Genomic DNA, 72,089 nt, shown 5'->3' on the forward strand with positions numbered 1-72,089 from the left:
TTTGGGGTGGGGAGGAAATAAATCTGATTAGTTGCACTTCTACCCACTTCCAATGAAATTACAAACATCTTTTAGCAAGAGGTACAGCTAGATAGGCTGAAGAGCACTTATAAAATCCTTTCCCTCTTCTTTTTTAAAGTGGGCTGTGGTATTGCATGCGTACATAAATTAGGCAGCCGATACTAGGCACCCTTTTTCAAGAATAGTGTTGCGGTGCATAGGGCGCTGATAAGCAAGAGAGCTACTAGTGTTGCACGTTTTGCAGAGACTAGAATGGGTGGGGAATGTTCGCAGCCGGCATCTCGCTGTTGCCCCCGCTGCCCAGTGATTTCCCCCGTCTGCTCCCGGGCTGTCGTGAGGTTGCTGTGCCGAGCGTGTGCATGTCCTTTTAAAAAGTAACGTGCATTTCTCCCCTCCCTGGCTTGCCCCGGAAGTAGTGCCGTCGGCGAGGGGAGTGAGGAAGATGGCAGAGTCGGAAGAGGAGGTGAAGTTTTTGGTTCAAAGGGTTGTCAAAGACATTGCCAACGCTTTTAGGAGGAACCCCAACATGTAAGGAACGGTAGAGGTAGCCACAGCCTATTCCCCGCAAACCCGACCAGGCCAGGCACCGCCCAAAACCAGCCGGAATCAGCGCAGCAAATTAAAAGGATGGGATTTTTTTTTGGGGGGGGGAGAGAGACTGTTGTTGGAAGGAAGAGTTGGAGGTTAATCTAAAGAGGACAAGGGCGGAGCATGCCTTTGGGAGAAGAAATTGAGCAGAAGTTGGGTTGTTCGAAAGAATTTAATCTGTTAATACCGAGCGGGGCGGTGGAGGGGGGGTGGATTTCAAAAATTGCATTTAATTGTCGGTTTAAAGACAGTCGCAGCTCGTCCGTGCACGAACCAGCTTCCTTGTGAGGCCACGGATAAGAGAAAATGATCTCTTGTTATCCTGGTGTCCGTCTGTTTTCATTTATGTTGAGGAATTCTGCGGCTTTGCCTGCCGTTCAGATTTACTAGCGGCTGCATTCCTGCAAATTGGAGGTTATAGTTGTATGTTGTGTGTGTGTTGGCCTACTGCTGGTGTTTACTTCTGTTGGCGTATTGATCCATTGCTGATAAGGTGGTATTTTAATTTGCAGTGGGTGTAAATACTTGCAGAACGCCAAAATCTCCAATGAGGAACTGCATGCAGAAGATTGGCTCCAGTGTGAAGGTGGTGTAACTTGCTTTCTCCTGTGTTTTCTTTTTCAGTGATGAGATTGGATTGATTCCATGTCTTGAAGCCAGGTGCAACCGGAGTCCAGTAGTACTGGTGGAAAATAAACTTGGTCTAGAAAGCTGGTGCGTTAAACTACTCTTGCCCTTCATTCATAGTAAACTTGTTCTCTACCGACAGAGAAAGCTGTGGTTGGACAGGGATGGTAAGTGTCGGATATTCTGTACTAAGTGTTGAACTAGATGTGACCATCAAAGAGTAAAACAATTTTTTTTGAACTGCCTGATGTAATTTGTGTAGTGTAGGATAGCAACTGTTTGAGGTTGTCTAATCCCTTTAATATAGTATAACTGGGCAAGATCTTTCACGAGCACACTGTCAAACAAAATGTAATAACCAGAGAATAGACGGCAAAGTGCGGTTGATGTGGAAGGGGTAAAGGAGAGGTGAGAGGAGGGATTTTTGGAGGGAATTCCAAAAGTTAGGGTGGGAATTAGTGATGTCATAGAGTTGTACAGCACAGAAACGAATCTTTTGACTCATTATGTCTCTGCTGACCTTTTGCCCATGTATACTAATCTATTTGCCTTCATTAGGAGTGCATCTTTTTGAAGCATTGTGTCTCTCAATGCTTCAAAATAATAATCGTTTGCCTCCACCCCTTTGGGCGCTGTGTACCAGAAGTAAATGACTTTTTTTTTAAAAAACTGATATTTTGCTCCTTGGGTCCTCTTTAAAATGCAGTGGCTTCACCTATATGCACACCCTCTGGGAATGAGATTTTTGGCTATGTAAGGTTGATACCTCCCATAGATGAAACAATTGAAAAGTCCTGGAATGAACAAGAGTATTGTGATTTTCAACAATTAAAGGGCAAGAAGAGATCGAATGGGCGGAAATATAAGACATAATTTGCAACCACCGACATTGAGTTGGGGTTCACTTTGAGGCTGATCTGACATAATGACGGAAAGTTTTTACCATACTTTGTGCTCTGCGTTTGGTTGACAATAAAGGTGTTGTTACAGTTTCCCTTAAATTTCAAACGCCTCTGCTGTTTTATTTACGAAAACCTGTGCTGAGGTGACCATAATTGGAACAGCAAGGCTCTCTAATTTTATGGGGCTGTAGGCAGTTGCAGAGAGAGAAGAAAAGATTGAAATTTTCCCTGATATTCCTGGGTCCGCATCCTCTCCAGGTCTGGGAGCAGAGGGTAGTATAGAGGTGATTGACTGCCCAGTAATAGTTGGTGTGCGTCACTATCATTTATCTTGGGCTATTAGTTCTACTGTCTATACGTGAGTAGGTCAGTTTTATTACATTTTCCAAGCTTTTGGTTAATCTGCCATGACTCTTTACCCTCATTCTGTTTCCAGACTGTTATTGTGCTTTCCTTTTCATCAAGTTCCATATATCCATCACTGTCATTCCAGAGAAGGAGCTCCTTACTTTTTTGTGCCTTGAACCAGTACCAATAAGCAAGGGGGGTCTGTGCACCCCAGGTTGGGACTCCTGTTCCAAACCCATGAGATTCATGGTTTTTCATGTGGGCCAAATCCGCCCTTCAGATTTTCTGCTCATCTCCTGAGGAAAATAGTGGTTTGTTCAGCATTTGTGATAGCAGTAGTACTTATGAACGTGCTGGTATTAAGAGCTTGGGGAAACCTAATGAAAAGGTGGACTGTCGTTTCTTTATAAATGGCTTGTTGGCAGTTTCAGTGATGTGCTGGTTATAATGTAGGAACGTGGTAGCCAGTTCACACACAGAAAGTTCCCACAAAAGGTAATGAGCAGATTATTTGTTTTAGTAATGTCAATTGAGGAATAAATGTTGGTCAGGATACCACATAATCTTTCGGACTCTTTCAAAATAAGTTTTTTTTTGAAAGAGTTTAATCCATCTGATTAAACATCAACCTGCTCAAAGGTTCACCTGAAAGATAGGACCTCGGGCAGTGCTCTCTCCCTTGTTATTGCAATGAAATGTTAGCCGAGAGGGATACTTGAACCTATAACCTTCTAATTCAGTAGGTGAGAGGGCAAGCCATTGTGTCATGGCTGTGTAAATAACAGTCCTATTTTAAGTTGTTTCTGTTAGCCAGTCGTGTTCCCATTTGTATTTTATACAATATTTTTTGTTAATATCTACATATACAATTAGCAAATCCCTCCAGTTGTAAAGGAAAAGTTAATTTTATGAAGCCTCTTGTGAGAGTTTGTTAGATAATAAATATTTTCTGTTCTGTTTTATTAAGCAGCAATTTTACAGAATTCTTTTGAGGACAATTAACTTTTATTAAATAGAATGAGCTCACATTACTCTGTTGAAGTTCATAAAAGGAGCAGCTGTTTATGACATGTCCGGTATCCAGAGATTCCAGTGTTAATTATGTTCAGTTGTGCCTCTGATGTCATCAGGAGTCATTTAAGTAAGGGAGATTTGTTCCTGACTTAACATTTGATAGAGGTTATACTGTTGGTGGCTGCTTTATTCTAGTTAATATCTTGCCTTTAAGGAGCAAGCAGTTACCAAGAATATTGTGTGGTCTGATGACTCCTGCCTGTTTGTTTTTTTTTAAATTAAAACGCCTCTCTAATATTGCACCAATTTCTACTTCACCTCCTCCTCCTGCAATAAATTAACATATGCCTTGTGTTTCTCAATATTCTCTGACTGAATTCAACGTATTTGCATCTTCACCAGATCTTGAAGGCATTCTATTTATTTCTCTTTGATCTATTTTCTTTCTCAGGCACATCAATATCACCTTGATAATCCTGCCAGCCAGCTACACTAGATAATTCACTGTACCCAATTAACTTACCAACCAATGTTTCTTTGAAAGGTGGGAGAGCATGGCGAAGCCCATATGGTCACAACAGAAGTGTAATTTCTACACACAGTGCAGTTACGATCAGGATCAAAGCTAGATCTCTGGAACTGTGAGGCAGCAGAACTACCTGCTTTAAAACTCTCCAAACATAAGTGATTAGTATTCTCACGTCTGAGCTGCAGATTGTGTTCAAATTCTAAATCCTCTGCTTTGTGATTCCTTCTCATTCTACTTCCAAAACATTCACCCACTCCATCAGTCACTGCAGCCATACAGTGCAGTATTGAGGATGTGCTGCACCACCAAAGGTACTTAGGGGTGAGATGGTTAATGTTTTGGAGTCAGTGTCACACAACATGGATACACACCCTTTAACCTAATGAGTCTATGCCAACTATGATACTCATCCAAAGGAACACGCGCAAAATGCTGGAGGAATTCAGCAGGTCAGGCAGCAAAAGAGTAAACAGTCAACGTTTCATTACCCATCTGGCTAGTCCCAATTTCTTGCATTCAGCCCATATCCCTCTAAGCCATGTACCGATCCATAACACCATAAGATATAGCAGCAGAAGCAGGCCATTCGACCCATTGAGTCTGCTCCACCATTCAATCATGGCCTGATCCAATTCTTCCAGTCATCCCCACTTGCCTGCCTTCTCCCCATACCCTTTGATGTCCTGGCTAATCAAGAACCTATCTCTCTCTGCCTTAAATGTACCCAATGGCTTAGCCTCCACAGCCGCTTATGGCAACAAATTCCACAGATTTACCACCCTCTGACTAAAGTAATGTCTCCACACCTTAGTTCTAAATGGACGTCCTTCAATCCTGAAGTCATGCCCTCTTGTCCTAGACTCCTACCATTGGAAATTACTTTACCATATCTAATCTGTTCAGGCCTTGTAACATTTGGAATGTTTCTATGAGATCTCCCCTCATTCTCCTGAACTCTAGGGAATACAGCCCAAAAGCTGCCTGATATTCCTCGTACGGTAACCCTTTCATTCCTGGAATCATTCTTGTGAATCTTCTGAACCCTCTCCAATGTCAGTATATCCTTTTCTAAAATAAAGAGCCCAAAACTGCACACAATACTCCAAGTGTGGTCTCATGAGCGCCTTATAGAGCCTCAACATCACATCCCTGCTCCTATATTCTATACCTCTAGAAATGAATGCCAACATTGCATTCACCTTCTTCACCACCGACTCAACCTGGAGGTTAACCTTTAGGGTATCTTGCACAAGGACTCCCAAATCCCTCTACATCTCTGCATTTTAAGTTCTCTCCCTATCTAAATAATAGTTTGCCCGTTTTTTTTTCCACTAAAGTGCATGACCATATACTTTCCAACATTGTATTTCATTTGCCACCTTTGCCTAGTCCCCTAAACTATCTAAGTCTCTCTGCAGGCCGTCTATTTCCTCAACACTACCCACTCCTCCACCTATCTTTGTATCATCAGCAAATTTAGCCACAAATCCATTAATCCCATAGTCCAAATCATTGTCATGCATCATAAAAAGCAGCGGTCCCAATACCAACCCCAGTGGAATTCCACTGGTAACCGGCACCAACCAGAATAGGATCCCTTTATTCCCACTCTGTTTTCTGCCGACCAGCCAATACTCCACCCATGCCAGTAACTCCCCTGTAATTCCTTGGGCTCTTATCTTGCTAAGCAGTCTCATGTACGGCACCTTGTCAAACGTCTTCTGAAAATCCAAGTACACCATGTCTACTGCATCTCCTTTGTCTACCCTGCTTATAATTTCCTCAAAAAATTGCGGTAAGATTGTCAGGTAGGATTTTCCTTTCAGAAATCATGCTGGCCTTGGCCTATCTTGTCACGTGCCTCCAGGTACTCCGTAATCTCATCCCTAACAATTGATTCCAACAACTTCCCAACCACTGATGTCAGGTTAACAGATCTATAATTTCCTTTCTGCTGCCTCCCACCCTTAAATAGCGGAGAAGCATTTGCAATTTTCCAGTCAGCCAGTACAAGTGTATCATTTCTTGTACCTGGCCTCAACCACTTCTTCTGGCAGCTCATTCCATTTCCTCCTATCCTCTGCATGAAAAACATTTCTCCCATGTCCCTTTGAAATATTTCCCTGCTCACCTGAAATCTTCCTTGTACTTCCCTACCCTGGGGAAGGGACTGTTCCTATTCAAAGGTTCAATTTAACGTCAGAGAAATGTATACAATATACATCCTGAAATGCTTTTTCTTCACAAAACACCCACGAAAACAGAGAAGTGCCCCAAAGAATGAATGAAAGTTAAACATGAGAGCCCCAAAGTCCCCTCCAGCTCCCCCCTCCCACGTGTAAGCGGCAGCAAGACAATGATACCCCCGCCCCCAGCAAAAAAAAGCATGCCCGTTACCGAGCAGGAGCGTGAGCTAAGCAATAGCAAAGACACAGACGTTGCAGTTACCCCAAAGACTATCCTATCACTTTATGCCACTTATAATTTTAAACATTTCTATAAAGTCGCCTCATCCTCGTACCCTCCGAAAACCTGCCTGGCTAGCCTCTCTAACTCAGTCCCTCCCTCTAGTCCTGGCAAAAACCTCAATTGTATTTCTACACTCTTTCCAGTTTAACTACGTCTTTCCTATGACAGTGATCAAAACTGTCCACAGTACTCAGTATGTTCTCACAAACGACTGATACAATTGTAACTACAATCCTGGACTCAATACAGTGACTAATGAGGCAATGTGCTAAGTAGTTTTTCACCACACTGTCTACCTTTGACATCAAGTTCATGCAGGACTTTGTCAAAAGCCTTCTAACTAGTCAACATCCAACACCCTACCCTCGTCTACCATTTTGGCTAGCTCTTCAAACCGCTTTAAAAGGGTTATCAAACGTAAGACCACGCTGACCCCTAATCGGACTCTGTGTATCTAATTGCGGGCAAACCCTGTTCCTCAGGACTTCCTCACTACTAATATCAGGCTGACTGCCCTGTAGTTCCTGGTTTGTATTTACTGTCCTTTTTAAATAATGAAACAACATGAGCCACTTTCCAGTCTTTGGGAACTTCAGTGGATAATGATGGAGCAAATATCTCCACGAGGGCCACTGCAATTTCTTCTCTCACCTTCCACAAACTCCTAGGATGCTGTTGGTCAGGCCCTGGGAATTTATCGATCTTAATGCCTGTAAGGCTGTAAAGCCCTCCTCCCGGTAATATGACTGTCTTCCAAACATTACTGCTTGTTTCCATGATCTCTTGAGCAGTTGTAATTTTCTCCTCCGTAACACCAAGATGAAATATTCGTTTAAAAATCCCCCCCATCTCCTTCAGCTTGAGGCATAGGCAACTCTCTAAAGGGAGTTATCCTCTCCCTAGCCGTTCTTTACTTTTAATGTTGCTATAGAGCACCTTCGAGTTTTCATAACCCACTTGAGTTTCCTTCCCTTGTTTCTCATTTTTACCCACACTGGGTGCTCTGCCCAAGATTGTCATCTCAAAGTACTGAAATATCCTCTCTGATCAAAAAGGCAAGTCCTTCAGTGCTTCCCGGCACCTCCGCCGCACCTATGGCATCTGTATCCTGGAATGCTGGGCTGCCGGACCTGCCCGTCTCTCAGGTATGTTTCTGTTATGGCTGTCACATTCAAGTCCTCAGAGCCGACCCAAGCTTTGAGTTTGGCCTTGCCTATTAAACCCTGAACATTAAAATAAATGCAACTTTGACAGGTCTTTCTTCCTTTCCCTTTACTGTGCCACTGTCTATCCTGATGGCTAAACTTGTTCTTGCTAGTTACTACTTTATCCCATGACTTGCTCCTGCTCAGAATACCCCCCCCCCCCCCCCACCACACCCTGCCAATCTAGTTGAAACCCTGTGCAGCATTACCAGGTTTTCCTGCAAGGATATTAGTCCCTCTCTGGTGTAAGTTCAGCCCGTCCCGCTCAGATAGGTGGCATCAACCCCAGAAAGGATCCCAATGGTGACAGAACCTGATTCCTGCCCCGTGTGCCATCTCCTTTGCCTCAACTTTATCTGGCCTTTCTCTCTATTTCTGCCACTGGGAGTAATCCAGTGATTACTATCCTTGATCATACTTGTTAACTTCTTACCAAACTCCCTATACTCATTCTGCAGGAATTTGTCCCTTTTCTTGGATGAATGTACAAGAACCAACAACAATGTTTTTTAATGTCTGAACTTTCTTCCAGTTTTTGAAAGATTAATCCTACAGATAACTTTAGAAATAAAAAGCTCACTATATAAAAAAACAGATGTGCTGATTAGTTACAACATTTTCAATGTTGCCTGAGTGTCATTTCTAGTTTTGTGAAAAGCGCTGTTAAGTGAATATTCTTCCCTTTTGATGATGCATATTGTACTTTTGTGCTCTAGTGCTCAATTAAATATGTCTATAATTTTTTTTTTTAAAGACTAGAATCTCGGTAGCGTGACCACGAAGCCACCTTTTAAAAGTCCATCTGCACTAATGTTCTTTCCAGACAGATCCTCTTCTAGTCTGGGCAACTGACAAATGAGCGGAAAGTGGTTTTCACTTAACTTCCCCATCACCACACTGGGTAATTTCCTCTTCCTCCCAAACGTTGATGTATGCTGAAACCATTAATTATCCAAGGTAAAGCCTTAGGGTTCCTGCTCTCTGCCAGCACAGCATTTTGTCCTGCGTTTACTGTTTACTTCACTATAATAGCTGATGCACTTTACCCAAAGAATGATCTGGATGCATATCGCATCTCCATTGAGTTTTTTGTGTGATATCATTAGAAATACCATACCAAAAACTGAATAAGTTGGCAAAGCCATTCTCTGTGGAGTGATGGCGAGTGCCAGTAATATTAAATCTCCACTGTAATATTGACCTTTCACAGTTTTATCCAGATTCATATCTTCACAACCAAACAATCTGGAAGAAATTTGCACCTCCAATTGTGAGAGTTTAGATTCTTTCCTGACCTTTGCGCATTGTCCCAATGGACAGTGGTGGTGTTGCAATCAAATTACCAGACCTGATTTGTGGGTTTATAATCTATGAATAGAGTTCAAATCCCATCATGGTTTCAGTGGGATTTAAATTCCATTTTGTGATAGATTTTTTAAAAAGAATGGACCTCATTAATGATGACTAGATTGTCATTTAAAATGTACTAATTTTCACTGATGTCCTTCAGGGATGGAAACCTGGTCTGTGTGTGACTACAGACTACCCCACCCCCATGTGGTTAAGTTTAATTGCCCTCTGATTGTGGCTGATTAAGCAACCCAGTTGTACCATTATCGCCATATTCAATCAGATTGCAGTAGTTCAAGAAAGCTTCTTAACACCATCTTCAAGGGCAGCAGATGCTGTCTTTGCCAGATAAATAATGAAGTAAAACAAAATGACGTTGGTTAGTGGTACTTTTGACATGTAGAAATAAGTGTGAATTGCACCATAATAGTCAAGAATACATATTTGGTCATTAAAGTACTCTACTGATAGTGGATTGGTCGTGTGTGCAGTGCATAGCTCAGTAGTGACACAACCTAGCCTTAGGACAGACGCAACCTTTAGTTTTTCTGGAACCCCTGTAGAAGACCCTCCACTGTCCAAAGGCAGCCTGATTTTAATTTTTTCCATTGAAGACTGAGATTTTCAGATCACAAACGAGAGAAAATCTGCAGATAATGGAAATCCAAGCAACACACAAAATGTTGGAGGAACTCAGCAGGCCAGGCAGCATCTGTGGAAGAGTACAGTAGACGTTTCAGGCCGAAACCCTTCAGTGGGACTGGAGGAAAACGGCTGAGTAGATTTAGAAGGTGGGAAGAGGGGAGAGGGGTGGGGTGGGGGGAGTCGAGAGAGGTGGGGTGGGGGTTGATGGATGAAACCTGAAGGGGAGGAGGGTGAATGAAGTAAAGAGCTGGAATTTAATCCCAAATGGAATATAAGGTGTTGTTCCTCCAACCTAAGTGTGGCCTCATCACAACAGTGGAGGAGGCAGTGGATAGACTTATTGGAAGTGGAATTAAAATGGGTGTCCACTGGGAGATACCGCTTGTTCTGGTGGATGGAGCGTAGGTACTCGGCGAAGCAGTCTCCCAATCTACGTCAGCTCTTACTGATATACAGACAGGCCATGTCAGGAGCACCAGACACAGTATATGATCCCAACAGACACACAGGTGAAGTGTCACCTCACCTGAAAGGACTGTTTAGGACCCTGAATGGTAGTATGTTAGAGAGAAGGTGTAGAAGCAGGTGTAGCACTTGTTTCACTTGCAAGGCTGAGTGCCAGGTGGGACGAATGGACAAGGGAGTCGCATAGGGAGCGATCCCTGCAGAAAGTGGGGGGGGGTGTGTGTGTTTGGTGGTGGGATCCATTGGAGATGACAGAAGTTTTGGAGAATTGTGTGCTGAATGTGGAGGCTGTTGGGGTGGTAGATGAGGGCAAGAGGAACCCTATCCCTGATGGGTAAGAGGAACAACACCTTGTTTTCTGTTTGGGTAGCTTCCAACCTGATGGCATGAACATTGATTTCTCAGACTTCTGGTAGTGCCCCCCACACCCCCACTTCTTCAGCATTTCCCATCCCCTTTTCCCTCTCTCACCTTATCTCTTTGCCCGCCCACCCACTGCCTCCCTCTGGTGCTCCTCCCTCCTTTTTTCTTCCATGGCCTTCTGTCTCTTTCACCAGTTAACTTCCCAGAGCTTTACTTCATTTCCTCCCCCCTCAGGTTTCACCTGTCACCTTTGTTTCTTTCTCCCCTCCCTCCACCTTTAAAATCTACTCCTCAGCTTTTTTTCTCCTGTCCTGTCGAAGGGATTTGGCCCAAAATGCCGACTGTACTCTTTGCTTTCCATAGATGCTGCTTGGCCTGCTGAGTTCATCCAGCATTTTGTGTATGTTGCTGAGATTTTCAGATATATTTTTGGGTTACATTGCTGTGATACTCTTTTGCATAGGTTGCTTTGAAAACAGGTAAATTTGTATTGATTCAACATTATGTCTTCCATTACCTTTTTTGAAAAAGGATTTTGTAGAGTGTGTCCTGTGTAGGTCATGCAGAATCTGAATTTTGCATGTAAATTATATTTAACATTAGGATTTGCTTTTTTTTCCCTAAATTTCCCTAGGAAGCCCTCTGTAGCCCCAAGGGATTTTAATTTTATCCTTTGCCAGGCAAATAACATCTTCCTCAAGGTCAACAAGGCAAAGCAGTTGGCTGTTGACTTCAGGAGAACCTGCACCACCCACATCCCTCTTTACATCAGTGGTACAGAGTGGAAACCGTGAGCAAGTTCAAATTGCTGGAAGTGCACATCTCACACAACCTCTCATGGTCCCAGAACACAGTCTACACAACTGGGAAAGTTCAGCCTCTACTTTGTGAGGAGGGCCGAAGAGAGCTGCACTATCCAAATCCCTACTCGTGTCACTCTGAGATGTTAGGAAGCTCTCTACTGCACAAGACTCTCAAACAGTTACTTTCCCCAAGCAGTAAGGCTGATCAACATCTTTTATTTATATTCTTATGTACCTACATTTATTGATGTTCTTAAATTATTATTGTGTTTTTATCTTTATTTCTGTGCTGCATCAGATCTGGAGAAACAATTTTGTGTCATTTACACTTGTGTACTGGAAATGATATTAAACAATCTTTAATTGATTTTTTTCAGATCTATATTTATTTGTGTGGATCTGACCTAAGTACTTTTGGTCCACTGGAACCATAAAGAGAAACTGAAACTTTGTGTATATTTTCTAATATGGTTTAAACTAGCTAAACAAGTACATTACAGAGAAAGAACCAAGCTTGGTAAGATATCAAGGAAACACTTTGGATACAATTGCAGAGGCTGTCTACAATGACCAAGGAATCATTTTATTTTTGGATGCTTATTAATCTACTTTGGCCTAGAATATGATTGCTCTGGCTGTGATACCATCAGACATTGCTTCAGTACTTGATAAGGGAATACTGTACATTTAGTTTTTAAACAGCCTTTAAATTTGGCAATTGTGGAGACTTCAACATATAACTTTTGTTGTAGAAATGTAAAGGAAAAAGATTAAAATACCATAAACATTACCTAGGAAGAATGTAGAATGGCTGGCTCACAAAGATATCAAACATTGTAAGACGTTAAAGCAAGCTGGAGATTTTTGTCAAAGACTACCAGTAACTCCTCGAGTTACTAGTGCAGATGAGAGCCATCGTGTGTCTGGGAAGATGTTGGATGATTATACTTGAAAACCAATATGTAAGCACATAATCCAGGCAATCCATCTGCTTCCAATATACTCAAATTCTGAAATGGAACAATTAAACATGAAAGCTCAACAGAAATGATTAAATTGAAAAACTTGGGCTGAATTGTTACATCATTTCATATTCTGATAAAAGCTTCCCCCCCAGATGTCACTCAATATTATTTGAATTACCAATGATTGAGTACAAGACCTGTTTTAGCACCAAAAAATGACCACGTGATGATGATTAATGACCTTGGGAAGCTTCCCAATCAGCCTGTACAATATAATTCTATTAACAGGCATTGGTGAAGCTGTATGTTTTCCACTGAATTTTTTAAAACTCTATCGCTACCTTGAACTAAAGGAGTTCCAATCATGCTACTCAGAAATTTGGATTCACTAATATTAAGCAACAGTGCAAGAGTATTAATTCAAAAGTTACTGCCACATATAACGGGGGCTACTGGTAACTCCCTTAGGGAGAAAAAGTCTGCATTTCTTGGTTACCGATTATCCTACCTGAAACTTTTGAAAGCCTCTAAAAGTTACTGAATTTAATCTCAAATCACTGAATTTTCCATGGTCATCTACATATTGGCTGCTCCATAGTTGGAGATAAAAATAATCTGTACACTTTAAAACCAGAATCAAAAGAAAGCAATATAGTGTGTTGTGAAACACTTCAATCTTAATATCAAGTAAATTTGTACACTGTGCATGGGTACATACCTACTATGTTAAATGTACTTTTTGTCCACATACAGTATTGATTTTTCAGTTTTGTTGTTAGAAAATGCTATAATATTATCACTAATAATATTCAAGTTGTATTTTATTTCATTTGTGTATTATGAAACCTCATTACATGAAGGTAAATGCAAGCTTCATAATTACCAAAATAACAACCTGACCAGGCAAGGTCTGCAAAAGAAAAAAAGCTAGCCCTAATAATGGTGACAGTTGGAACATCATGTGGTCTTTTAGAAGATAGAATCCAGATTCCTTACTCCATTTGTGTCTGTATGTACTATAATTCCCACTCCACAGTATTGTTGTCAACTCATAGCGGTTCTCTGAAATGCTCCAGCAAGCCTCACATTTTGGTCTAATTTAAGGGTGGGCAATAATTGTGGTTCCTGTGTCCTATTTAAAGTAAATAATAACATTTGTTCCTCAGTTTCAGCACTTTTTTTTTCTCTCTAGACGTCTATTATCTCACGGTATGCTCTGTTTTTGGTTACTTTCAATGCATGCAATTTAATATTGAGGTAGTGCTCCTGAGTTAGTCTCCTTCTTAACATAATGTGTTTGAAACTTAAAGGCACACAATCCTAGTTCTCTTTATCTTATAGATGGCTTCAATTTGTGATTTTATTCCCTCCTCCCTCTGGAGATTATTGTCCCTTTTGATGTCTAAATGGGGAAATAACTGAGGTCTGAGCATATGATGTGGCAAAAGCATTTCTTTGGGTTTTCCTCCATTTTGATTGGAAATTGGGCAGAGGTACAGCAGATGGAGTCTAATCTAGACAAGTGTGAAATGTTGCATTTTGGAAGGTCATGTGTAAGAGGGGAGTTTACAGTAAAGTGACAAGACTCTTGGGAGCATTGACAGGCAGGAATTTTGGGGTGTAAGTCCATGAAAGAAGGCCTGTAGCATGCTTGCCTTCATCTGTCAGGCATTGAGTATAAAAGTGAGGAATTTGTGTTACAGCTTCCTGCTGTGTTTCAGAGTATTGTGTTCAGTTCTCGTCTCTTCATTGCACAAAAAAAAGCTGTGTAGCGGCTTTGGAGAGGGTGCAGAAAAGGTTTCTGTTTTAGGATGTTGTCTGAATTGAGGTGTATTGGATATAAAGAGATTGGATTGTTTTCCGTGGATCACTGGAAGCTGAAGGACAACTTGAAGTACAAACGTTGTATATAAAATTGAGAGGCACAGGAAGGCAAATAGTCCAAGTCTCTTTCCCAGGTTGGAAATGTCAAATACTGAAGGGCTTGGATTTAAGGTGTGGGGGGGAGGGGGGGCAGATATAAAGGAGATATTTTTACAGTGGCCTCAAGCATGCTGCCAGTGAGGTGGTAGAAGCAGATAGAATAGCAATAGTCAAGATATTTTGACGGACACATGAGCCGGTAGAAAATAATGTACAGAACAGTGCAGCCAGATGGGATTAGTTAAATTTAGTTAAGGTGTCATGTTTGGAGCAAACATGGTAGGTCATAGGACCTGTTCCTGTGCTGTACTCTTCTATGATCGAAAGGATTTAAAGCTTGTTTCAACTTCCCCCTCTTGTTCCCCTGATAATTATACAGTCTATTCTAACCCGTTAATGTATCCCATATATGTTCTTCTGAGCCATATCACCTCAAGGTTATTTGGGCAGGATGAACCAAGTCCTGGTCAGAAGTAAAAGTAAAGAGCTTGAACAAAGGTTGGAGATGGAAGTGAAGAGAAAATCCCAGAGTTTAGATCTCCAAAGGAATGTTTGTCCAATTTGGATGAAGGGAATCTCTGAAAGACCCAGAATGGGAAGTATCCAAAGATTTCGTTATTGGAGGCTGGAGTAAGTTAGAGAGTTAAAATGTAAGATCCTGGATGGATTTCAACTCAATGGAGAGTATTTTAAAACTTGACCATTGCCTAACCAGGATGCTACATAAGTCAGTTGGACAGGGCTTGGACTCCCTAAGATTGGCAGAATTTGGGGGCTGGACAGTTCAGCCAGAAGTGAGCTGGTGTCATTTTAGTGAAGAAGTTCAATGTCCAATTTGTTCTGTTGACTGGTGCTTTGTTTTGAATGCTGAGCAATATTGAGAATTGTAGCACAATGTCAAGACATGGTATACAGATCACCCTACCTTCACTAATTCATCTGTAGTTAAAGCAGGGCAAGACTTGTGCTGCAAATGGCCAGGTTCAGAAAGAGACCTTTGAGTGGAAGTATGTCGTTCCATTGAAGTGATAAACATATTGGTATAGAAGGTGTTTAGGATGTCATGTTACAGCTGTACAAGATTTTAGACCACACTTGTGTGCAGTTCCTGCCAGCCAGCTCTAGGAAGAATGTCATTAAGCTGGAAAGGGTTTAGAAATGTATCATAAAGATGTGGAGACTACAGAACTTGAGTATTATAAGAAGATTCCGGGACTGTGTTGCCTGGAGCATTAGCGTCTAGGGAGTGATCTTCTAGTCTATATAAAATTATGAGAAGCTTAGATAAAGTAAATGGTTAGTCTTTTTCCTGGGGCACGGGAGCCTATAATAAGAATTCATAGGTTTAAGGTGAGAGGGAAGGATTTAAAGGGGACCTGAGGGACTGGTTGTTCACGCAGGATGGTGTTTTTTTTTAATAACCTGTCAGTTTATTCAAAATGGTAGAGAGAGGTGTAATTGCAGCATTAAAAAATTAGTAATGGTCAGAAAAGGTTTAAAGGGAAATGGAGCTAGCTCGGGTTGGTGCCTTGGTTAGTATGGATGAGTTGGGATGAAGAACCTGTTTCTGTGCTGTATAACTCAATGATTCTACGTATATGTAAACGTAAATTTATTGTGTTGTAAGTAACTCTGAATCCTGTTTTTGTGATGTGACTTAACACCTCCTGGTCTTAACATAATTGTAGAGAATCGGTAAGGATTTTTAAACCAGAATTTTTGTGAATTAATATTGTTCCGGTTTACTATGCAATTCCTGTGGATTTTGTAAAAGCATTTGATTTCTGGAAAGATGATCAGGGTAGAAATTTGTCAGTGGCACGAAATGTGTGAGAACATTATTGAGCAGCTGTACTTGTTTCCTGCATGTTTGGCTTCATTAGTTTTAGTAGAGCCATTCTGTGGGCTAAAGAGAGATAACAGGATTGTCTTTGAAGGAACAATGCAATTTCTCTGCAATTTGAAAGAATACACACAATTCTGAAAGGGACAGAAGACTGGCAACAGAGGTTGTTATCCCCGGGCAATGGGTCCGAACTAAGTACCAGGAAAGGGATCTGCTATGTACTACCAAAGCGAGGAATAAATTCTTCTCCAAGGGTTTTGAATCTTTGGACTTCTCACAGCAAGCTACCAGTGGCTGTTGAGTCAGTGAAAACATTTAAATCTGAACTAGATTATCAGAAACCAGGGAAATCTTTCCCACATTCCTAGTAGACTTGAGGTAGAAGATCAGACATCCACTGTGAAAGAACCTCCTCAAAGCCACCGAGCCTAATCAGTTTGAATAAGAACAGACACTAGATTCTGCAGATGCTGGTGTGGCAGCCAACTCTCACACATGCAACCAAGGATGAATTTCTCCTCTGTAGCTTTTAAATGATGTAATTTGGTGTTAATCTAGACAATTTAAAATATTTGGTTCCTCCTCTCCCCTTCAGCACTGACTGATCTCACTTGTACTCTACTGCTGCTAAATCCAGACTTCACTACAGCTTGGAATGTCAGGTACGTTACAGTGAGCAAACATCATTATCCAAGTGGTTCAGTACCTCGCCCACCTTGGGCTTAAGGGCCAGTTACTTGTTACTCGTATTGCAGATGGCTGCAATTACCTGTTGAATGTAGGGGGATGTTCCAGTCATGTAGCATTTTTAAAAAATCATCTTTGGGTCCCATAGAGCTTTGCAGCCAAATTAGCATGTTTAAAGTGTAGGCATTGTAATGTAGGAAATGTATATTATAACACGAACTGCCTGTTGTTTCTACATGCACAACCCTAACCCTCCCTCTGCAGACCACCACTGACTTGTCTTTGATTGTCTCTTTTTTTTTGCACTAAGGTATTCCTCTTCCACAGTTTTTATTTTAATCTCTCTTCATTATCTTGTATAGTTTATATGCTGTGTGTAGTCTGTGTTTATGATGTGGCTGCAAGCAAGATGTTTGTTTTCCCTTTACCTCACCCTGCTGTGCACACGGAAATGTACTCTATAATGAAACATCTAAAACTGAATTAAGTAAGCTGTTGTGTACTAACAGTAACATTAAACAGTCCAGAAAACCTGGGAGTAAACAAAATCCTGGGCAATGCTGGATTATTGGATCTCTAAGAATGGATTCTTTCATTGGAGTATCAATCTAGTTATTCTGCTTGATTTTCCGGAGTGGCTCAGAATCGCACTTCTGACTCAGACAAAAGTGCTGCTTGCTGCTACAAAGTTCAAAGTAAAATTTATTATCAGAGTACATAGATGTCACCACGTGCAACCCTGAGATTTTTTAATCTTCCGAGCATACTCAGCAAACCTATAGAACAGTAACACTGAACAAACTGTGCAAATGCAGATAATAAATAAATAGCAAAAAAGACCATGAAATAACAAGGTAAGAGTCCTTAAATGAGTGTAGTTATCTTCTTTTGTTTAAGAACCTGGTGGTTGAGGGGTAGTAACTGTTCTTGAATCTAGTGATGTGTGTCCTGAGATTCCTGTACCTTCTACCTGATGGCAGTAGTGGAAAAAAAAGAACATGGCCTGTGTGGTGAGGATCTTTGGATGCTGCTTTTCTATGCAATGTTTCATGTAGATGTGATCAATGGTTGGGAGGGCTTTACCCATAATGTTCTGTGCCAAATCCTCTAGCTTGTGTGGGATTTTCTGCTCAAAGGCATTGGTGTTCCCATTTCAGGCCGTGATGCAGCCAGTCAGCACACTTTCCGCCACACATCTACAGTGCCTCCAGTATTCAGCCACCACAACTATTTTTACATTTTACTGTCTCATTTTCTAAATTTACAATAGGTTGAAGTAGGATTTTTTGAGCTAATTTACAAGTCATTGTGCAACTTGTCAAATCAAAAGAAAAATTCCAAACACTTATCAACAGTTTACTAAAAATTAAAAGCCAAAATTGTGAGGCTGAAGAAGTACTCATTCCCTTTGTAATAAAAATGCTGACTTTCCTCAGGTGCAATATTGTACATAGCCAGGTAACGCCATCCCTACTGTAAAGTATGGTGGAGGTAGCATCGTGCTATGGGGGTGCTTTTCAGCAGCAGGGACTGAAAATCTGGTCAGGATTGATAGGAAGAAGAATGCTGCTAAATACAGAGAGATTCTGGAGGAAAACCTGCTAGCCTCTGCCAGGATTTTTCCTGGAGAGGATGTTTGTTTTCAGCAGGACAACGACCCAAAGCACACTGCCAGAGCAACCATGGAGTGACTTCAAATGAAGAAAATCGATGTCCTTGAGTGGCCCAGTCAGAGTGCTGACCTTAACCTGATGGAACATATCTGGCAAGACCTCAAGGTTGCTGCCCACTGCTGCAACTAATAGAGACTTACCCAAAAAGACTACTGGCTATAATAGCTGGGAGAGGTGGTTCAACTAAGTACTATAATAGCTGGGAGAGGTGCTTCAACAAAGAGAGATGAATACTTTTGAACTGCTGACATTTCAGATTTTTGGCTTTGTTTTTCATGCTTTACAATTTTCCCTGCTTTTTGGGGCTGTACTGTGGGGGGGGGGCGGTGAGTGCAGGGAGAGAGAAAGAGCATGCGATTCACAAATAAAAATTCTCAGTTAAATTGATCAAAATCCTTGGTTGTAATATTTGAACAAAGAATTAGGAGCTGAGTACTTTCTTCAGGCACAGAATGACTTTGTCTCATGCATTGACTCGCAATAAGATTGTGTGTGTTGCTTTTCTCCTTGTTAATGAATGATAGGAAGATATTGATTGCTGGCAATATACTGAGGATTTTATCTTTCATTTTGGCAGTGCAAGAGCACTTGAAAGATCCGATCAATATACTAACTAGAGAGAAGATGGTGAAAATGATCTATGGGGTGGGGGTGGGGGAAATGATGTTGATCACTACAACAACTTGCATTTATGTGGTTTCTTTGGCATAGTATAACAGGAACATAAACTAAATTTTAGAACAAGATGGAGTTGGATGGAGAATATTAATGAAGAATATTACAACAATCAGATCAGTAGAGTAATTGGTTACTGTGGATTACCCTGAGTGTTGGTGGATGTTGGGGGATTTGGGGAGTTGATGATCAACGTGAGAGAATAGAATGCAGCATATGTATTTGGCTGTGGTACCACCAACTCAAGGGGCAGAACAGCCTTGAGAAATACGAGATTCTAGAAGAGAGTCTGCTAGTGATGAAGCTATTGTCTAGGATGAGTAAGGGAGATTTGAAGAGTTACTGGGTTTAATGAGGGTTGTTTGCCTGGAGAGGATCAGAACTCAGAAAGTGGGATATGTGACAAAGGGATTTATTTATTAAACAGCAGTTAGAGGTTAAATCCAAATTCCACAGCACCAGAAACCTGGTTACTTTCTTGACCTTGTGATAAATACAAAGCTACAACGCATTGCAAAAATCCCTTCTAGTCCCAGAGGAAAGCCCGGGATCCTTAAAGGGCCCGACCACTTAATTAAGATGGCACAATTGGTCAGTGAACTGAGCTGTTTCACAGCTCTACAGAGCCACGTTCAGTCCTGACCTTGTGTGGTTTCTGTGCAGAATTTGCACTTTCTCCCTGTGATGGTGTTTTCCTCAGTATACTCTGGTTTCCTCCCACGTTCATGAAACATGCAGATTGGTAGGTTAATTGGCTGCTTAATAAATTACCTCTAGAGAATAGGTGAGTGGTAGAATCTGGAGGAGGTGACTCATGACTCTGCTACCTGATCCAGTTCCAACAGAATCAAGTTGTTGACCTCATCAGTGATGATGAAACAGTGTACAGAGAAGAGATGGGGCAGCTGGGGCACAGCAACTTGGGTCTTTGTGGGCAAGACTTGTGAGCACAGCAACTTGGGTCTTTGTGGGCAAGACTAAAGAGATTGTGGACTTCCGAAAGGTGTAGGCTGACCGCTCCTCACTGCATGTAAATAGTTATTCTGTGAGAGCTAGGAGCACCAAGTTTCTGGGAGTGCACATAATGGTTGCTCTCTCCTGGTCGCCCAACACCATCTCTTTAGTCAAGAAAGCACAGCAGTGCCTCTACTTCTTGAGGAGATTAAGCCAAGCGAGCTCTCCCATCCCACCCAGTCCTACCCACCACTCTAACCTGCTTTACAGGAGTACTTTTGAGTGTTCTGAGCAGCTGCAGTATTGTCTGGTATGGCAATTGCAAGCCATCAAACTGCAAGATCCTACAAAAGATTGAGAATTGCTGAGGGGATCACCGGGGTCTCTCTTCCACCCATCCAAGATGCTTACCAGGAGCACTGAATATGCAGGGTCCTTAGCTTTGTTAATAATCCCTCCCATCTATCCAACAACCTTTTTGACCCCTTAACATCAGGTATGAGGTACCTAGCATTAGGACAAGAACCGTTAGGATGGGAATCAGCTTCTTTCCGCAGGCCGTGAGACTACTGAACTCACTGCCACCGCCCAGGTCTCATCGCATATGAAGTGCCAGTGGTGTTATGCTGTTTACTTTAACTTGTGATGTAAATGCACTTTGTTTATTTGTGGTGATGTTACTTTCTGTGTGAGTCATATGTAGTATTGTGCATCTTGGCCCAGAGGAGCCAAGATGTTTTGTTTGGTGATATACATTTATATGGTTGGAATGACAATGAATTTGAGATGACAAGAATGGTGAGGGCGAGGGATTAAGGGTTAATGTACATGAGAGGATGATGATTGTAGTGGACTCACTTGGGCTAAAAGGGTTCCATGCCCCACGCTGTATCTCTGTATGACTCTGTTTAGTGTGCGTTCAGTAGCTTTGTGTTTCAATCTATTTTCATGCATGCCCCTTGTGTTTTACTAAATATTATGCAAGGAAGTTCCTTTATTAAAGTTCATGAATTCTTTAAATTATAGATTAGAAATGAGCAAGAATAGCTACCAGTAGCAGAATCTGTATTCTGTCGCGATGCCATTTGGAAGAAGTGTGTGTGTGTGTGTGTGTGTGTCTTTGTTGAAGAGTGACATCACATTCTCTTTTTTGGCCAATGTTTGTATCTCTTTAACCTCATACTTGCAAGAAGAAAAATTTTCACACTGAGGGAGCTGTGCTCAAATTGGCTGTCATAACCCTAAAATAACAGCTCTGCTTGCACAGGCATGATAGGTTGCGTGGCCTCGAAAGCAAGCTGCTTAGATCTACCGTTCTATTCATTGGTACCACAGGTTATTCTTGCATCAATGAAATGGATGAAACAGTCTTCCTAATGAAAAGCATTGAACTACTTACCCAGTTACAGTCCATTCTATAAAGCTGATGATTAAATTTGAAGAGTGAAATTAGCAATCATTTGGGCCCTGGCTGTTGCTATAGATGCACATGAGTTTACAAGAAATCCAATGGGCCATCTTCAATCAGAGTGGCTTAATTATGTCAGACACCATGGAAACAGGGCCCTTTAACCCAGTGAGCCCTTCTGTCCATTGAATTTCTACTTACACTCATTTCATTTTATTCCTCCTATATTCCCATCAGCTTCTCCCTAGACCAGAAGTTCCCAACCTTTTTTATGCCATGGACCCTTACTATTAACTGAGGGGCCATGGACCTCAGGTTGGAGACCCCTGCCCTAGACTCACCTACGTAGTAGGGACAATTTACTGTGCTCAACGCACCTATCAACCCACCTGTTTATCAGATGTGGGGGGAAACCACAGAAAGCCCACACGGTCGCAGTGAAGTTGGAGACTCCCTCTAACCATAAATCCAAGTTCAGGATTGAATGGGGGTTGCTCTCTCACCGTGAAGTAACTGTTTGGTGAGCTGGACTGCAGTACTGCGCTGTATTTCTTTCTTTCTTTCTTTCTTTCTTTTTAAATCTTTTTATTGAATAAGTATACAAAAAGGTAAGCCATATAGGCACTAATACACTGTTAGAATATAATAAAATTACAGGAGATATTAATACAGAAAAAAAGTGATACAAACAATGTCATTTAAACATAACAGTTTAAGGTAACATAATAGTATACTAATATATATATTTAAAAAAACCGCTGTATTTCAATGGCAGAAAATTCACATGGTCCATGAGTTAGCACCTATGGTACAACACAGTAGTTCGATATTTTAAAACTGTTTAATCAGTTATGCATTTGCATAAAGGAGTAATTCTCTGGACGAGCTCAGAGGCTAACTTATTCGGCATGATGTATGGATGTTGCTGTGAGAATTGTTTTATAAAGGGCTTGCTCAAGGAATGTGGACAATGCTGGAAAAGTAAGGTTCTTTGTTCATTGCTGATTGTCTGTGAACTGAGTGGATTGGTGTTAAATTGCACAGAAGCAGGCCCTTCAACCAATTGGCCTGCATTGACAATCAAGCACCTATTTCAATGCTAATCCTACCATAAACCATTTTATTCTCACATTCCCATTAATCCTTTTTTCACCTGTGACTAAGGGTCACTGTGATGGCCATTTGACCTATCTACTCACATTCTTTCTGATGTAGGAGAAAACGAGAGCATCCAGAGGGAACCTGCATGGTTAAGAGGTGTTGGATAATGGTGTTTAAATCCAAGGTTCTTTTACAAATCAGGAATGAGGCATAAATAACTGCTTCATGATTATTTTATTAAGAGTTGATAGAACAAAGGGATAAGAACAGAAGTGACAGTGGGTTGTCTTACTTGAAGAAAGGATATAAAAATGGTCCCTAGCATGAAACAGCGACTTTTTTTATCCAAAAGATGAGAAAATTCCATATATAACAAAAACAATTATAAAATACTTATTCAGTATTGCTGTAAAATCAACCAATGAGAAAATACTAGCCATTTAATGAAAGAACCAAGAAGTCTTAGAATTGTACTTTGTATAGCCACTAAAGGCATATAAGCTGTTATGTAGATAAAGCTTACATAATATACAAGCAGATAATTGTTAAACTACAAAATAAATGAAGATTAAAATCAAACAGTCAATCCAACAATTCTCCCCCGCCCCCACCTTGATTCTAAATCACACATTTAGAATCATTACATCTGAAAATTCAGGGGCAGAAAAAATTTGTGGTATCTACTTTACATTTAAAATAATCAAAAGAACTGCTTGGGTTATAAAATATCAAAGGTTTGAATACTTCAAAGTATTCATAAGTATGTTGTGGTTAGGCAGATTAGTATGCATACTAATGTGAGTTTGTACTAATAAAAATTAACCATGTTGCTTATTGTCCTTGTCAGATACCACTTTAGCTTGCTTGCAGTGGCTGGGCATGTATCCACTTACTTTACCTTCTACTTGGTTTGTCAATAATAGTACTTGATAAAGACCTTCCTATCCAGCTGCCAGTGGCCCTCCCACCTGAGGGATCAGGGTATGTCCTCCTGTTGGATCTTGCCAGGCAGCAGAAACCTGTTGAGAAGCAGACTGGACAGTTGGGGTTAACTTCACACGATAGTTAACTAAACTGTCTGCCATAACGTGTGTATTGCTCTCTGAGATTGAGAGGTCCCAGCAGTGACCTAGGACGCCCGGTTACCGCCTCAGATGGACAGTTTAATTGTTTGGGGTTGCTCTGACACTGCACAAGACCGGAGGAAGATCCGTAGGCCATGGTACGCGTTCCACATGATACCTAGTCATTGTTTAATAATTCCATTCATTCGTTTAACCTGTCCTGATGACGCTGGGTGGTATAGACAACAAAAAGACCATTCAATGTTTATCAGTCGACATAATTCCTGGCAAATACTCCCAGTGAAATGTGGTCCTTGGTCAGAGTCGATATGACATGGCCCTCTCGATCTAGGAATATAGTCAGTCTTTGATCAGAGTTTTTGCTGTGTGTGTAGCAATGGCTTTCCTTGCTGGAATAGCTTTCAGCCATCTTGAAAACTTGTCCTCTGTTATCAGTAGATTGGAGTATCCTTGGCACTTTGGCAGAGAAATGTTGTCTGCTTGTAAGTGTAAAAATGGACCAGGTGGGACAGGAGCACCTAATTGGGGTAGCTTTTCTGCTGCTCCAGGATTTGTTTTTGTCATGTCATGCATCTTTCAAATGTTAGTCAAACTTGTGCCCTGAACTTTGGATTTGACCACCACTGGGGAAATCTTTTGCAGTCCATTGTGTCCTGGGGAGTGTATTTGTTGTGCTAAATAAGGAAGCAACATAGTTGGGGCTACTAGACTATGATTAGTGCCATATCTCCATTTTCCATTACTCTGTGATTTCCCACCATTCTCCATCCAGACCCCTTTTCCTGGTTAGAGTATTGAGCTTGATTTCTCAAATATCTTCGTCTGTGATACATAGTTCAACTTTGTTTCCATGACTTCAATGTGTCAGATTCACTGCATGTTCTCAGTACTTCTATTTCCTTTATTCCTTCCTGTGCTGCCCGTTTTGCAATGTTATCCTTGAATGCATTTCTACAGCTTTCCATTGTGGTCATTTTGGAGTGGCTTTTTCACTTTAATACAGCAACTTCTGACAGCAGTCATATGACATCCATAAATTCTTGTACAAGTTGGCCATTCTTGATTGGAGCTCACACAGTTGTAAGAAATCTTCTTCATCTCCAAGTTTCCAAAGTATGGACAACTCCAAAAGCATTGAGAATCAGTGTAGAAAATAGGTGATTTTCCTCCTACCAGCTTGCAGGTTTCAGTTAAAGCTTTTAGTTCAGCCTGTTGCTCGGGTTACCAGGAGCCAGTCTTCCTAATGCCAGCATTTCAGTTTCAGAAACAGCCATTTGAGTCTCTCTGTCACTGAGGGACATGGGTGTGTAGAGTCAGTTCTTTGGCAGGGTAGTGACCAACAGGACACTATCAGACTCTTTGTTCTTGAGTTAAAACTGCTATCGTTACAGATAACTTCTAAGTTACAGAGAAAGGTTGAACAAGTTAGGTCTTTATTCTTTGGAGCGCAGAAGGTCGAGAGGGGACTTGATAGAGGTGTTTAAAATTATGAGGGGGATAGAGTTGACGTGGATAGGCTTTTTCCATTGAGAGTGGGGGAGATTCAAACAAGAAGACATGAGTTGAGAGTTAAAGGGCAAAAGTTTAGGGGTAACATGAGGGGGAACTTCTTTATTCAGAGAGTGGTGGCTGTGTGGAATGAGCTTCCAGCAGAAGTGGTTGAGGCAGGTTCGATGTTGTCATTTAAAGTTAAATTGGATAGAAGTATGGACAGGAAGGGAATGGAGGATTATGGACCCAGTGCAGGTCGGTGGGACTAGGTGAGAGTAGGAGCTCGGCACGGACTAGAAGGGCCGAGATGGCCTGTTTCCGTGCTGTAATTGTTATATGGTGTTGTATATATGGTTATCATGTTTCTCCTTGACATACAGGGTAAATGGTTTACCTGCATCAGGGATTCTTAATGCAGGCACTGTACACAATGTTGCCGATATTGTTTGAAACGCTTTCAGTTTCTCACTAACAGTCACAGGGTCATCAAACCACATACAGTTCTTCAGCAGATTGTTGAGTGGTTGAGCAGTAGTCGATGGATCGGCCACTAGCTTGTCAATACATTAATTAACAATGGTTTCATCTTCAGTCCTTTGTGTCTTCACTCCCTTTTCTTTATTGGAGCAAGCTGTGACATAGCTGTCAGTTTACTGTTTCATGGCTGTCATTCTCACTTGAGCCACTAGGGACCGCTGTAGAGTCTCTGTCATGTCCATCCGGTAATTCTTCAGCGTTCAGATGGTGACACTGTCTCAGAGGGCTGTTTGATGTAGGCTGTAATTCTTTGGAGTTCGGATGGTGGTGCTGTACAGGGAGACTTGGATGTGATCTGTAATTCCTTGGGTGGAGCATTAAAGGTGTGGGTGTTTCCCATGGTGGTGCACCAGCAGTAGTGTCACTGGTAGGACTGCCCACCTGAAGTTGCGGCTGCAATTTATTGCGTCGTTTCAGTTCACTTTGAAACTTTGTACAATGCACATTGAATTACTGCGTTCTTTTGCACATTCAGTTAATGCAAAGCTTTGCTCTTTAGACTTCTTGCTATATATTGTACTGTTTTTGTAGTTTATTGCAAGTTTCACATTTCTTTTGCCGAGTAAAAAAAACTTTACTTGCCCCATTAACGCTTTCAATCTGACTGCTCAGTCTTATCTCTAAATCAGTAGCAGCCACTTTCTGGATTTTAACGCATACCCTCTTATTTTAGTAAACTTAATACTGATATTTTTTATTAATTTTATCCAAATGATATGTTTTATTCAGATAAGAGTTCTTAAGTTTTGCGACTTTGGCCATTGCTTTGATTTAATCTTAATTCATAGGTACATTTATCACTTTAACCAAGCTCCTGAGATGTTAATAGGTTGTAGCCAAATAGCAAATAGATTACTCAGCAAACAATTGGATCACAACCACATAGGTCGATCCAACAAAGCAAATAGATCACGGCCAAATAGATCGTACAACCTCTGTTTTCACCGGGTGCCAAAATAGATCTCTGTGCAATGAGAATAGGTCGTAACCAGATAAGTTAAGATCAAGTAGATTGCAACCAGTACCTGCATGGGTGATTCTCTTTTAAAATAGCATCGCAGCACTTTGCAATCCTGAATTCTGACCGATGTTCAAAGCCAGAAATTTTTTTTCTCAGACAAGAGGAACAGTGGATGTTGCCCCTTTTGTCATGTGCTTAAAATTCCCTCTTTTGTCTGCATCTGTAACAAATTTTAAATTCAGGAATATCCTGTTGCTGACTACACCAAAATTGTTGGATCCTGGTATTTAAATTCAAGTTTCTTTTAGAAGCCAAGAACGGGGCATAAAACTTGTTGCTTCACAGTTCATAAAGAGTTGATAAAATAAAGAGAACAGGAACAGAGAGTAACAGGGGGTCATGCTACTTGAAGAAGAGAGGATCTAAAGATAGCGCCTCACATAAAACAGCTACTTTTATGCCCAAAAGATGAGAGAATCCATAGATAATACAAATAGAAAATACTTATTCAATACTGCTGTAAAATCAACCAATGAGAAAACAGTAACCACTTAACGAAAGAACAAAGAAGCTTTAGAATTATTTTGTAAAGCCACCAGAGGCATATTAAGCTGTTGTGAACTCAAAGGCTACTTAAAATACAAGCAAATAATTGATTGTTAAACTATAAAGAAAATGACAATTAAACAGTGGGATCCAATGGGGGGGGGTGGGGGGAGGAGATACGCAAACTCCACGCAACCAGCTCCAGGGGTTGGGATTAAACCTGGATCTCTGGAACTGAGCTCCATTTGTTGCACAGTTATGGCATCCTAATTTAGTAGCTGGAGTCAGACCTGTTAAGGATATCGTTTTTAGGGGTTTTTTTTGGGAGGGTGGAGTCAGGAGAGTTTCACAACCTTTGTGGCTTTGTGTTCACTATCATCCAAGCCATGTCCTTTCCTCATTGTTATCATCAAGCAGGAGGTACAGGAGTCTAAAAACCCACACCTCAAGGTTCATCAATAGCCACTTCTCTACTGCCATCAGGTTTTTCAACTGAGCTGGAAGATCCTAATTCCACTTTAGATGGTTTCCCTCAACTTGCACCAATGTTGTTATGTTACTTTTATTGATTGTGTCAAGTAAGTTATGTATAATTTATGTTAATTTAAGGTTATGTAATTCATGTTTGTCATGTTCGTAATCTGCTGTTCTGTTGCTAGAAATAGCTTATTTTTCCTGGCATTTACATCCTGGGTATGCTTGCTTGTGATAATGATCTTGAACCCCCGGATTTTTATACCAGGCTTAATTCAGTTACTGGAACTTAAGTTCCTCAGCACCCATGGTGGAAGTCAAGAAATGGTCAGTAGTTTAGTCCCCTGCCATGTTACTGGCCTGTATCATCATGAATGCTGATTAGGCTGCAATGGAAATTTCCTTCCCCAAGAGCAGCTGGGGTTTAGCAACAATCCCAGTCACTTCAGGGTCTCTTCTCCCAGGATATTTGTTGCTGTGGGGGAATTTAAACTCCAAACCTTAAGATATTTGGTTTTGTTCTCTAAATTCTCTTATGGCTAGAACTATTGCTGTGGCAGGAAAGGCTGCCTGCTGAGATGATTAATAATGACTATGATTAAAATCGTTTTACACATGCTGTAATTAGTACTTGAGTTCTTTAATTTACCTTTTTTTAAAAAAAGTCCCTGCTTTGCTTTGCCTGATTAATAACTGAAATCTGCTTCAAGAGAATGATTCTGATATTATTTCCAGAAAAGAACTGGTACAGCTTGGAGCTTTGGATCCCATTAAAGACTTGTACCTTGGAAAACTGGCCTTAACAAAGTTCCCTAAAAGCCCAGAAACTTGGATCCACAGGTGTGTAAATTATCTCTTCATACAATATGTTTTCAGAAACTCTGCTTGGACCATGTCACCAAAGTTTTCCTTAATGTTTTGATTCTGAGATGGTTTTAATGATTACTGATGAGATATATCATGTACCAAGAAAATTTGATAAGTAGAGACATTTTTCCAGAAAAAAAATGACTGCCACCCTGAAGAATGAGCATGAGGAAAGCATTTTCACTAAAGTTCTGTAAAAATACAAAGGTAATAAGAGACTGGTATCATTCACCTTCCTAGATTCCATTTCCCATTTATTCTTGGTGTGCCATCAATAGAAATTTGACATTAAGAAAGACTGTTTGCTGGAACCTTTCAAAAATACTAGGATAGAATAGTCCCCAGGGCTGAGTGGTATATATCTCACATTACTACTGAAAATGAGAGAAGAGATGAAAATGAGGCAATTGGATCCTGGATGTCCACACTTGTAGGCCCCAGCCAGTTCAGATTAGCAAAAACATCTCCTCCATGATCTCTACCAGCACAGGTGCACCTCAGGGTTGTCTTTAGGCCCCAGCTCTACTTGCTTTACACCTACGATTATGTGTCTAAATACAGCTTCAACACCACACTCAAGGTTGCTGATGTGGGCCGTATCAAAGGTGATGAATCAACATACAGGAAGGAGATTGAAAATTTGGCTGAGTGGTGTCATAACAATAACCTCTCTCTCAATGTCATCAAGACCAAGGAACTGATAGACTTCAGGAGAGAAAAACTAGAGGTCAATGAGCCAGTCTTCCTCGAGGGATAAAGTCTTCCTCATGGATAAAGCCCTCCAAACCATTGAGCGCGTCTACATGAAACACTATCATAGGAAAGCAGCATCCACCATCAAAGATCCTCCCCACCCAGGCTTGGCTTCTTTTCTCACAGCTGCCATCAGGTAGCAGGTACCAGTGCCTCAGAGCTCTTGCCACCAGGTTCAACCATCAGGCTCTCGAACAAGAGAAGATAACTACACTCATCTATTGAGATGTTCCCACAACCGATTATCTCACTCTAATGCCTCTTTATCTTCTTATTTCATGCTCTTGTTATTTACGTTTGCTTTTGCAGTTTGTTGTCTTCTATGCTCTCGCTCTTTAATTGATCCTGTTTACAGTTACTATTCTATAGATTTGCATATGCCCGCCAGAAAGTGAATCTCAGGGTTGTATGTGGTGATATGTATGTACTTTGATAATAGACTTTACTTTGAACTTTGAGATAGTTGTATCTTTGATCTTTGTATCCTCACTGGCCACAGGGTGGTCCCAGATGATTGGAGGATGGCAAATGTTGTTGCTTTGTTCAAGGAATAGAGTTAACCCTGGGAATTATAGACCAATGAATCTTGCATCAGTGGTGGGCAAACGATGGAGAGGATCCTTAGTTATTTATGAGCATTTGGAGAAATGTAGCCTGGTTAGGAATAGTCAACATGGCTTTGTGAAGGATGGGTTGTGCCTCACCAGTCTAATTAAATTCTTTGAGGAAGTGGCAAAACACAGATCAGTGGAGATGGATTTTAGTAAGGCGTTTGACAAGATTCCCCATGGTAAGCTGATTGAGAAAGTCAGGAGGCATGGGATTCAGTGAAACTGGATTCACAATCGGCTTGCCCATAGAAGACAGAAAGTGGCAGTAGACAGCATGGAGCTTGGAGTTCAATGACCAGCGCTGTTCCATGAGGATCTGTTCGCGGGACCTCTGATCTTTGTAATTGTTATAAATGATTTGGATGAGAAAGTGGAAAGATGTGTTAGCGAATTTGCAGATAGCACAAAGGGTGAGGTTGCAGATGGAGTTCAAACCCGAAAAGTGTAAAGTAATTCACTTTGGAAAGTCAAATTGAAGGCAGAATAAGTATGGAGGAACAGGGGGATCTTGGGGTTCACATTCATAGATCCCTCAAAGTTGTAGTGCAACTTGATAGGATGGTTAACAAGGCGTATGGTATATTGGCCTTTATTAGTTGGAGGATTAAGTTCAAGAGCCATGAGGTAATATTGCAGATCTACAAAACTATAGTCAGACCACACTTGGAATAATGTGTTCAGTTCTGGTTGTCCTGCTATAGGAAGGTTGGAGAAGGTGTGGAGGAGATTTACCAGGATGCTGCCTGGATTGGAGAGCATGTCCTTTGAGGATGGGTTGAATAACAGGAGCTTTTCTCTTTGTAGAAGAGGGTAAGAGGTGACTTGATGAGATACATAGATAGAGTGGACAGCACATTTTTTTTCCCCAAGAGTGGAAATGGCTAATATGAAGGGGCATAATTTTAAAGTGATTGCAGGAAAGTGATAGGGGAATGTCAGAGTTAAGTTTTGTTTTACAGAGTGATGGGTTTGTGGAACGTGTTGCCAGGGTGATGGTAGAGGGAGATGTATTAGAGACATTTAAGAGGATGAACGAGAAATGGGGGGGTGACTACGTGGGAGGGAAGGATTTGATGAATCATGGAGTAGGTTAAAGACTCAGCAGAACATTCTGGGTCAAAGGGCCTGTATAGTGTAGTGTTCTATGTAAATAGTGACTGCAGTATTGCCTGAAACTTTGTCAGTGTCTATTATTCGTGCATATTTCATGGGTACAGAACTATATAGAATATTGCAGGAGCCAAGTCAGGCCCTTCAGCCCATCTTGTCCATGTCAAAAGGTGCTGTTTGAGCTAGTCCATTAGCCCATACTGTATCTCCCAAGTCTTTCCAATTCATACACCGGTCAGTTCACTCAAATGTCTTCTGAATGTTTCAATTGTACCTGCCTCTGTCACTTCTGGCAGCTTGTTCCACATTTCCACCACCCTCTGTGTGAAGAAGCTGACCTTCGTGTCCCCTTTAAATTTTTCCCCCCTCACCTTAAGCCTGTCCCCTCTCATATGCTGAAGATGAATTCTTGATCTCGCAGTCTACCTGTTGTGACCCTTTCACTATTTGTTTGCTTGTACTGCAGCTTCTCCGTAATTACTACACTATATCCTGCATCCTGTTTCTTTTTACTACCTCAATGTACTGAAGACATGATCTGACTGAATGGCACATAAACAGAAGTTATCTTTGTGTCTCAGGATGCACAACAAGAAGGAAATTCCACTCTGTACTCTCAACCGCGGTTAAGTCCTGCCAGTTTGCACCTGTTGGTATTCTAAATGCGCCTTAGTTAATTCACCCTCACTTCTTAAGGAACCATTCCCACCATAGAATTTGCCTAAGCCTTTGCAGCCCTGTAACATTTTTCTGAATCTCTTCTGCATGTTGCTTTTTGTATTGTAAGCAGCTCCAGCACCTTTGTGCACAGACCATACTCTGGTTCCCCCAGGCTCTCTGTTCCCAAACTGTGCTCTCATTCATCCTAACAATGTGTAACGCCTCATGGGGCTTTCATAAAGTTGATAAGCTGGCTCTGCGATCTGATCCCCAGTTGCTGCTTTATTTCCCAAAAGGCGCTGGGTATTTCAGAAGTTCATTCAGGAGCTCTGCTTTCCAAATTCAAGGAATAACCCAGGAGTCGTCTCAACAGAACAAATGCATCGAATAATCCAGGATGAGATGGCGGTGTGCTCTGCAGCTGCTGGGAGGTACCCGAGTAATTATAATGCCTGGTCCCACCGAATCTGGATCCTGCAGCACGTGGCAAAATGCAATCTCAAGGTATGACCCTTCAATCTCATTTTCCCCATTCATGGTGAGCGCAAGCTATTCAGCCCAACTGGGCCATGCTGGCTTTGTACTCTTCAGGAGCCTGCTCGTTAGTTTGTATTGGCTGTCTCTTCTAGTCTGTGCCCACTCTCCTTGCAGAATGTTTTATCTTCTTGCCTATCAAAGCCCTCTAAAGCTCTCTCATCGGTTTTCCTCATGGTCTTGGCTGGATCAAAGTAATTGGTTAATTATGTCACGTGTGCCAAGGTACAGTGAAAGTCTTTGCATGCCGCCTATACTGATAGTTTCACCACATCAATACATAGAGGCGTACAAGGGAAAAGCTATGACAATGCAGAATGAAGTGTCACAGTTGCAGAGAGGCTGCAGTGATGGTAGAAGATGAGGCACAGGGCCTGACGAGGTAGACTGAGGTCGAGAGTCCACCTTATGGTAAAAGGGGTCCATTCGGTCGTTATAAAACAGAAGCTCTCCTTGAAACTGGCGAACACACACAAAATGCTGGAGCAACTCAGCAGGCCAAGCAGCATCTTGGAAAAGAGTGCAGTTGACGTTTTGGGCCGAAATCCTTCGTCAGGACTTGGATCCCTGCAAGAGACTTCACAGAGTGGTAATCCAATTGAACAGAAACTGGTGGTGTGCTTTGTTCTGGCTTTTTGTAAATTCTGCCCAACGAAAGGGGATGGAAAAGGGAATGTCCAAGGTGGGAGAGATCTTTAATCATGTTAGCTGCTTTTCCAAGGCAGTGGGAGACAGTCCATGGAGGGGTGTTTGATTTTCATGAAGTGCTGAGCTGTGTCCACAACCCTCTGCAGTTTCTTAAGGTCTTGGATAGGGTAGTAGCTGTATCATGCATCCAGATATTGACTGACACTGTTCACTCAGTTTCTAGTGGTTTATTGTTTTCTCTGTGTCTTTCCCAGATTCTTCTTGATGAATTGTCCAACACCAAGTACTGGGTATCCTCCCATGTATCTGACCACAGTGGCTTTCATTACCGTCAGTTCCTGCTGAAATCTGTGGTGGGCAATTCCAGGAGAACAGCCGTTACAAGCACTGGGGGGCTCGGGAGGACATCTGTGCACAAAAACCCCCACGCTGACCTTTCCACACACGGAAGGGAGGAGGGCACATCTGCGGAGGAGTACACCGCTGACGTGCCCCTCATAATTGAAGAGGAAATGGAGCTTTGCTCCGATCTCATCGAGTCTTATCCAGGACACGAGGCACTGTGGTGTCACAGGTAAACTGACGGAAAATATCTACTCTCTGGGGGATTGTGGGAATGCAAGGCACCCACGTTGATTCCAGTTTGGATTGATCTTTTCAGTCAGGATATTATTTGTGTGGCTTGAATTCCAGAAACTCTTGGGATTTGAGCCTGCAACCCCCTATAGTAGAGGCAGTTTGCAGTGGCCAGTTAACCAACCAAAAGCTTTGGGGTTAAGAACACAGGCACAAGAACAGGCCCTGCGGCCCACGATGTTGTGCCAAACCAATTAAGCTAATGCCATCTAATTCCCTCTGCTTGCACGCGGTTCATATCCCTCCATCCTGTGCGTATTCATGTGCCACTTAAACACCTGTGGGAGATCAACTGGAGCGTGTAGTCACAGGGTGAACGTGCAATCTCCATGCAGGTGCTGCTTTTCTCAAGAAGAATATGCATGAGTTCGTTTGGTGTCCTGACTGGAAACCTATCACTCACTTGACAACACAAATGTTTATTCACCTGCTACAGCACCGAGATACAGCAGGTAGTGTGGCTGCCTGAGTTCCAGCAATGCAGAATCAACCCTACCCTCCAGTGCTGCCTGTGTGGAGTTTGCATGCTTTCCCTGTGACCATGTCAGGTTAATTGGTTCCACTGAACGACCCCGGGTGTGAGTGACAACAATGAATAATTGAGGATTGATGAAAGTGAGAGAGAGAGCTGATTACAGGCAAATTTGGGTGAGATTGCTCTGAAGGCCGTCTTTCCCATCAGTGCACCTGTTTAACTTTCTTTTAAACCTTGTAATTGTACCCATTTCTACAGCTTGTCCGGCTGCCCACCACCCTTTGTGTAAAGAAGTTTCCCTGGGTCCCTTTTAAATCTTTCCCCTCTCTCACCTTAAATGTATGTCCTCTAGCTTTGGATTCCCCTGTCCTGGGGGGGTGGGGGGGGGGAGACTATGACCATCCACCTTATCTACTCCCTCTGGATTTGATAAATCTTCCTCAACCTCCGTGCTCCAGAGATGAGTCCCACCCTAACGAGTCTCTTCTTCTTACTCAGGCACTCCGGTCTTGATAACATCATTGTGAATTCAACGTTACTGTTTATGGGAGTTTGTGTGGAAATTGGCTGTTGCATTTCTGCCAGTGACAACAGTGACCACAATACAGAGTTGCATCATTAGTTGCTGAGGCCACGAATGGTGCAATAAAAATGCAAATTCAACTCCCGGAGGCTTCACAAGCCAGTCATGTAGTGTTGTCTAATGCCACCAGATGGCGGTATAGTATCACTTTTAGCCTATGGCAGAATTATTTATCATGATAACAGACCCATTGGCCCATTTTTCCCACGCTGGCCTTTTTCTACCAGTATTAATCCTATATTTCAGCGATTAAGTACCTACCTCCTAACCCTTCAGGTAGTGTGACCCAGATTCCTTGCTATCTTTTGTCTGTGTGCCCCTAATAAATTTGGATTCGTTTCTCTGTTTCGAGGGAAACAAACCCAGTCTGTTGGGTCTCCTCGTAACTGAAATGCTGAGTCTCAAGCGAGTGCTGTCAAGAATCACCAATGCATGCAGTATCCAGATGTGGCCTGGCTAATGTTCCCTGGCGTTATACCACAAGGCGTAGGAGCAAATTAGTCCATTTGGCCCATCAGGCCTGCTTACACATTCCATCATGGACAAGACCTCCTGACTCTTGTATTCTATGCCTCTGTTAATATGAGCGAGTAACCCCATATGCTGCCTTCATCTTATCCATCTTTGCCTTCAGCTTTCCCCTGCACTCCCTCATTCCTCTACCAATCTCTTTTAAGGCCCGTCCTCTAGATTTTACCATTTAAAGCAAGTTGTTCACGATCACCCTGTCCTGCCTTTTGTAATAACACTCCTCTTGGCATCCTGCGCTCCAATGAAATGAATGCCAGTCTCATTACAATTCTCCAGTGCTGGCATTATCTCTGCTGCCATCACATCCCTCCTGTGTTGTACACAGTCTTCCAGCTTGAACCTGACCATTACTTCACACCATTCTAGCATGACCTCATTGCTCTTGTATTCTGTGCTGGCACTGAAGTTATCCACAGAAAGTTGTTTTTCAGCTGCAGTCGTCCCTGAAGTGGATTACTTTGATCAGCCACTTCAGAGGGCAGTGAAATGTTGCTTTGACCTGCAGTTATAGGTGTGCACTATTGATTCCCTTCCCCGGAGAAAGTTACTGAAACTAGGGCACTAGCTATTCACCATTGATATTACTGATGCCATTCCAAAACTATGTAATTGTTGAATATAAATCGGTCTAGTTGCTGTGAGATACAAATTCCTATGTCTAGGCTTTTGGTTCTTAGTCCAATAACCACTTCACTAGTGTTCCTGTGTGCTACCTTATCTACCTTCATTACTGCTCTGATGTCATGGAGCAAGGGAACAGGCCCTTTGATGCAACCTGTCCATGCTGACCAGGATATAAACATTTTCCTGCATTTGGCCCATATCCCTCTAACATTTTCTGTCTGTGCACTTGTCCAAGTGCCTTTTCAAATGCTGTCAACGTGCCTTCCTCAACCGCTTTCTCTGGCAGCTCAATTCACTTTCACTCTGGTTGAAGTATTTGCTCCTCAGGTTCCTGTTAAATCTCTCCTTTCAGACCTTAAACATAAGCACTGTAGTTGCTCTGGCTAGAGCTACAAGAAACTGCAGAGAGCAGTGGACGCAGCCCAGCCCATCAGAGTTCAGCCTCACTTCCAGGGACTCTGTCTACATCTCTCATTGCTTCAGTAAAGCAGTTGACCCCTCTCACCCTGGGCCGCCTTTTTTCTCCCCTCACTCCCATCGGACAAATATACAAAAGCTTAGAAGCACATCCCACCAGGCTCAAGAACAGCTTCAATCCCTCTATTCTAAAACTCTCAGTACAATAATTGATCTCTTAATCTACCTGGTGGCCTTGGGCCATGTTGTCTGCCTGCATTGCATTTTTCACTGTATCTCAGTACACATGACAATAATAACCAATTTACCTATTCCCCAACCTTTTGAGGAAGACTATCGATGTCCCACAAGTTTTTAACACATATATATAATCACCCCTTATTCTTCTGTGTTCCAAGGATAAATTCCTAGTCTGCTCAACCCCATTTACTTTAGTTCCACACATCCTCAAATCTTTTCCACCCTCTTTCCAGCATAACGGCCTCTGAACTGTGGCAACGTGACCAGTCATGCATTCCAGTTCCGTGTTTATCCGTATTGCTCCGACCCCCAGCCAGCTGGGAATTCAGCCCTGCTCCTGTTTTCTCTCTTGCAGGAGGTCGGTGTTTTACCTTTGGCACTGCTGGAACAGAGATCACCTTCGGGTCTTGGCCGACCCCTCCGGCAGGAGTGAGGCGACGGTGAACAGCTTACAGCTGGCCGCTGCCTCCAGCTACTCCCCTCACTGCATGGACATTGACGGGGCGGCAGGCTCGTCCAAGCAGAGCTACACCCAGGAGACCAAGCGCTTGAAACGCGGCCCCTCGCTGGACTTGCACAGCCTTGTGGACGAGCATCGCTTTATTGATACGATCCTTTTAGGCTGTACTAACTCAGAGCAGGCCAGGTTTGCCTCTGCTTACAGGAAATGGTTAGACACGGTATTTTGTCAGTAGCAGCTGGAGAATACTCAGCCACATTACGGTTAGTCTTAAATCCAGCTCCCCAACACAGTTCTGTTTTGACCACCGATGTTGCATGGCGCTTTTTTGTAAAGTTAGTCTTCAGTACTGTGCAAGTCCCATTTTAAAATGGGGCTGAACTGAAACTGACCCTAAAACAAAAACTAGATTCGTGGGGGCTTTATGTAGAGATGAGATTTGCAAACTAATAATACAAACACCAGCTGATTTTTAAACTTCAGTGTAAGAGGTATACAGTTTTGCAAATGAAAAATGTAAACTTGTGCGTTATCTGTTTTGTTTCTTTGAGCAAGTTATCCACGAATAGGTTTTTGTTTTGTAAATACATTTGTAACGGGATGAACGTCCCATTTTTTTCCTCCTCTACTTGCTAGGAGGACTAGGCCTAGTAAGATTTTGTTGTCTCATCACTATGAACTAAATTACCCCTGTTATTCCATACTATTCTTCAGATAAATGATAACAGGGAATGGTGCCATCTGATCCTTTTAACCAGAACCCTGTCCAATCCCCAAATAAAACCTTAGTACAAATGATGCAGCACAGCTCCAGCTCCAGCTCGTTGGGTCTATTCTGCCTGAACCAATTGGTGCAAGAGACTCTGGGGCTTTTGAGAGAATTTAGATCTGAGTTTGCTTTCAGAACCCTTCCAGGCAGCACCAACAGGAGAACCTTTTTAAAGAAAGGATAAATTTGCTGCATCTCTTTCTCTCCCCCCCCCCCCCCCCAATCGCCCTGGCTCTTTTTAGGTGCAATTTGAGCAATAATGTTTGCACAATTAATCCAGAATGAGCTCATTGCTGTCTTGGGTGTTGTACTAGTTGGTGAATTCAGTAAAGCATTTTGTTTAACATAAGTTTCAATAAGGAGGGAATTTCTTCTGAAGAGAGCTTTAAAAAAGAACTTGAATTTTTGATACCTTGAAAAGGTGTAGTTGTTTTTAATTGTATCAGTATTAGTTTGCACCATTCTATACAGGTACTGTTGTATTCAGAGGGAGAGCTGTTGCTGACACCTATAAGACAAGAGTAAAAAGAATTGTCCTGTTATGGCTTATCAAACAACATAGCATCTTGTTATGACTTGTTGGCCTGAATGGCCTCCTGTGTTGTGCCAGCTCGTAGGAGAACAATACCTTTGCTTTCATTCCCTCTGATTCCCACACATCCTTAAACACCCCTTTGATTCTTTTTGCCATTTAACTACACTAAAGAATTAATATTTGTAGTGTCAAATAAACTTGTTCAGCATGTGTTTGGGAGGAGACTGAAGCACATTGGGGAAACGGAGAGAGCTGCAGAGAGAATGTTCAGACTTCTCAATAACCCTAACCCTAACCCTAACCCCAACCCCAACCCCAACCCCAACCCCAACCCCAACCCCAACCCCAACCCCAACCCCAACCCCAACCCCAACCCCAACCCCAACCCCAACCCCAACCCCAACCCCAACCCCAACCCCAACCCCAACCCCAACCCCAACCCCAACCCCAACCCCAGATTGAACCAGAGTTACTGAAGCAGTGAGGCAGCAATAAATAACTCGTGCGTGTTAACCTTTGCACTGAAGTTGTACCGCTCTCTCGCTCTTGCCTGGTGATGAGGTAAATTCAGTTGGAACTAACAAGTTTCTCAGGTTGCTGTGACGTTTACCCAACAGCTTCCGGCTGGGTTTACTTGGCCGTGCGTTGTAATACAGTCATCTAGAGAAAAACAGAATTTGGTTTATAAAACACTCATTCCTATGCTGCAGCTAAAGGGTTCTCCTCTAGGTTGAAGAGTAAACCCAACAGGAACAATAATGTGTCGGGTAAATTTGGACAGTCCAAAAATGCAGAATTAGAAGCAGGAGTTTGTGTTGTGACCTCCCAAATAAGTCCTCTCCATTGCCTAATTTCCCACCTAGTTCCTGTGTTCTTGGATCTCCCATGGTGCTTGAAAAATAGAGCTCAGCCTTGTATGTACTTGATGGCTAAACATCCAGTGCTCTCTGTGCAGTGGACTTCCTACCCTCTACATTAGGAAATTTCTCCTTTTCTGATTTTCCTCCCACCTTTTATTGTGTGGTTACGCCCCATTGTCAAAGTCAGTCCAGTGGGGATTACCTACAGTTGGTCCCTTTCACAGTGCGATCATGTCTCGTTCTTCCAGACTCTTGTAAACATGGGTCCACATTAGCTAATCTCCTCATAACCCCCCCCCCCCACACTCCCTCCCAGGAATCAAGAGATGTTCTTTCATTCTTTCCAAAGTCTAGTGTGTAGAGGCCCAGTTTGCGTGATATCTCCTCGTGCAGGATAAAACTTTATCCCACTATTTGATCAGATAAACCTTTGTTGTGCTCCGTCTATTGTAAATGTGTTCTTCAATCAGGAGACCAGGCTAATTTAGATGGGTAGCGGCATACAAAAAGCTGGACGAACTCGGTGGGTCAGGCAGCATCTATGGAGGGAAATGGGCTGTCAATGTTTTGGGTTGACACTTTTCATCAGGACTTTGTCTGTTCGGTCCTGATGAAGGGTCTTGTCCTGAAACAGTGACTGTCCTGTTCCCTCCATGGATGCAGCTTGACTCCCCAAGTTCCTGCAGCTTTTCGTCTTGCTCCAGATTCCAGCACCTGCAGTTTCTTGAGGCTTGGATGGGGTTTCAGCAGGTTTGAGGTGACACTGTTCCTGAAGGATGTACAGGCAAAATAGCAGATTCAAGTGCCCTTGCTACAGTATGTCAATAACCATCCATAAGATGGAAAACTTCTAATTTCTGCTGTAACTACATTATTGTGTTGCCATTAATTTAAGGTAATTACAAATTGAGACAGCATTGTATATAGCAAACTGTCAGTGAGCATTGTCTAATTCCCCCTCTTACGAGAAGTTAATTTCTAGAGCCCCTGTTACAGTGGGTGACACGTTTTGGTGAAATCAAATGCTTTGCTTAGACCATCTTGGGCATTTTGAATTTGACCCCATTCCTGTGGGTGTGGCGTCCTCAGCTGGATATGGAATGTGATGGCAGCTCCCCGTTGATCTCCCATTCTGAAGTTTGATTCCATTAAAGCCAGTAGAAGCAAACTTCTGAAACGGTCTTGACAAGCAGGTGTGACTGAGCAGCCCTACAAAGTCCAGACTAGGTGAGGATGATGGCAGATTTTCTTCCCTAATGAGCTTGTTGCTTTAAACAAGGATCTGGTACATGTGTAGGCTCCATTACTTCTGCGGGCTTTTGGCTTCCATATTGATGTGTTCAGCAGAATTTAAATTCTCCTGCTGCTCTGACGGCATTTGAACTCATCCCTGTAATCACTGGGCCTACAGAATTCAACATGGGGCTTCTCTTGTGAGTGTAAATGCTCTCGTGATCTGCAGGAATACCTGTGTTAATTTTAAAATCAAAGTTCCACTTGACTGCAGTCTTTTGTGAAAATGGCTGCAATTCTCCTCTATAAAATTTCCCAACACATTGAGATTTATTTTTTATCTGTGCAGTTCTTAAAATAAAGTAATATTGAGTGAAACCTCACTAGAACTGTGAAGGAACCGGAAATGAATTGTTGGCAGCTGTGACAGCATACCATCATAACGCATCGACAATGAGCATTATCGATGGCGAAAGGTGAGCCAGTTGCATTGACTGCTAGAAAGACAGTAGAACCAATTCCAAAGAGATTTATTTTACTGAGTTTGTGTTTTTTTTCCTCCCTGTAGTGTTAATTAGATTGAAAGAATCAGCTTAAAACTTGCTTGGAAGAAGTTGTTGATCTTTGGTTGCTGGTGCTAATTGCATCAGGGGTCTTTTGGTCAGGTGACCTGGTATTAAATTTCATGGACTTCATTAAAACCAAATGTGTAAAGTAGATGTTCTCTTGCATCTAGCTAGTGGACCAGGCACTAAAAAGCCAAGCTCTTTATTTTCTTCGCCCTTGTTTTATGAGTCTAATCAGGTTGTGCATCATTGCACAAGTTTAGTTTTATGTATTCTTCTAACTTGAACTGGCTGTTAACATTTTGGTGAATGCAATAGCCCACAGGATTGCAGCTCCCTGTTTAGAAAAGGCGTGCTCGAATGGTGGAAGTGTGTGGATGCTCATCCACACAGTCTGCTTCACTCTGTGCTGGCCAAAGGCGATGGGGGAGGGAGAGGAGCAACTGAGCCTAGTTTGGGTTCTTCTGTGCATGAAGCAGGAGAAAATAAATGCTTTGGGATGCTGGAGCTGATAGCCTCCATCTGACTCTGGGATGGAAATGCTTAGCACATCCACCAGTATCCATGGTAAGGAACAGAAACCTAATGACCCTTGATCAGGATGAGTATTTGTGAAATGTAGAGCAGGCTAAAGGGTTTGTAGAAAAGGTCTGCCGTTGATTGTTGGGTTGCATTTGCCAGGCTCTGAGAGGTTTATATGAAGGCGGATGTGGGTGGTTGTGGGTAAGGAAGAGGTGTAAAGCTTAATGGATGAAACAGAAACAACCGTTCAAAAGTAGTGAGAGAAGCTTTCCACTGGTGAAACGGAACAGTCAAGAGCTCGGAGACATCGTTGTCCACTTTTGCTGCTTTTGCCAGGGGAAGTCTTTATGTAGTGAGTAGGGTAGGTTCTGGAAAGCACTGCTGGAGTTGATGTGGAGGCAGTTCAACTGAAGTCCAGAAGAGAGCTGAAAGGAAGTAATTTGCAAAGTAATGGGGTGAGGGCAAGGTACGAGCAGAATTAGCTTTGCATGGAGCCAGTACAAACTCTCCAGACGAAATAACCCACTTTGGTGCTGTAACCCTTCTGTGATTGGGGGATTTGTAAGAGGTCCCTGTGAATGTCATGTTGAACTGGGAAGCGTGAAAGGTGCCTAACTTAGTGTCTAGTGTCTTAATGTAATGGCTGTTTCACAACAATGTAGTAAAGACCACGGCCTAGTAATTTGGTACAAGTATAAAGGACATGGTTTGAACTTGTCCACTTGTGCATCTTTTGTCAATGTGAAAGGCTCTTTAATAAAGCTTGGAGCCCCAATGAATCTGATTTTTGAAATGAAGTGCCTGTTGGGGGTGTGGCCAGTTCAATCCTGGAAAGATTGCGAATCATGTCAAATGAGGGTTCCCCACTCACCTGCAGGGCGATAAAAGTTTGCTAACTGTAGCTTCTGTTCACCCTACACCCCACATGCTGTTGCTAATTAACAATTTCTGATAGTTTTTCATTTTTTGAACCACAAATTCATATAATTGTTCAGCAAATAAATCAGCTGTTGTTAGAGAAAGGGGTTCCAGGAACATTTGCTTATTAGCAGTTGCCAGCAAGGCGCTCGTTGTGAATGTAACCAGCCTCCCTCTGTTTGAATATTGTGTGTAGCCATGTACCAGTACCGGAAGGGTAGGAAATTCTGGCAAGAAGCCTCTAACACTGGGATCCTATGCAAGAGAGTTCCTTGCAGTTATCTTTGTCAGTGCCATTGAGTGGCACAAAATGCTCTAGTGCTGCTCTGTCCAAACTGGTATTGTTATATAATAGTGGCATCGGTTATTTATTGTTAGACTTGTTTTATACCTATACACAGATTTAAGAACCACATTTAGAATTTGTAGTAGTTATTAAGCTGGATTGTAAATTAACTTTCTATTTATTCTGTAGTGGAGATTCTTTTAATAAAAACATTCACTCTGCAATTTATTGCCTTGTAAGTAGTGGTTTTATTGCAATGATGGGAGTGTTTTAATATGTATTTTGCTAAAAGCTTTGGAGATAGTTTTCTCTAACCTCATTGTATCTGCCTATTGTAGAACTGTAGCCTGCTGCATTAATAGATTATTGATCCTGCTTGTAGCAGGTGTAATTACATTTTGTTGGCCATGCTAAAACCATAAAACTGCTTGTGATGTGTAATCCTCTCATATTTCAACACTTGGCTGCCTGCTTTATCAACAACCTGCCAATTTATTACAGCCCCTCCTCTAAGCTTAGTTTCAAGTACAGAATTTGCCCACATTGCACTCCCAAGACAGGACAGGCATTTCCCTGAAGGCCTGAAATTCAGAAATTGCTCTACAACAGGACAGCTGCAAATGATGTCGCAAGCAATGTTCCCTCTAATTTTTAGTAGTCAGTGTGAGCAAAAATCTTAGGTTGTGCAAATTTTTTCCTGTGACAAAAGTATGTGCGCACTAAATGCACACATGGCACAGTTTATTAGGTTTACAAAATATTTGACATAAAACTACACAGAATAACAACAAAATAACACATATTTAAGTCACTCAGTTATTTTTTTCTCTCCTGTCTTTGGCATTTACCCATTCTTTGTAAACTCTATCTAGACTAATAGAACTTCCATCCAATTTGGTTTTGATTCTCATTAACATACCCAAATGACATTCACCTAAACGGTTACTCAGCTTGTTTTTGAGTTGATTCATTAGGCTAAAACCTCGCTCACAGTCCGCACTAGACACAAGAAAGGTTCCCCCAATGTCCATCAACTGTGCAAGGTCGCAAAACTGTTCATTTTGAAGTACAAATGCCACCATTTGAGCAAAGTTTGAAATCAGTTTGGATTTAATTATTTCTTACACAGAAAATTTGAAATCATTAGACTGCAATTATTACAGTATTTTCAGCTAGAAAATCATGATATTTTAGACAAAAGGCATTAACTTGTTCATCGCTAAATATGAAGTCACAATCTGCAACTGCAGAGAAATCAAAAGCTGACCATTCTTGTACCTCATCTTCAGGAAACCTTTCTTCTAAATGAACACAAAGACTATTTATAAAAGTCAACAGCGAACTTGTATCTACTGTGACATTTTCTTCACGTTGTTGGCTTAGCAAAACTTTAACTTTGTCACTCCACAAAACATTGTATCCCAGATACTGCTTTCTTGTTAATTTTGCCTCGCGCAAAATGAAGTGAATCAATTGGTGTCAGGCCACTCTTTTGCAGAATCTTGCATAGCGCAGCCAGTTCATTGAAGACATTTAAAACATGTAAAGCTACTTTGTATGTGAAGTTTATCAATTTCTTGTGACAGTATTTAGCCACGGTCATTTGACTGATCTTTTTCAATAAAAACTTAGTGAGCTATCTACAGGATTTGAAACAGATCTTTGTAAACTTTACGATATGAACACTGTCTGCCAAAGATGGCTGCCGCCGTGATGCAGCTGTACAAACCGGAACAGGAAAGGTGAGGTGACGTAAATTAGTGACGTGTATTGTGGTATTTGAAAAACCGACTAACTAGTTAACAGAAACATTTAGCTAAAAGATTATTTTCAATAAGTATAATTATTAACTACTACATTATTTTAGGTAACTAACCTTTGGTGCGCACATTAATTTCCTTTCTGCGCTGGTTGAAAAACGTGTGTGCGTGCACACGCGCACAGCTTAGAGGGAACATAGGTCGCAAGTATCACCACAAGCCATCACTTGCAACAAGTTGCCAGAGGTGAGTACAATTAAAATCCCTAAAAGGCATTTGGACAGATACACATAAAGGAACATAAAGGGACATGGGGTAGATGCAAGCAAATGGGACCAGCTTAATGAGGGATGAATGCACAGATAGGTTTAAGGGACATGGAACTAATTGAACTTGTTTTTCAACAGGTTCATCACAGGACCTCCTGCTGTGCCCTCCCCCACTTACCCAAACCACATACCCTCCCTGCACCTGAAGCCTTCTCCCTACCTTCTGGTGAGTGCTTGTGTTCCAACCCCCCCTCCCCCCAACTTTCGAGCATCCTGTCTCCATGGGGATGACTGTGACTGCAGGTCAGGCTAAGAGACAGCTGGGGAGACTACATCAAGGCAAGGCTGCTGGAGCAGATGGTATCAGCCCCAGGGTACTGAAGGCCTGTGCGAGCCAGCTGTCTGATATCTTGCAGCACCTTTACAATCTGAGTCTGAGTGAGGAAAAGATACTGGTGCTATGGAAGACTTCCTGCTTGGTTCCTGTACCCAAGAAGGTGACTCCATCTGAACCTAATGACTACAGACCAATTGCCCTCACATCTCAGGAGAGACAGGCCTGACTTACCTTGGACCACAGGTCAGATCTTCATTGTACCCTCTACAGTTTGCCTACCAACCTCATGTGGGAGTGGATGATGCCATCGTCTACCCATTGCAGAGAGCTCACTCCCACCTGGAAGATGCTGGTGGCATTGTGAGAACCACATTTTTTTTTGATTTCTCTAGTGCCTTCAATGCAACCCAGCCACCTCTGAGCAAGAAGCTGCAAAGGATGGGCATAGACAAATCCACTGTCTCCAGGAGTACTGACTCCTGACAGATAGACCCCAGTTTGTATGGCTGGGTAGTTCTCTAAGATGGTGGTGAGTGGCACTGGAGACTGTCCTGTCTCCATTTCTGTTCACACCGTACACCTCAGACTTTCAGTACAAATCTGAGTCTTGTCACTTGCAGAAGTTCCCTGACGTTGCAGTGTTTGGGTGTATTGGAGATGGGCAGGAATTGAAGTATAGAGAACTGGTGGACAAGTTTGTTAGGTAGCAGAATCGGTGCTGGTGATGCAAAAAGACTAAATAAACTCATCCAAAAAAAGCTGGCTCTGTCCTTGGCTACCACATGGACTCTCTTGAGTTGGTGGTGAGGAGGTCACTAAACAAACTATTATCCATTATGCACAATTGAGCATATCCTCTTGATGATAGACTGAATAAGCAGCAGAGCACCCTTTCGAACAGTCTTTCAGCTCCGCTGTTTCAAGGTTCGATACAGAAACTCTCTCCTACCAAATGCAATAAGCATAAACAACAGTTCATCTCTGTGCAACAGGAGAACACACATCATAGTACAATAGTCTGTTTTATTATTTTGTACATTATTAAAGCAGTTCTGCACATTGGTAAATCATTATTGTGTATATTATTCTGTACTTAAGTTAATATTTATTGCTAAGTAGTTTTAGATGTTGCTGTGACAAAATTTTCCATTCAGGAGCAATAAAGTACTTACCATTATTACTATATGCAAGCAAATGGTTCAAGCTAAGGAGGGCACTTACTTGGCATGGATGAATTAGAAAGAAGGGCCTGTTTCTGTACTTTATGATGATGACATAAAGATGATGCTGATGATGACCAGTGACTATTTATCTGCGGAGCAAGACAAGTCCCAATGTCTGATCGATTTAAGTGCCGGGCCAAATTAGAAAGGTCAGGATGGGCCGAATCATGGTCCAGGCCCCAGAGATGGCCAAGAGGGAGGATTGACCTGATGTTTGGACAATTGAAACACCAGGCCAGATTGAAAATGTCGGGGTGTCGGGACCAGAGATGAGAGATGGGCTGGTTCTGCACACTGTTCACTGGTCCATGACGTGTACTCAGCTCTGCGCTGAACTGAAGCTGTGGCCTGCTTGGGCCGCAATGATGCCTGATTGGTGTCTTTCACAAAGCTTCACTTCCGAATGCTATTTGCTTACTTATTTGTACGATTATTTTTTTTTCTCTGCACATTGGGTGTTTGACAGTCTTTTTTTTCCTGAATGGATTCTTTTGGTGTTTCTTCGTTTCATGGCTGTCTGTAAGGAGGCAAATCTTGGGTTGTGTAATATATGCATACTTTGATAATGTACTTTAGAACTTTGACTATATCAGTTTTCTTTAATTTTCATCCACCCACTGACTCCATTCTTGTAAAGCTATCACTAAATGTATGGATTTCTAATTGAAATAAGCATGAGAGTTTGAAACAGAAAATGGTGGAAATTCAGCAGCTCAAGAGGCGGCTGTGGAAAGGGAAACAGTTAACCTATCAGATTGAAAACACCGTGCCAAAACAGGGAAAGCAAGGAAGCAAGTTTTTAACAGCAATAAGCAATGGGCTGGAGTAACTCAGGGTTGAGCTGCTTCTATGGGAGAAAAGTTGTTAATGTTTTGGATCCTCATTGAGTTTCAACTAAACATTGACAATAAATTTACCCTTTGCCCCAACACCCCCCCCCCACCGATGCTTCAGCCCGCTGAGTTCTGACAGTAGTTGTACCACGGACAGCATTCCAACTGCCTGCATCACTGTCTGGTATGAGGGCAAGGGGGTGCTACCGCACGGGATCGAAATAAGCTGCAGAGTTGTCAACCTAGTCAGCTCCATCATGGCCACTAGCCTCCATGGTATCAAGGACGTCTTCAAGGACCAATGCCTGAGAAAGGTAGCATCCATTATTAAGTATAGCCATCACTGGAGACCTGCCCTGTTCTCATTGCTACCATCAGGAAGGAGGAACACATTCAATGACTCAGGAACAACTGCTTCCCCTCTGCCATCCAATTTCTGAGCGGACATTGAAACCATGGACACTGCCTCACTACTTATAATTTTATTTCTGTATTACTCATTTAATTTAACTATGTAATATGTTTACTGTAATTCATGTTTTTTTTCTATTGTGTATTGCATTGTACTGCTGCCGTAAAGACAACAAATTTCACAACATATGCTAGTGATATTAAATCAGATTATGAGATTGTTTGATGCTCCAGGTTCCAATATCTGTGGTCTCTTATGTCTCCAAATGAGTTTTCAATATTTTGTTGTGGAAGACATTGATTTATAAACAAAAGGGGAAAATACTTAATGGATAAGGTGAGGGTTTTCATTGTGCTCAACAGTAGATTGACTCATCAGTGATTAGGGGTAAGATCTTGAACAAAGGGACACAAATATAATGAAATGAGGGCAGTTAGCAAGTGAGAGCACAAATGTAAAAACTGCAAAATGCTGAGGTGTGTGGCAAGCAGGCCAGGCTTTGTTAATGGAGGAAAATCTGGAGCAAGATCACAGAAGGATGAGCTACCGTCAAATCAACGAGTTCTGATACAGGCATGATGAGTTACCTGAAGATGTAGAATTTGATGGTGTCTTGAAGGTGAGGTGCTGAAGAGCTTCCACTTCAGTTCTAAAGTTTATAATTCCTTTATTCTGAGGCTCAGCTCCTCAAGTTTCCTACTAATGTAAACGTCTCCATACCCATTCTGGCTAGGCTTTTCAGTATTTGGTAGGCTTCTATGAGATCCCTTATTTTTCTGAACTGTACAGTATAGGCATGCAGACATCAAACACTTGTACATTAAACCTTTTCTTTCTTGAATTATTCTTGTGAACCTACTCTGGGGCCCCTCCAACATCAGCATATCTTTTCAATATTGAGCCCAAAATTTCTCACAATTAAGAACTGCTGCTTCAGCTGGAAGGAATCTTTGGGTCCCAGTATGAATTGGGATAGGTGCTTCAGGTCCTGCAGTGGCATGGGATAGTGCTGTAAGAGGGCAAGTAATTGGGGCTGGAAGAGCTAACCAAGGAGTTGCTCAGGAAGTCGTGCCTTTGCAATGCTGAATGGGGAAAATAATTTTGAAGGTGGCAGAATATGTAAAGCATAACTCATAAATCGCGGATATTTGAATGGAAAGTAAGACGGGATCTCCAACACTCACAGCACGCTGGAGGAACTCAGCAGGTCGGGCAGCATCAGTGGAAATGATGAGTTGATGTTTCGGGTGGGAACCCTTTGTCAGGACTGAACAAAGGGGGGGGGGAAGGATTTGAAGAATGCTTGTGGGTTCAGTTGAAAGACCAGTAATTTGAAAGACAAAGGGGTGGGGAAGGGGAAGCTGGGACGTCATAGGCAGGAAAACAATGGGTAGTAGAAGAAGGAGGTGGAACCATGAGGGAGGTGATAGGCAGCTGGGGGAGGGGGCAGAGTGAAATAGGGATGGAGGAAGTGGGGGGGGGGGTGAAATTACCAGAAGTTGGAGCATTCTATGTTCATACCAAGGGGCTGGAGACTACCTAGACGGTATATGAGGTGTTGCTCCTCCACCCTGAGTTTAGTCTTGTCATGGCAGTAGAGGAGGCCATGTATGGACATATCTGAATGGGAGTGGGAAGCAGAGTTGAAGTGGGTGGCTACCGGGAGATCCTGTCTGTTGTGGCGGACGGAGTGGAGGTGCTCTTTTTGCTCTCTTCAGGAGAGTGGGTATGAACATAGGTACAGGAAATAATTGTGATGGTGTCAATAATTACGTCATATATGGTGGAGTGAACCCATGGTGCAGGAAGATGGAAGGGCATATTAATAAATCAGATATGATGGAGACAGGAATTGGGAAAATGAATTGGAGTTGTTACCAGAGGCAGAGTGGGAGGACACATATGCTTGATAGCTGTGGACAGGTAAAGGATATCAGTTGCTGAATAACTCCCAGGATTGAGATGACTATCCGGGAAGGGAAGAGGATGGTGAAATTTGGCAGGAAAAGTAATGGAATTTGATTTCTCTGTGAATGAATGAGACACCAATACAGTTATCCATGAACCGATGAAAGGGCAGGGTCCATATTAAAACTGAAAGCACTGTTCTACAATGAAATAGTATCCAATGAAAAGGCAGGTGACCCTTGGGTCCTTGCAAGTTTCTGTCACTACGCCTTTGATCTGAAGAAAGTGGAGTTAAAGTAGTTTTTTATTTTTATTTATTTAGACTGTTGGGGCCAACCAGTCTGTGCAGCCCATTTACATCCTTTGTGACCAATTCACCTACTGATCCGTATGTCTTGGAATGTAGAAGGAAACAAGAGCTCATAGGGGAAAACATACAAACCCTTACAGACAGCGGCGGGAATGGAACCCAGGTCACTGGCACAGTAATAGCATTATGCTAGCCACAAGGCTACTGAGCCATCTTTTTACACAGTTGTTCAATGCATGAACAAGTTAAGGCGGATGAATGAGTACGTTGGTGGAGGGGAAGTGGGATCTCTCCTCTTGCTCATTAGTTAAAATCCTCATGAAATGTTAAAGCAAATCATATTTAAAATTACATTAACATCCCTTTTGATGTCTATTTTTGTGTGAATGGGTAACAGAGGGTTAAAGTTTTGCTAAGAGCTACGTATTCCTCAGTACTAGGCAAAATTTGCACAATAGAAACAAGATACTTGTCCATTCTCCAGTTGTTTTTCTCCATGCAGCAGTCAGAGGAGCGGAGAGTAAGAGCTTTGGTATGTGTGTAATTCGGCCAATAGAAGTAAGGTATAGTGAAGCAGAGCAGCCATTTTGAAGCGGCCATTGTATGAGTGAGCCGGTGTAGAAATGAGAATCAGATGTTGGCTTGAGACCCTTTGGCGAGGAGGCACAGGTGAGAAGCAGGTAAGAACAAGTATGGTTTATTTTTAAGTAGATAAATATTCAAAAAACCCACTAAATTACAAATAATTAAATGAAATGGAGCTGCCAGATCTGATGCTGTATTGTGGTTGCATGATGTGGGAGCTGGTGAACCTCACTGCGGTTTTTGATAACCACAAGTGGGGGGGAGAAAATAAATATATGTAGTCATCATTGGAGAATGTATAGTCAGGGGAATAGACACAAATTACAATGAATGCAAGGACGGAGCTTCCCAAAGGCTATATTGCCTGCCTGGTGCCTGGGTTAGGTACATCTCATCTGACCTACGGAGGAAATTGGAGTGAGGGGGAAAGATCAGTTGTCATGGTCCATGTGAGTACCAATAATGTAGGAAGAGTAATGAAAGGTTCTGCCAAGGGAATTTGAGCATCTGGGGATGAGTCTAAATTAAAATGCAGAACCAAAAAGGTGGTAATCTCTGGATTGTTTCATGGCCATTTGCAAGTTGACACAAGGTTAGTAAGATCAGAGTTAAATGTGTGGCTCAAAGTTCAGTGTGGAGAAGTGGCTTTGAATTTGTGGAGCTTTGGCGCCATTATTGGGGAAGAAGGGAGCTGTTCCAATGAGAAGGACTGCTCCTAGAACATGCTGGGGCTGTAGATAGGGCTGTAAGCTAAATAGTAGAGGTGTGGGTTCAACATCTTGGAAGTATATTATATGGATAAAGTAAAAGGGAAGGAGAGTGCAGGAGAGATTACTGAAGTCTCCAGAATAAAGAATAAGACTAAATTTGTAAAGAATAAGAATGTAGCTTCAGGCAATGTGGAGGCAAGATTGAGAAGAAGGTTGGTGAATACAGGACTAAATTTGTTATATTTGAATGCACACGCTATAGGAAATAAGATGGATTATCTTGTAGCACAGTTAGAAATTGTCAGGTATGAATGGGGATCACTGAGTCATGGCTGAAAGATCACAGCGGGGAGCTAAACATCCAAGGATTCACTTCATATCATAAAGACCGGCAGGTGGGTACAGGGGGTGGAGTAGCTTTGTTGGTAAAGAAGTGACATAGGATCAGAAACTTGGGTAGAGTTAAGAAACTGCAAAGGTAAAAGGACCCTGATGGGAGTTGTATACAGGATTCTGAGTAGTAGCCAGAGTGTGGGATGTAAATTACAACAGAAGATTAAAAAAAATGTATGTAAAAAGGACCATGTTACAATTATGGGGAGTTTCAATATGTAAATAGACTGGGAATAATCAGGCTGGTGCTGGATTCTAAGAGGAGGAATTTGTAGAATGCCCATGAGATGCTTGTGCTCAAGCACACAAGGCAAAAGACAATTTTCAATTGGCTGTTGTACAATGAACTGTATTTGATTAAGGAACTTAAGGAAAAGAAACTCTTAAGAGGCAGTGATCAGAATATGATAGAATACACCCCGTGGTTTGAGAGGGAGAAGTTAAAATCGAACATGTTGCCATCACAGTTGAGTGAAGGTACTGTAACTAGCGAGGCATGAAAGAGGAGCTGGCCAAAGGTAACTGGAAGAGGAAACCAGCAGAGATGATGGTAGAGCAGCTTTAGCTGAACTTTCTGGGAGTAACCCAGAAAATGCAGGATCAGTTCATCCCAAGGAAGAAACATAGAAAATAGGTGCAGGAGTAGGCCATTTGGCCCTTCGAGCCTGCACCGCCATTCAGTATGATCATGGCTGATCATCCAACTCCGAACCCTGTACCTGCTTTCTCTCCATACCCCCGATCCCTTCAGCCACAAGGGCCATATCTAACTCCCTCTTAAATATAGCCAATGAACTGGCCTCAACTGTTTCCTGTGGCAGAGAATTCCACAGATTCACCACTCTCTGTGTGAAGAAGTTTTTCCTCATCTCCGTCCTAAAAGGCTTCCCCTTTATCCTCAAACTGTGACCCCTTGTTCTGGACTTCCCCAACATCGGGAAGCAGTACACCAAGGGAAGGATGTGCCAACCATGGCTGATAAAGGAAATCAGAGACAGAATAAAAGCAAGCAGGGCATAAAATATAGCAAAAATAAGTGAGACATTAGAAGATGCAATAGTGAGAGAAAAGATTTAAGTATGAACATAAGCTAGCCAATACTGTGAGGATACCAATTTTTTTTCCAGATAATTAGGGTAAAAGAGGCAAGAGTGGACATTGTACCACTGAAAAATGAAGCTGGAGAGGTAGTAATGGGGAACAAAGAAATAGTGGATGAACTGAATAAGTATTTTGCATCAGCCTTCAGTGTGGATGACACCAGCATCATACCAGAAATTCGAGATTGTGAAGGGGCTTAAGTGAGTTTGGTTGCTATTACTAAGGAGGAGGTGCTTGAGAGTTAAAAGGCTTGAAGGTTAGTCACTTGTGTTAGTCCCAGTATTCTGAAGAGATTGTAGAGGCTTTAGTAATGATCCTTCAAGCATCACTGGATTCTGGAATGGTTCTGAGGACAGAAAAAATTGCAAATGTCTTTCCACTTTTTAAAAAGGGAAGGCAAAATACAGGAAATTATATCCCCTGAAAACTAATCAATAAGTTTCTAAACTTTTGCCTCAATGCCTCCTTGTGCAATTAGATCCTCTATTTCCTAACTTACAGAACCCAGTCCAACTGTTTGACAAAACTTCTCCAAGATTTCCATCAGCACAAGTACACCACAGGATGTTAACTTAGCCCCTGCTCTATTTGCTTTACACCTATGACTGTGTGACTAAGTACAGCTCCAATGTCATATTCAAATTTGCTGATGATACCACTGCCATTGGCTGAATTATAGACAGCGATGAATCAACATATAGGAGGGAGATTGAAAACCTGGTTGAGTGGTGCCATAACGAAAACCTCTTGCTCAATGCCAGCAAGACCAAGGAGCTGACTATTGACTTGCGCAGTCCATAAGCCAGTCCTCATCAGATGAGAGGATTGACTTTAAATACCCTGGTGGTATCATTTCAGAGTACCTGCCCTGTGCCCAGCATTACAAATTGCAATTACAAAGAAAACCTAGGAGTGCCTCTATATCCTTGGGAGTTTATGGAGATTCAACATGACACTTAAAACTATGACAATCTTCTATGGATGTGTAGTGGTGAGTATATTGCGTGGCTGCATCACGGCGTGAAATGGAAACACCAATGCCCTTGAATGGAAAATCCTACAAAAAGTAGTGGATATGGCTCAGTCAATCTCAAGTGCAGCCCTCCACTCCATTGAGCACATCTACATGAGACACTCGGAGGAAAGCAGCACCCAATATCAGGGACCCGCACAACCCAAGATATGGTCTTTTCTCACTGCTGCCATCAGGAAGGAGGTACAGGAGCCTCAGGGCTCACCACCAGGTTCAGGGATAATTACTACCACTCCAATATCAGGCTCTTGAATCAAAGGGGATAACCACTCAACTTCACTCGCCCTATCATTGAAATGTTCCCACAATCAATGGACTTGCTTTTAAGGACTCTTCATCTCAGGTTCTCCAATATTTATTGCTTATTTATTATTATTATCGCTCAGCTCAAACTGGTAAAACCTGAGTTACGGTCATAGCTAAGCATGCTCATTTGTCAATTGTTAGGAACTTCCAGACTATTCTAGTGGTGTTTAGTATTGTGGCTGTCTGAAGATTTACATAGATATTACTGTGTAGCACTAATTGTTTAATGCTATTGTGTAGTGCCTTTGGGATGACACCAGTTGTGATATTACTATCTGGACAATGTATACCTTGTTCATGTTCCAAAGTTTTTCAATTTCCTCTTTTAATTCAACATATTTCTGGTGTTCTTCACTTATTGATTTCAGTAAGTTATTTGTGCTTGGAATAGCTATATTTATTAAATTTATTGCGTGTTTATCCTGTATTATTATATCTGGACAGTTATTATGGATTGTCCTATCTGTAATAACTGATCGGTCATAATATAATTTGTGTTATTCCAACTCTAAAACTGGATCAGGCTTGTATTTATAGTAAGATGTGATTTCATGTCTGAGTTTGTATTTTAAAGCAAGATTTTGATGATTGTTGTTTGCTACTTGATTGTCTGTAATCAGATTGAGTTGAACTGCTACAGGAACCTGTAATGTGTTGGATTGTTTCTGGTTTTTCTCAGCATTTTCTATATTCATCATCTTGAATTTTTTGGTCTCTTATTATCATTTCTTTTTGTATTTGCAATTTGTTGTCTTTTGCATACTGGGGTTAAACACCCAAGTTGGCTTATTCTTTCATTGATTCTGTTATGGTTATTATTCTATAGATTTATTGAGTATGCCCACAAGAAAATGAATCTCAGGGTTGTATATGGTGACATATTTTACTTTGAACTTCAAGTTAGCTTGACTTCATTGGTTTGTAAGATGTTGGAATCCATTATTAACAATGTTTTGGGGTAGTTGGAGGCACATGATAAAAATAGGTGTCAACAGTGTTTCCTTGAGGGAAAATCTTGCCTGGCAAATATGTTGGAATTATTTGAGGAAATACCAGGCAGGATAGACAAAGGAGAGTCAGTGGATGTTGTTCACTTCGATTTTTCAGAAGGCCTTTGACAAGGTGCCATACATGAGACTGTTAAACAAGATAGGACCCCATGGCTTTACAGGAAAGATCTTAGTATGGATAGAAGATTGGCTAATTGGCAAAAGATAAAAAGAGTGGCTGGTTGGCTCCAATAACTAGTGGCTGGTTGGCTCCGGTGACTAGTGGTTGTTCTGCAGGGGTCCACATTGATCTGGATGATGAAATTGAGGGTTTTGTGGCCAAGTCTGTGGATGATACAAAGATGAGTGAAGAAGAGGTTAGTATTGGATTATTAGATTATGAGGACACGCAGTCCTCTTTTATTGTCATTTAGTAATGCATGCATTAAGAAATGATACAATAATGATACAATGATAAAGCAGGGAGTCTGCAGAAGCTGGGGACAGATCAGGAGAACGGACAAAGTTTCCGTTAGAATACTGTGTGGTTATGCACTTGCTGAGAATGAGGAGGGGAATATTATTGAACCCTGCCAAATATTGAAAGGCCTGGATAGACTGGTTATGGAGAGGATATTTTGAATAGTGGTAAAGTGTAGGACCAGAGGGCATAGCCTCAGAATAGAAGGATGTCCCTTTAGAAAAGTGTCACAAGAACTGTGGGTCAATTGTTTAAGAAAAATAACAGGATGGCTTGAGTCGCAAAACTAGATTGAGGTGCTTTTATTTACCTCAAAACAAGACAAAAACTGGACAAAACAATATATATAGCCACCTTCAGACTAAACACAAAAGAAAACTAATCCAATTATCCAATTAAAGATGGTATCCTCCACCATCAGCACACCTGTGCAGGTTGCTGCTGCCTCTATGAGACAGCTCCATGCAGCAGCTCTGTTTCAGAGCCGGTCACTATTACTGCTGGGGATGAGTGTTTTACCGAGTGCGCCATGTGCCGTCTGTAATCAGTGCCGGGCCTTCGTCACATTACCACCCTCCTCTCCTGCAGCGGCAATGATTGGCAGTCTTGACAGGAAGTCCGCTGTGATGTTCTCCTTTCCTGCTTTGTGCCGCACACAGAATCTGAAAGGTACCACCTAGTCACCCTGGCGTGCTGATCCTTCATTGTCTGGATCCAGGTCAGGGCTCTGTGGTCCGTCTGGAGGTCAAACTCCCTCCCGAGAAGGTAGTACCTGAGGCTGTCCAACACCCACTTGATTGCCAGACACTCCTTCTTGATTGTGGAGTACCGGGTTTCACGGGGCAGAAGTTTCCTGCTGAGATATAACACAGGACGTTCCTCACCTGGCTCTCCCTGAGCCAGTACTGCCCCGATGCCTACATCTGAGGCATCCACCTGCACCAAGCAGCGGCGTTCAAAGTCGGGACTCTGCAACACAGGGGAAGAGCATAATTTCTCCTTCAGGCCCTGGAAAGCACTTTCACACTCCTCACTCCATTCCACAGGATTACGGGCCAACTTGCAGGTGAGGTTGGTCAAAGGGTTGAAGGAGAAATTATGCTCTTAAATTATGTGGAATTTCTTTAGCCAGAGGGTGGCAATTCATTGCCAAAGACAGTTGTGGATACCGAGCCATTGGGTATATTTAAAGTGGTGGTTGATATGTTCTTCATTATTTTAGAGATACAGCATGAAACAAGTCCTTCCATCCCACCGAGCTGCGCCATCCAGCACCGATTTAACCCTATCCTCATCGCAGTGACCGATTAACCTACTAACGGTACACCTTTGGACAGTGGGAGGAAACCAGAGCACCGGGAAGAAACCCACACGCACACGGGAAGAACGTGCAAACTTTCTCATAGAGGACACCGGAATTGAACTCTGAAGTACCGAGCTGTAATCGTGTTGAGTTAACATCAATGCTACCCTGGTGCTATTAGTAAGGTCATCAAGGGTTACGGGGAGAAGGCAGGAGAATGGGGTTGAAAGGGAAAATAAATCAGCTGTGATCGAACGGCAGAGCAGATTCGTTGGGCCAAATGGTCAAATTCTGCTCCTATATCTAATGGTCTTCTGCCCTATATGGATGTTCAAACTCTACACCGGAACCTCTTCCCAACTATTGGCAAGTCCTCCTATTCCTTTCTGCTTTGTTTCCAAGTTTTACCTAAATGGATCAATACTATACGCAATCCACATGGTCAGTTGCTCTAAGGAAAGAGTCATACAACATGGAAACAGGTCCTTCAACCCACTGATCCATGCTATGTATTGAACACCATTTACACTAATCCTACAGAAATCTCACTTTGTTCCCACTCCCTAGATTCCACCCTTCACCTATACACTAGGGCCAATTTACACTGCCGCTGTCTACCAATTTGTACATTTTGCTGATGTGGGAAGAAACTGGAGCTCCTGGAGGAAACCCACATGGTCACAGGGAGAGCATGAAATTCCACACAGATGGCATCGGAGGTCAGAATTGGACCCATGTCACTGAAGTTGTGAGGCAGCAGCTCTACTCATCGTGCAGTTCAGCGTGTTCAATGGATGATGAGATTTTGATTTGTGCCTTTAATTGAATTGCTTCTCCTTGAGTCCAACATCTTTTGTTTTCTGGTTTTATTGTCTTCTCCCTAGTCCTTTGAATGAAATGGTTGTGAAAACTACATATTTTTTTAAAAAGTCTGCTTGCAACCACTCAATGCATTACATGAAGCAGTTTGGGATTTGTACCAAATATACATTTGGTTCTGTTAACTTCAATATTGAGCTCTAGCAGCAGCCATGCTTGTTTAACTCCTGCCAAAGACCAATTTCTTTGCTGTGAATTTGAAGTAAATCATAAATAAATGGTCTGTTTATGAAAATCAAAATAACTGCAGATGGTAGAAGTTTAAAATAAAAACAGTAAACTAGAAGCACCCAGCATGTCAGGCATCATCTGGAAAGTGAAATGGAGCTAATATTTTGGGTCAAAGACCTTGCATCAGAACTCGGTTTGACCTGAAATATTAACTTTCTCTTTTGATGAGGAACTTGGCTGAACAACCACTGGATGATGTAGAGTTCATTGCAGTTAAGTAATGAAACTGACGTTGAAGATATTTTGTCTGAAGACTGTCAGATGCATTAGTATCTCACGGAGTACGGAGAAGAAAGGAAGAGATAAAGTCCTGAGATCCAGCTTTCAAACTGGTTTGAGAGCATTCACTATCTCTGCTCAATTCTATATACTTCAGAAAAGGATCCAGTCATACAGGATGCCAGGGCCACGTATGTGAGCAATCTGATCAAGGTGACAAAACATAAACCTTTACATGCTTAGAACTGAAGGGTACAGTATGCACAGAGGATTGCCAAGAAGTTAAAATTAGTTGTTTTTGATGCCTAGCATTTGATAAATCAACACAATCTATGGGATCAGTCTAAGGGAATATCTTCAGTCTTTCAAGGAAATTATCATGATAACTTTGTGGTTAAAGATTAACTGGGATTGCCATGTATTTAGGGTAAAATATTTTACTGAAATCCTCTATTTGCTCCTTTCAGTGTTTTTTTTTCACAAGTTGTATAATCTGAGGCACATCCTTCCTGTTTTAAATTGAAAGGTGTGTGAATGAAACAGAGGATTGCAATAAGGTATCCCTGGAAAATAATGTGTGTGGTCCCATTTACATGTTCTTAGAGGCAGCGAGCTGAATCGGGCTACATCAAAACCAAAGCTACCATTGAGTAATTGATGTAATTACCTAAATCATTATACAGATTTCAATGAAAATATAATTGCCTATAAAAATCATGATGAAAACCAAATTTACAGTAGGACATTGCTTTCTGTTGCTCATCTTTCTTGGTTCACGCATTGACAAATGGATTAAAATAAGAGGTAAGATGAGTATTATGGAATTACAGGAGACGTTTCCACTGGTACGGGGTGGGTGCTTAGCAAATCAGAGGAATTATATAAACTGGTCATAAATAAAAAAAAACTGGAGAACTTGGTTAAAACTACTTAAGCAGTTAGCATGTAGAACTTGCCACACTGAGGAGTGATAGTGGTGAATATTATGGAGAGAGACAGAAGAATAGAGTGATGTCGTGATAGGCCAAGGTACAGTAAAAAGCAGTAAAACTCTAAAAATCTGATAATCTGCTATTCGACCAATCCAAAATCCCTAAATTCAGTGTCTGGATCACCAGGTAATACTTGCCTCTCTCCCATCCAACTCCATTTCCTGTGCTGCCTTTAAATTTAATGGGTTCAGTGGGAAATTTAAGTAAATGGTGAGTAACGTCAAAAGTGAGCCAACAGCGTGTTGGCATATTATTAGTAATAACTATACAACTGTAAGGTATAGAAGCAGAACAGGCCATTCAATCTTAGCTGGTTTCTTTTTAAATTATATTTTCTTGCCTTTTCCCCACAGCCCTTAACCAGTCAAGAACCTGTCAATCTCTGCCTTAAATACACCCAATGACTTGGCCACTACAGTCTTCTGTAGCGATGAATTCCACAGGTTCACCATTCACTATATGAAGAAATTTCTCTTCACCTCAGTTCTAAAAGAACGTGCTTTTATTCTGACGCTGTACCCTCCTCTCCAAGATTCTCCTACAAATGGATGCATCCTCTCCACATCCACTCCATCCAGGCCTTTCAGTATTCAGTACGATTCAATGACATTCTGTCTCCATCCTTCTGAACTCTATTGATTACAGGCCAGTAAATCACTCCTCATTCACTAACATCCAATAGTTCAGAAAATCTAATCTGGCACCACCAAAGTCCTGGGTGTGCTGAATAGTCGGAGTTTAACTGTAGCAAGAGGAGGACCAAAAATGGACAGAAGGTGATTCAACCCTTTTGCGCGTCTGTTTGTGTGTCTTTTCAGTAGGGTTGTGATTGGTTTACCTCGACTCCACCGCCTCAGGTGATCTTTGATTGTCTTGACCATAGGGTTGTACAGCGTAGAAACAACCACCTTGACCCAACTCATTCATGACGGCCAAGATGTCCATCTAATATAGTACCATTTACTTCCACTTGGCTCATGTCTCTTTAAACACTTCCCATCCATATATCTATCTTTTAAATGTTGTAATTGTTCCCGTCTACCAATTAACCTTGCTATTGTGCTGAATGCCTGTTTTTGACCTTTAATTTCTCTGCTTTTTTTAAAGAGAGGCCAATTTTGCCTGTGACAATTATTAAATAAAGATGAACCCAATAACTGTCAGGATAGCTAGTTATTCCTGGGAAAGCCCCGTTGCATGCCCATCCATAGAGCTGAAGTGTCTTGAGAGGTTGGTGATGAAACATATCAGCTTGAGAGGTGACTTGGATCCACACCAGTTTGTCTACCAGCACAACAAGTCCACAGCAGATGTCACCTCATTGGCTCTTCACTCAATCCTGGAACATCTGGACAGCAAAGATGCATACAAAGTTGAGTAAGACATTGGTGAGGCCTAATTTGTAGTATTGTGGGCAGTTTTGGTCACCTACCTACAGGAAAGATCTACGGAGAAAATTTATAAGGATGTTATTGCCAAGTCTGGAGGACTTGGGTTATAGAGAAAGATTGAATAGGTTAGGACTTTATTCCTTGGAACATAAGAGGATTGAGAGGAGATTTGATAGCCTCTCCTTTCCTGGTGCAGTGATCGCCACATAGTCACTGTCTGGCCTGCTAGGCAGGAGGCCACTGCAAATGGCCTCCCCTACATTACTGTGCCCGTAGCAACACCTGCTCATCGGTGCCCCCCATTTCCACCGAGCTTGCTACGTCATGGCGCGACCGAGTGTCCAGCGGTATAACTGGATGGGTAGGCTGGGCTCGTTAGCCCTGGTTGGCAGCCAGCCGAAGAGGGGGACAACTCTGAATCCAAACCCGGGCAGGTGGGGCTCATTAGCCTTGTCAGGCCATCCACCTAGGAGAAGGAAACTCCGACATAACTCCTACAACCCGAGGACCTCACTGTCACCATGCCAGCTTGCTAGGCCATGGCAGATGAACCCTGGGTGCAACGGGTGGGGCCAGTACCGTGCGCACTGCACTCCACCTAAAATACCATTGCGCAGGCTGAAGGACACTCCCACGTCTACGACCATCCTCCCCGACAGCCGCTGTGGCCGGGCCTGCCTGTCCCGTATTGGCCGCATCAGCCACCAGCAAGCCTGCAGCAGACGTGGGCAGCGCCCTTCCTAAATCATCGTTCGCAAAGCCAAACCATGATGATGATGATACAAAATTATGAGGGGTATAGATAGGGTAAATACAAGCAGGCTTTTTCCACTGAGGCTGGGTGGGACTACAACTAGAGATCATGGATTAAGGATGAAAGGTATAAGGGGAGCATGAGAGGGAAACTTCTTCACTCAGAGGGTCGTGAGACAGCAGAAAGAGCTGCCAGCACAAGTGGTGCGTGTGAGCTTGATTTCTATTTTTAAGGGAAGTTTGGATAGGTACATGGGTGGTAGGGGTATGGAGAGTTATGGTCCCGTTGCAGATCAATAGGGCTAGGCAGTTTAAATGGTTTGGCATGGACGAGATGGGCCAAAGGGCCTGTTTCTGTGCTGTAATTTTCTATGACTCTATAACTATATCAGGGTACTCTTTATTAACTACAGCTCAGCAGTCAATACCATGATCCCTCAAAACTAATCAATAAGCTCTCGACCTCAATACCTCCTTGTGCAATTAGATCTGGAATTTCCTCACTTATAAACCCCAGTCAGTGTGTATTGGCAACAACATCAGCACAATCTCCATTGGTTCAGGTACGCCACCAGGCTGAGTGTTTCAGCCCCTGCTCTACTCGCTTCACACCTTTGACTATGTGGCTAAGCACTGCTCTGATGCCATGTTTAACTTTGCTGATGACACCACCGTCGTGGTCCGTGATGAATCAGCATATAGGAGGGAGATTGCAAATCTAGCTGAGTGGTGTCCTAACAACAGCCTCTCACTCAACGTTAGCAAGATCAAGGAAATGATTAAAGATGGCAGGAGAGGGAAAAGAGATCCATGGCCCAATCTTCATCAGAGGTGGAGAGGGTGAGTAACTTTAAATAACTGGGTGTCACCATTTCAGAGGATCTGTCCTGGACTCAGCATGTCAGTGCAATTGTGACGAAAGCAAGCTGCGCCTCTCCTTCCTCAGGAGTTTGCAGAGATTCTGCACGGCATCCAAAACAGATAAACTTCTACAGATGTGCAGTGGAGAGAATATCGGCAGGCTGCATCACAGCCTGGTATGGAAACACCAATGCCTTTGAATGAAAGTTCTCCGAAAAAAGTAGTGGATTTGACCCAGTACATCACGGGTAAAGCCCTCACAACCATTGAGCTGATCTACGTGAAACGCTGTCGTAGGAAAGCAGCATCCATCATCAGAGATCCCCACCACCCAGGTCATGCTCTCTTCTTGCTGCTGCCGTCAGGTAGAAGGCAGAAAAGCCTCAAGACTTGCAACACCAGGTTCAAAACCAGTTACTATCCCTCAACCATCAGGCTTTTGAATAACAGGATAACTACACTCAACTTCTCTTGCCCCATCATTGAAATATTCCCACAGCCAAAGATCTCACTTTCAATGAGTCTTTATCTCAGTATCTCATGTTGTCATTATTTATTGCTATTTATATTTGCAGTTTGTTGTCTTCTGCACTTTGGTTGATCTTTCACTGATCCTGGTATAGTTACTATTTTATAGATTTGCCCACAAGAAGATTAATCTCAGGGTTGTATATGGCAAATATATATGTACTTTGATAATAAAATTTACTTTGAATTTTGAACTTTGAAGTCAGTCCAGTGAAAATCTCTACTGGTATTCATTTCTTGGAGGGTTGTGGGAGATAGAGAGGTTGGCATTGAGGCAAGGCCAATATTCCTTGCCCCTTGAACATAGTCGTTCACTGGGCTGTTTCATAGGCCAGGCGAGGATAGCATGTTTTCCACCCAAACAGCACCAGTAAACCAGTAGTTAAAATAATCCAAGTTTCATGATTATCACCACTGAGGTTAGAAGCTAGTTCGTAAATTCTGGATTTTTAACAATAATTTAAACCTCAAGTATTGTGGTGGTTTCGAACTCTGGTCACTGGATTCTTAATTCAGTACTTTAACAACTGAGCCACCACCATATTTCCAAATGTAAGTTCTGTACACAAGTAAAAAAACAATAGACATTTTGACACAACGTGTTTACATAAGATTTACGGCACAGAAATACACTATTCGTTCCAATGTGTACTGTGCAGGTGTTACTAATCCAGTGTTCCTTTCCTCACCATAATATGATCAATTTGGTTTTTCCTCTGTTTTTATCCAGCTTCCCTTTAAACCTATCTCTACTGTCATCAACCACTCCTAGATGGAGTGAATATCACATTCTCACCACTCCCTGGATGAAGTATTTTTTATTGACTTTTAAATTTATTAATGACTATTATATTTGTGATTCTTTGATTTATCAGGAGAACCCTGTCTGTAATACAGAGTTTATAATTTGCAGAACAGATTTATAACAGATTAACTGAGATTTTTGACGCTGATTTATTGGGCATCGCTTAGGATTCTGCTGTGTGTAAAGTAGCCAGATGATCAGATGAATTTGGATTTGTAGATTAAGCCATATAAATTCTTTAGCTCAATCTGTTTGCATGATTTTGCTATGAAGCTTGCTTCTTACTATCTCAATCCTCATTAATGCAATAGCAGCCTGCCACAGTTTGAAATCTATACTTTGATGTCCATCTGCAGTTTAACCAAATGCTTTATTAACGCAGTTATCATTTGCAAAACTAATTGGTAGCAGTTGATAGTACCCCTGTGGACTGTTTTGGCAAGGGTTTATTTACATATTTTAGGAATAATGTGTTTTTTGTTACAAGTTAGTATTTATATTATGTATCTTTTGTACAATAATGTTTTATGTTAAAATTTTTAAACAGTTAAAATTTGGCACTCTATTGTATTAAGAAATATTAATATATTTGGCCAAAAACATGGTCGAATATGTAGGTCTTAAAGAAGAAGAGATAGAAAGGACAGTTTTTAAGGGCAGGGTGTATGTCAGAGCCCTAGCACTGAAGGCATAACCACCAGGTTTAAAAAAAGAAAGTATGTTCCCTCACCAGTGCCACGTACCATGAAGATGCCCTTTAGCCCAGAGCCTCCATAATGGCCTTTAAATGCGCCTAAACTAATGCTGTTTCATTCTTCTCCAAATTCACAATCACTTGGGTCAAATTTCTATCACCTGCACACTGGGAACAATTTACAGAAGCAACTTAACCTACTAACCAACATGTCTCTGAGGCGTGGGAAGAAACCGGGACTTTCAGGGGAAACCCACACAATTCAGATAGAAAAGGGGTAAACTCAGGCACCGAGAGTCAAGGTCGAACCCATGATCTTGGGAGCTGTGAGTCAGTGGCTCTACAAACTGAGCCACTGTACCTTTGCCCTATTTACATGATTTATGCATGCATTTTTTATTTGCATTAGCCTTTTTTTAAGATCATAAAATATTAAAATTAAGGTACAAACAGTAAGACAGCAAGCAAGAGAGTTCAAGACTTATGTCTCAGAAAATACTGGCACAATAAATTTTAGAAGAAAATACATTTTAAGCATTGCACAATTTTTTTAAAGGAACATATCATGGGCTGCAAAGCAATTCTAATCCAGTAAAGGTTAAAATTAACATATTGCAGTAACCTGACCAACTGACATCAATTTGATGGCTCTGGATAGCAGTAATTCCTCTGGGACCCATGAAGTGCTTTCTCCTCTCTGTCCCTGACGTCAGGCTGGGTTGTAGTGCTCAGAGGTGAGGAAGCTGCAGCTGTTGCAGATCACCGAGTTGTTGCTTGGTGTGAACAGACACTAACTGGGCTGATGGAAAGCAGTTCCCCAAATGCAATCGAGTGACTGAATTACTGAACAGGAACAGCATGGAGAAACGTAGACACATTGCAGTGTGCACCTATAGAGTTATTACTGATAACATGACTGTACTGTAACAAACATTCCCACCCCCTCCACTTCGCCCCCCAATTCAGAATATGGAATGCACTACCACATGAACATATTTTCGGGGAAGTTAGATAAATATGTAAGGGACCAAGATATGGGAAATGAAGGGAGTGGGAGGATGCTTGTTCTCTCCGCCACAGACCGCTAAACTGAATGTACTTGAAATTCTTTGCACGAAAGAAAATAATACTGCAAACCAAAGCACGGCAGTCCATTAGTGTAAAATAAATGATTTATTAGGATAGGCAACATTACTCACTGAACAAATCCTGAGGGCACTATAACTGAGGTGGTAAATTTGATACACATTGTCCAGATGATAAATATTCACTCTGTCATTTAAGATCTTTATGCCCAATCTCCTTCACATGCAGAGGGAATTCAGTGGTTGTAAAATCGCTCAAACCATGGATGGTGCAATAAAGCAGAAGTCTTTTTTTCCTTCTTTCCTTTCTGATCAGCTGTGGCCTCCCTTGTTCCATGGAAACAAAATCTTTTTCTTGCGCTCCCCCTGCCCCCCCCCCACTATACCCTTGTATTCCATAGGATTTCTCAAATCTACAGACAGCTCTGCTTTACCCCAGAGGAAATGTCTCAGTGACCTTAGAACTTGCCCTCCCCACTAAACTGAGAAGGGGGGGGATGGTGGGAGGACAGAGACAGACAGACAGAAGCATCTTTGTAGATTTAATGAAAGCACATATCTCACTGCGGTCATAAAGTGTCCCTCATTGTAATACTCTCCAATAATGCAGTTGTCAAAGTTACAATCTTAGCATCAGGGATACTGAGGAGTTGAAAATTGATTCAGGAAGGGTCTTGAGGAATCAGTATTAATCAGCACAAAGTAAAAGGCTTAGATATCCTTATGTGAACTGTAACCATAAGTGAATTTATTTAAACTACAGCATTGCACCAAATCCTATTTACTCATCATCCCTTCTCTTGCTGAAACCTCCCCTCCATTCATCCCCCCCATGCAGCAGTACAACTATTTCAGCATTCCTATCCTTGTTTTTCAATCCCTCCATAGTCCCTTTATCTCTGTCGTCTTCTTTAGCACTAATATTGGCTTCCAGCATCAGATTGTGTGTAATTAAACTTCATTAGAGCTGCTATACAAATAGAAATGGCTGTTGACAATGAAGCATTATATGAAAACTCCCTCACTTATTCTTTTGTAATATATCCTCTCTCACAAACCAATTAACTTTAGCCCCCCCCCGCCCATTCTACCACTCATCTACACTGGCATAATTCACAGTAACTTACTAACCACATCTCAGGAACAGAGGAAAAGCATATCCGGGTTAGACCCTCGCAGACACGGGGAGAATTTGTAGATTCCACACAGGCAGCACCAGAGGTCAGGATTGGACACTGGTTACGAAAGATTTGAGGCAGCAACCTGCTGGACACTGTGTCACCATCTGTTATGATATTGATGGATGTGACCAATGCGGCACACACAAGGGAGCATTGTTTTCACATGCTCTGCAGTTAAATGTTCCTTGTGCAGGAAATCATTTTCTCACTGCAGGTTAAGAATCAACAGTCATCCTAGTTCTGTGCCTTTAAATTGATTGTAGGGAGGTAAGGTAGCCTGCTGTTTGTCTCCCAGTGTTGATGACTGGGTTCAGACTGTCATGTGAAGCTCAATTAGGTATGGGTCGCCAATTGTTGAAATGGATTAGAATCTGAGGACAAAGGGGAAAAATGAATCATATGTCTTTCTTTTGGCCGATGAAACATAGTCGCCATTTTGGCACAGGAATTCAGCAGTCAGTTTGCTTACAGCAGACTCCCACACATATATGTGATGAAGACAATACCAGGACCCCAGTGAAATCTCATAGTCATAGTCATACTTTATTGATCCCAGGGGAAATTGGTTTTTGTTACAGTTGCACCATAAATAATAAATAGTACTAAACCATAAATAATTAAATAGTAATATGTAAATTATGCCAGGAGATAAATCCAGGACCAGCCTATTGGCTCAGGGTGTCTGACCCTCCAAGGGAGGAGTTGTAAAGTTTGATGGCCACAGGCAGGAATGACTTCCTACGACACTCTGTGTTGCATCTCGGTGGAATGAGTCTCTGGCTGAATGTACTCCTGTGCCCACCCAGTACATTATGTAGTGGATGGGAGACATTGTCCAAGATGGCATGCAACTTGGACAGCATCCTCTTTTCAGACACCACCGTGAGAGAGTCCAGTTCCATCCCCACAACATCACTGGCATTATGAATGAGTTCATTGATTCTGTTGGTGTCTGCTACCCTCAGCCTGCTGCCCCAGCACACAACAGCAAACATGATCGCACTGGCTACCACAGACTTGTAGAACATCCTCAGCATTGTCCAACAGATGATAAAGGTCCTCAGTCTCCTCAGTCCCTCACTCTTTTCCAGTATTCTGGATTTTCCATTAATACTTGTGCATCATTTTGACATTAATTTAACACTTCACTCCAAAGCTGTCACCCCAAAAAGTGCAGTACACCCTTAAGTATTACATTGGATGTGTGAGGTCAGACCTTGGAATTGGACTTGAATTCTCATCCTTCCGAGTTCGAGACACATTTGCTACTAACTGGAGACACAAGAAACTGTGGATGCTGGATTCTGGGGCAACAAGCAATCTGCCAGAGGAACTCCGCTGGCCAAACAGCATCTAGGGGAGGAAAGGAATTGTCAGTGTTACAACCCGACATCCTGCCTCAGGACTCAAAACGTCAAGAATTCTTTTCCTTCCACAGATGCTAATCAACTTGTCCAGCAGATAGTTTGTTATGCTACCTCCTAAGTATTGAGCCCAATGATATCAGTATGATCACCAGGATGGGGTTGGAACTATGTAGGGACATTATCAGGGGATTGATCTCCAGTGCACTACCCTTGATGAAATTTAATAATGTACTCAAAAGTGGGAATATCTAGTGCACTGGGATTGACCTCAGTTTAATTCCAGAGTAAACCTGGACTAAATCCAGTGAGATCAGAGAGGTGTGGTAAACTATTCTGAGAATCTTGGATTAGTGTTTGATTGGTCCAAGGATGATCTTAGGAGTTTAGGAGTTTCTGCAGGTGAGGGATAGATAAATCCACTTTAATTCAAGGTTTGCCTTAGAGTGAGGATCTGTACTGTGGCTTTGGAGATCATGTTGAATTGATTCCTAAGGTGTTTTAATTGATCCCTAGAACTGGGAATGGAGAAGCTCTTTATTAGGTTTTAGATTGACCCCCAAGTATCAAGTTGAATTGGCTATTGTAGGAATTGATCTTCATCTGGGATAGGGTCTTGGATGGACCTACTTCTAGGTGGGGATCAGACATTTGGCACCTACAAGAACCAAACTGGACTAATTGCTAGCTCTGTGTGGCCTCTAGGATTTAGGGGTAATTTGATTTTAGGGAGCGTCTGGGAAGAGCATAGACCCCTTAATGATCTGTCAGTGGCTAGTGAGTTCCTCCCACATTTTGCATCTATTGCTTTGGATTTCCAGTATCTGCAGAATTTCTCGTGTTTATGATTTGCTGCTCCACTCTTCGAGGGATGCCTGCCCTGGAGAAGTTTAAATCTTCTCTTCAATGGGAGTTCAGTGAAACCTCTCTCATTACTCCCCCTCTGTGATCTCTGCCATCCTCCGACTCTTCAACCATGAACTCACCCAGACTTGCTACACAGTATCCTTCCTCGGGACGTCTTCACCACCATCTTGTTCCACATGTCTTCCAGATCCATTTTCAGGTCTCTAGGTTTGGACCCACTGAGGATCCCAGGTTTAATTGACTGTTTCTCCCTCCAAATTCCATGTGCCACCCTCTCTGCTATGCAGAGATACCTGGTGGTCCTGTCCCAGTCTCTGCCACAGCTCCAGGCCCCTCTCTCCTCTGCCTGTTATGGATCTCTTTGACATTTCATGCTCCACTAGATCCATGCCTTCAACCACCAGTTCTTCACCTTCCTTGTGTCCAGTAAGGGATTGGAAGATCACCCAACTCCAGACTGTGGATCCCGCCGGCTCCAACTCTGTTTCTGATGACTGGATGTCTCTAGATCAGTGAGACAATTATAACCAGTCCTGGTTCCGACATCCCTGAGAGGATCCATACTCCAGATTCCACCGCTGTCATTACCAGTTCCTACGATCCTGCATGCCTTCCAACTGCAAATTGCGCAACCTCTAGCTCCAGCTCCAGCCCGTTCCTTGACCACCAACACTTCCAGGCCGAGTCTTCCCTTGTTGCCACTGGGTTCCTAGGTTCCCTTTCCCACACTATCACTCTCCATCCCCTGGTCCCTTAGGCTCCATGCTTGGGTCTTTGGAGCCTCCATCTTCCTCCCACCCTGCCTCCTCTGAACACCCAACCTTCCTCTCAACTCTGACACCACCATTTCTCTTCCCATAAACTTGACTGTCTGGTTAGGCCCATTGTCTCTGCCTGCTCCTGACCCTCTTAACTTGTGCCCTCATACCTTGTCTATTCTATCCCCCTTGGTTCATTTCCACCTACATGCGTGATACTTCACACACTGTCAATCTCCTCAGTAACTTTCAGTTTCCTTGCCCTGACCGCCCCATTTTCACCATGGATATCCAGTCCTTATACACCTCTACGCCCATCAAGGAGGCCTTAAAGCTCTCTGCTTCTTTCTCAATAAATGAACCAACCAGTTCCCTTCCACCACCACCCTTTTCCAACTGATAGAACTGGTCCTCACCTTCAACAATTTTTCCATCAGCTCCTCCCACTTTCTCCAGACCCAAGGGATAGAGTTGGGCACCTGCATGGGCTCCAGCTATTCCTGCCTTGTTGTTGGCTATGTAGAACAGTCCATGTTCTAAGACTTCTCCAGTAATGCTTCCCAACGCTTCCCCCACTATGTTGATGAATGCATTGGTGCTGCTTCATGCACCAATGCTGAGCTGTCAATTTCATCAATTTTGCCTCTAACTTCAACGCTACCCTTAGATTCTCTTGGTCCTTTTCTGACACCTCCCTCCCCTTTCTCAATCTACCACTTTCCATCTCTGGAGACAAACTGCCGATCAACATCTTTTGTAAACTTACCGCCCCACGGTTATCTTGATTGTACCTCTTCCCACCCTGTCTCCTGTAAAAATGTCATTCCCTTTTCTCAGTTCCTTCATTTCCACGGCATCTGTTTCCAGAATGTGGTTTTCCTCTCCAGGTCATTAGAGTTGTCCTCCTTCTTCAAAGGACAGGGCTTTCCTTCCTCCACGTTGATGCTGATCTCACCCGCATCTCCTCCATTTCCCAGATATCTGTGCTCACCCCATCTTCCTGACGCCTTAACAGGGATAGAGTTCCAACCTACCAGCCCATGAGCTTCTGCAACGTCCCCTACCTCCGAAGGGATCCTATTACCAAACACGTTCACCTTCTCTCCCACTCTCCGCTTTCCACAGGGATCGTTCCCTCCGCGATTCCCTTGTCCATTTGTCCCTTTCCACTAACCTCCCTCCTGCTACTTATCCCTACAAGCGCCCAAAGTGTGACACCCTGCCCACTCACCTCCTCCCTTCCCTCCATTCAGGACTCCAAACCGTTCCTCCAGGTGAGGCAACACTTCACCTGTCACCTATTGTGTCTGGTGCTCCCAAAGCATTGGTGAGAGCCGTTGTAAATTGAGGGATCGCTTTCGTCAAGCACCTCTGCTCCATCCGCCAGAAGCGGATCTTCCCGGTGGCCAAATATTTTAAATCCAATTCCAGTTCCCATTCCTGTTCCGTTATGTTGGTCCATCACCTCTCTTGTGCCAAGATGAGGCCACCCTCAGGGTGGAGGAGCAACACCTTTATATTCCTTATGGGTTGCCTCCAACATGATGACATGAATATCAATTTCTCCTTCTGGTTAAAGCAAGAAATTTTCTCTCCCCATCCCCTCTTCTTCTATTTCCCACCCTAGCCTCTTAGCTCTTCTCACCTGCCTGTCATGTTCCCAGGGTCTTCTCATCCTTCCCTTTCTCCTTTGATCCACACTCCTCTCCTATCAGATTCCTTCCTCTCCAGCCCTTTACCTGTCCTACCCACCTGGCTCCACCTTCTAGCTAGCTTCCTTCCCCTCCCACCTTTTTACTCTGGCTCTTCTCTTACCTTTCCCGTCCTGAAGACTGTTTATTCATTTCCATAGATGCTGCCTGACCTGCTGGATGCTTCCAGCATTTTGTGTATGCTGCTTTAGATGTTTCTTAGGTCGCACCAACACTTTGGAAGATGCTTAGGTAGTTGGGGTGGCCCTGCACATCAGTTAATACCAGGCCTTGAGGAGGTCCATAATGATAGAAAACCAGGCCCTGTTGAATGATTTTTGTAGTTGAATTAACCCCAAGAGACATCAGGATTGATCCTTTGGTAGTATATTAGTTGCTCAATCACCTTCTGTTTAAGGCAATGGTTGGATTGACATTGTGAAGGTGCTGATTGTTTACATCCTTTGCGAGAGGTCAGAGGTTGGACAGGCCCTTAAGGAAAGTGGAGTGGGCAGGGATATAAGGAAGGATTGGAAAGGGAGGTGGTCAGGCAAAGAAGTGTCCTGTGGATGAATGGGTGGTTGAATTGGGCAGAATCATCAAGGTTGATTAGACTCAGACGATCAATAAATTGATTAAGCACCTGAAGATGTTAAATTGATTAACAGTGTTTGTTTAGCTGGGGTTGGTCTGGGTTTGAATTGACCATGGAGCGGGAGGGAAGGCTTGGGCATGGGTCACGGGTCACGGGTCACGGGTCACGGGCTGGACTTATCCTTGAGACGGGACGGAGGTGTAACTGTCTCAGGTTCTCCTGGTCGCGATTGCGCGCTGGATTCAAGGCCGTCACTCACCTTTCCGCCGGCAGCTGTTCACAAGGCGCGTGCGTACATCAATTCCGGCCGACGCCTGCACAGCGCACGCGCATCTTTCCTCGACAGCCGGCTGCATGCACCGGGACGACTTCCTGCTGGAGAGGGAACGTCATTCACTGTGCAAAATCTGTGCGTGTCTGTGTATAAGGCGGAGAGTCGGCACGCAAAAAAAGCTTTTGAAGCATTGCAAGCAAACGTGCAAATTGCACGCAATGCAATCGAATCCCGAGCTTGTGGGGCTTTAGATATCACAGGTAGGTGCAAACAAGATTGTGTTGATACATCTTTGCAGAACACCCTTTAATTTTTTTTCATTTGCAGAATAGGTTTGCGACAGATGCTGAAAGGTGATGTGGGGTTGGAATCTGTATTGCACCCAAAAACATTTAAAGCAAAGCAAAAAATCCTGTTACATTGGCATTGCATTAGAAGAAATTGAAAAGCCCAGTCTTTACCTCTTTTTCCTCCT

General features: G+C 42.4%; 2 protein-coding genes across 7 annotated transcripts in view; both read left to right on the forward strand.

The window, feature by feature from the left end:
* The first annotated feature begins 431 nt into the window (after positions 1-431).
* Positions 432-42,739, forward strand: ptar1 (protein prenyltransferase alpha subunit repeat containing 1). Of its 2 annotated transcripts, none has more exons than XM_063049053.1 (7): positions 432-549; positions 1,234-1,403; positions 16,659-16,725; positions 28,391-28,495; positions 31,953-32,160; positions 33,093-33,412; positions 36,700-42,739. In XM_063049053.1, exons 1-7 carry the CDS (start codon positions 464-466, stop codon positions 37,037-37,039), a joined length of 1,296 nt encoding a protein of 431 aa, XP_062905123.1. In that variant the 5' UTR covers positions 432-463; the 3' UTR covers positions 37,040-42,739. The 2 variants fall into 2 exon arrangements, with proteins under 2 accessions (XP_062905123.1, XP_062905124.1); XM_063049054.1 differs by lacking the exon at positions 432-549 and adding an exon at positions 692-761.
* Positions 42,740-71,662: 28,923 nt separating this feature from the next.
* LOC134347038 (amyloid-beta A4 precursor protein-binding family A member 1-like) overlaps positions 71,663-72,089 on the forward strand; it is a 199,336-nt gene continuing 198,909 nt past the window's right edge. For all 5 annotated transcript variants that reach the window (XM_063049055.1, XM_063049057.1, XM_063049056.1 and 2 more), the window contains exon 1: positions 71,663-71,874. The gene's annotated coding sequence lies outside the window, so the exon portion shown is untranslated. The remainder of the gene's footprint in view (positions 71,875-72,089) is intronic.

Source organism: Mobula hypostoma, chromosome 5 (assembly GCF_963921235.1).
Source record: "Mobula hypostoma chromosome 5, sMobHyp1.1, whole genome shotgun sequence".
Taxonomy (NCBI): domain Eukaryota; kingdom Metazoa; phylum Chordata; class Chondrichthyes; order Myliobatiformes; family Myliobatidae; genus Mobula; species Mobula hypostoma.

Coding starts and splice junctions, on each gene's coding strand:
- ptar1 (XM_063049053.1), top strand. CDS start 464: ATGGCAGAGTCGGAAGAGGAGGTGAAGTTTTTGGTTCAAAGGGTTGTC. Junction 1,404..16,658: donor GCTGTGGTTGGACAGGGATG/GTAAGTGTCGGA, acceptor TCTCCCCTTCAG/CACTGACTGATCTCACTTGT. Junction 32,161..33,092: donor TGGCAAAATGCAATCTCAAG/GTATGACCCTTC, acceptor TGTCTTTCCCAG/ATTCTTCTTGATGAATTGTC.